The following is a 67723-nucleotide window of genomic DNA, read 5'->3' as shown; positions in this document are numbered from 1 at the left end:
TGCAGAAGATTGAAACTGGACTATTTTCGTACACCATATATGAAAATCAACTCAAGAAGAATTAAAGACAAATGTAAAACCCAAAACTATAAAAACCCTGGAAAACAACCTAGGCAATACCATTCTGGACATAAGAACAGGCAAAGATTTCATGATAAAGACCTTAAAAGAAATTATAAGAAAGGAAAAGTTGACAAATAGAGCTAAACTAATTAATTAAACTGAAGAGCTTCTGCACAGCAAAAGAAACTATCAACAGCATAAACAGACAACCTACAGAATGGGAGAAAATATTTACAATCTCTGCATCTAACAAAGGTGTTATATCCAGTATCTATAAGGAACTTAAACAAATTTACAAGAGAAAAACAACTCCATTAAAAAAGAGGGGCATGGGACATGAAGAAATACTTCTTAAAAGAAGACATACACACTGCCAACAATCATATAAAAAAACCTCAACATCACTGATCACTAAAGAAATATAAATCAAAATCAGAATGAGATACCATCTCACACCAGTCAGAATAACTATTATCAAAAAGTAAAAAAATAACAGATGCTGGTAAGACTGAGGAGAACAGGGAACCCTTGTACATTATTGGTGGGAATATAAATTAGTTCAAACATTGTGTAAAGCAGGGTGGTGATTCCTCAAAGAGCTAAAATCAGAACTACCATTCAACCCAGAAATACTGTAGAACTTGGGTTATATAATAATTATATACTCAAAGGAATAGAAATTGTTCTATCATAAAGACACAGGCACACAAATGTTCATTACAGCTCTATTCAGAATAGCAAAGATGTGGAATCAACACAAATGCCCATCAATGACAGACTGAATAAATAAAATATGGCACATACACATTATAGAATACTATGTAGCCATAAAAAGAATGAGATCATGTCTTTTGCAGGAACATAGATGGAACTGGAGGCTATTATCCTTAGGAAATGAATACAGGAAAAGAAAACCAAATCCTGCATGTTCTCACTTATAAGTGGGAGCTAAATGATGAGAACTCATGAACACAAAGAGGCAAACAACAAGATATTGGGGCCTACTTGAGGGTGGATGTTGGGACGAGGAGAGGATCCTAAAAAAATAACTATCGGGTACTAGGCTTAGTACCTGGGTGATGAAATAATCTGTACAACAAACCCCCATGACACTAGTTTATCTATATTGCAAACCTGCATATAGTACTCCTGAACATAAAATAAAAGCATTTTAAAAATATGAATATATTTACCTTTAATTTGAAAGGGAAAACCTCTCTCACAATTAATTGAGTCTTTTGGTGAAAAAATATTCCTTTCTATTGTGTATCTATCCAGAGTGGAATCACAGGGTATGCATATGCTGTTGATGACTAGCTGTTTAGTAATAAAAGTAATACATGTTCATTGCATTTAAACATTTAAAATACAATAGCAAAAAGAAGACGACAAAATTAAACTACTTTAATCCAAGAACTTATATAAATATTGTAAAAATGTGTGTGGAAAGCCTTCCTGTGTGGGTGAAGGAAGAGTGTTCCCAGAAAAGGGACAAGCTTACTGAAGCACAGAATTCTAGAAAACGTATCACTTTTAAGAACAGAACTTGTAAGAACTGAAGGAATGACAGAATGTTAGAGTGTAATGTATCACTTTTAAGAACTGCGGGAATGACAGAATATTAGGGTGTAAGTGTAGCAGAAGTCTAGGCAGAACTTGGTAGGGGCCTATTAATGGAGGGCCTTATAACACCCAACTTTAGCCTTTATCCTAAGAGCAACGGGAAAGCCATCACAAAATTTGGAGATGAGAAATAACATTATCTGCTATGTGTTTTAGGAAGATCATTTCTGCCTACAGTGTAGAGAATGGCCTGGAGTGTACCAAGACTTGAGGCAGGAAATGAGATTTTTCTAGTAATCCAGGCAAGGGATAATGGGTATGTAGACAGGTAAAATGTCAGTGGACACAAATAGGGTTTGGAGAGTTATTGACTGGATTTGGGTGGCGAGACAGGGAAAAGTCCAGAAGAGAGCCCAGTGTTCTTGGTTGAATTATGAAGTAGCTGGTGGTTTCATTCACAGCAAGAGAAGGGGAGATCGGGAGCCAAGAGGGAGATGATGCATTGACTTTGGATTTACTTGAGTGAGGTGAATCATAAACCATGTAAATGAATATGTCCAGGAGACAGTAGAAACACAGTTTCTTAATTCAGGAGTGGTCTAAGAGTTATTAGTAGATAAATGGTTACTTGTGTAAAGGAATTTGAATGAATGAATAAAGAAAAAGACAGAGACAGAAGTCTGAGGAACAGCAATTAAAATAAAACGAAAGAGAGAGAAGACTCTGCAAAATAAACTGAGGCAATTTTAGCCACAGAGGAAATAGTATCATCAGAATTGTGTAATGTCAGGGAAGCCAAAGGAAGAAATATGTCCAGGAATAGGAGTGTGGGCATCAGGGTCAACAGTTCTGAGTGGTCATATGGAAAGAAGAAGTACTTGATCTGTATACATGCTCATCCTACGTAGTTTAATCAATATGAATATTCACAGGCCTCTAGAGGCATAAGTTTTTCAAATACTGAGAACAATTATAATTACCACTGCCTAGGTGGTAAGAATCTCACATAATATTTTATTTGAAGAAAGTTATTGATAAGATTTGGAGACTGACTTATGTGAGTATGGAATGGAAGGGCCATGGAAAGATGTCAGAGGTGGGATGCCAGGGCCCAAAGAAGTCTCCATAGTGAGGGGCAAGGGGGGCGTAGGGGTATTCCTAACTCTGAACTCCTCTTACATCTAATTAACAGGGCTGGTAGAGAGAAAGGGATAGACAAGCGTATGAGTTCATCAACTGGGAGTGATCTCCAGCAGGAGCCGAAGAGGAAAGCTGATGCCAACACTTAAATGAAATTGAAGGAGGTGAAAGGATAACATTCTGGAGGAGAAAGAGATAACTTGCAATATTTCTCTTTCTGGCATTCTACACTGGCTGACTTGTATGCTCTTATCATCAATAATCTTTAGGAAGCAAGGAAACACACCACGAATCCGGTGCTTTTCAGCGATAAATAGCCATAGTAGAGTCAAGGGTATTTTAGTGTATGACAGTTTCGCTTAGATAATGTTTTTGATTTGATTCAAGCCAGAGTGTTTAGTGGCTTAAAATTGGAACGTTTCCCTGCCTTTTTGATGTCTTCCAGAGAGGGAGGTAGAATCTCTTACTACCATTCTGGATATTATTATTATTTTTTAATTAGAAGAAATTGAAAAAGAGAAAACAGAAAAGATCCCAGGTCTCACACTCTGGGACTAAGCTAGGCCTAGTGGATTCAGTTGCCAACAGCATGTGTGTTGTTTTCTTCTTAACTGTATTTGTTATTTTCTTTTGTTCCATTATACAAGCACAAGTTGTGCAAAACCATGTTAAGCCATCATATGGAGGAACACAGATGAAAGGCATGGCTTTTTCTTCTTCAAAAGCAGACAGTTCCATGAAGGTAGTGTCAAAATCCACCATATTTATATCTATACTCCCAGCACATAGTACATAAAAGGTGCTTAAATAATATTTGCTTAATGAGCATACGAGTGTTGCATTGAGGCCAGGCACATATACAAGAAAGTTTAATAGAGATACTGTGATTCGTGCTGTAAAAGCAGCACAGATATTGCTGATAATATCTGCAGGGAAACACTCAGATATCTGAACACAGACACAATACACAGTCTACTTCATATTAATAATAAGCAAATAAAATTATAGATTCATATGATGTGAAACTCAAAAATACCTTTAAGCTCATCTTACATACATTCTTGTTTCAAACTATGTCAAAGCTGCACATGATGCAGGAACTCAACAATAAAATAAGTCTTAATCCACATTCTGAGGCTGAATTTATAACTTCTGTTTGGTGGACACTGTCATATTTGCCTGTTAAAATTTGAAAAACTTGTATTTTGCAGATGTCTCCTGGCAATATTTGGTTTCATGTCTACAGTATTGAGTTATTCTATGGGAACTGGAAACATTCCTACTAGGTAAAAATTTTGAGTGTATTTGGCAAAGAAATGCAAGAGTGTCTGTGGGGTGACTTCACTAAACAATCAGTAGAAATCAAACACTAAAACCAACAGTGCAACAATATGACCATGTGCAATGGCTCTTTGAAAAGTTCTATTTGTGAGCTGATATGCTTTATTTTGTATAAAAAGTCAAGTCTCTTAAATTATAGACTTCTGTAAAGACATGAAGAATTAAACTGATTTCAGGGAAGCCATTTGGAATTAAACTTTTCCTTTCAAAGAAAATTTCTTGGGCAAGAAGGATAATTTAGCAAGTATTTCTATTAATGCTATTAGCATCTGAACTATATTGAGGCAATCTGTTGTAGAAAAAGAGAAGTGAATGAAAGGCACTCCAGGCCTCCCCTGTATCAGCCCTGCCTCTGTTGCCAGTGCTATCATCTTTGGAGTTTCTATTTCTTCATCAGATAGATGAAGGATTTGGGTTAGATTAGTTGTCTATAACTATACAATTCAAACTCCTCCTTAGTATAATAAAAATTCTGTATTATTCTTTACTATCCAGAATTATATTAATTATAATAATTATATTATTATTTACTATCTAGATTATATTGCAGAAGCAATATTATCTCTGTGCACACAAAATTTAGTGAAACTGAATATAATACTCTATCTATAAGGTAGAAATAAAGGAAAAAATTTATATTTAAATAATATGTATTTTATTATATAAGCACTCTAGAACACATAACAAAGCAGACAGATGCTTGAACTTTTTAAAAATAAGTCTACATTTGAGAGAAGTATGTAGAGCCACTCAATGTAAGAAGTATACAGAAATGAAAGCCCAGAAATCTGAGTGTGGACAATAGAATTTAAAAAAATTGGGATAATTAATATTAGACTTGGCTGATTTATAGGTGACAAAAGAAAGGAAATGAAGCAAATTAGTATGGCGTTTTTGTCAAAGTCACCAAAGACGTTCAACACATCTGTGCTGGCTTTGACAGCTTTATTTGCTGTTTCTTTGAAAAATGTTATTTAATCTGGATGCTTTTACTGCTTCATTTCGAAAAAAATGTTGGCAGAATGAGCACATTGGTAATTCAAATTCCATGGGGATGTAAATGAAATAGCGAGAGCTAGGGGACTTGTTGCCTTTTATGGTATGATCAGAAGGCCTCTCTCAAGAGGGAATATTTGCACAAGAAGGCTGCAGCAGATAGCACAACACAAAGTGTGGTTGTGGCAGAGGATGAGGCAGAGAGAGGGGTGGGGCATACTGGAAGTGGAGTCTTGAAATGGCCTCTTGAAAGCCACTGTATAAACTTCTGACTTTCACCTTAGTTAGACGGGAAGCCACTTAAAATGTTGAGCTAAGTAGTAGCATGATAAGCATTGTATTTTTACGGGAGCCTCTATTTCTTTCATTCATTCAAAAATGAATCCATTTATATTTGAAATATATAGGGTTGTAAAGGAAAATATAAGTAGAACAATTTGACCAATTAGTAGGCTATAGCAATACTGCAAGTGGGAGATGTTGGTGGCCTGGACCTTAGTGGTAGCAGGATAGGAACTAATGAGTGATTGAAATTTAGATGTGTTAAATAGGAGCAGATAGAAGTTGCTAGTGTATTGTGTGTGGGCATGGGACAAAGGGAAGAGTTGTGACCAAAACCAAGGTTGAGGCTTGAGCAACTTGAGGAGGGGACTAGGATTTACTGAAATGGAAGATCTAAGCCAAAGAAGGGCTGTGTGCAGGAGAGAAAACAGGAGTTGAATTTGCAATATTTGAGATGCCAATTAGGCACTCAAGTAGTGATTGTGAAGAGGTAATTGGATAAAGAAGTATGGAGTTTGGAAAGCGGTCTGAGCTGTAGATATGAATTTTGGATTTATCAGTGTAAGATGGTATTTAAAACTATGAGATGACAAGAGTTTTTTTTTTTTATTACACTTTAAGTTCTAGGGTACATGTGCATAACGTGCAGGTTTGTTACATATGTATACTTGTGCCATGTTGGTGTGCTGCACCCATCAACTCATCAGCACCCATCAACTCGTCATTTACATCAGGTATAACTCCCAGTGCAATCCCTCCCCCCTTCCCCATCCCCGTGATAGGCCCCGGTGTGTGATGTTCCCCTTCCCGAGTCCAAGTGATCTCATTGTTCAGTTCCCACCTATGAGTGAGAACACGCGGTGTTTGGTTTTCTGTTCTTGCGATAGTTTGCTGAGAATGATGGTTTCCAGCTGCATCCATGTCCCTACAAAGGACACAAACTCATCCTTTTTTATGGCTGCATAGTATTCCATGGTGTATATGTGCCACATTTTCTTAATCCAGTCTGTCACTGATGGACATTTGGGTTGATTCCAAGTCTTTGCTATTGTGAATAGTGCCGCAATAAACATACATGTGCATGTGTCTTTATAGTAGCATGACTTATAATCCTTTGGGTATATACCCAGTAATGGGATGGCTGGGTCATATGGTACTTCTAGTTCTAGATGCTTGAGGAATCGCCACACTGTTTTCCATAATGGTTGAACTAGTTTACAATCCCACCAACAGTGTAAAAGTGTTCCTATTTCTCCACATCCTCTCCAGCACCTGTTGTTTCCTGATTTTTTAATGATTGCCATTCTAACTGGTGTGAGATGGTATCTCATTGTGGTTTTGATTTGCATTTCTCTGATGGCCAGTGATGATGAGCGTTTTTTCATGTGTCTGTTGCTGTATGAATGTCCTCTTTTGAGAAATGTCTATTCATATCCTTTGCCCACTTTTCAATGGGGTTGTTTGTTTTTTTCTTGTAAATTTGTTTGAGTTCTTTGTAGGTTCTGGATATTAGCCCTTTGTCAGATGAGTAGATTGTAAAAATTTTCTCCCATTCTGTAGGTTGCCTGTTCACTCTGATGGTAGTTTCTTTTGCTGTGCAGAAGCTCTTTAGTTTAATTAGATGCCATTTGTCAATTTTGGCTTTTGTTGCCATTGCTTTTGGTGTTTTAGACATGAAGTCCTTGCCCATGCCTATGTCCTGAATGGTATTAACTAGGTTTTCTTCTAGGGTTTTTATGGTATTAGGTCTAACATTTAAGTCTCTAATCCATCTTGAATTAATTTTCGTATAAGGAGTAAGGAAAGGATCCACTTTCAGCTTTCTACTTATGGCTAGCCAATTATCCCAGCACCATTTATTAAATAGGGAATCCTTTCCCCATTTCTTGTTTCTCTCAGGTTTGTCAAAGATCAGATGGCTGTAGATGTGTGGTATTATTTCTGAGGACTCTGTTCTGTTCCATTGGTCTATATCTCTGTTTTGGTACCAGTACCATGCTGTTTTGGTTACTGTAGCCTTGTAGTATAGTTTGAAGTCAGGTAGCGTGATGCCTCCAGCTTTGTTCTTTTGACTTAGGATTGTCTTGGAGATGCGGGCTCTTTTTTGGTTCCATATGAACTTTAAAGCAGTTTTTTCCAATTCTGTGAAGAAACTCATTGGTAGCTTGATGGGGATGGCATTGAATCTATAAATTACCTTGGGCAGTATGGCCATTTTCATGATATTGATTCTTCCTATCCATGAGCATGGTATGTTCTTCCATTTGTTTATGCCTCTTTTATTTCACTGAGCAGTGGTTTGTAGTTCTCCTTGAAGAGGTCCTTTACATCCCTTGTAAGTTGGATTCCTAGGTATTTCATTCTCTTTGAAGCAATTGTGAATGGAAGTTCATTCATGATTTGGCTCTCTGTTTGTCTGTTACTGGTGTATAAGAATGCTTGTGATTTTTGCACATTAATTTTGTATCCTGAGACTCTGCCCAAGTTTCTTATCAGTTTAAGGAGATTTTGGGCTGAGACAATGGGGTTTTCTAAATATACAATCATGTCATCTGCAAACAGGGACAATTTGACTTCTTCTTTTCCTAACTGAATACCCTTGATTTCTTTCTCTTGCCTGATTGCCCTAGCCAGAACTTCCAACACTATGTTGAATAGGAGTGGTGAGAGAGGGCATCCCTGTCTTGTGCCAGTTTTCAAAGGGAATTTTTCCAGTTTTTGCCCATTCAGTATGATATTGGCTGTGGGTTTGTCATAAATAGCTCTTATGATTTTGAGATACGTTCCATCAATACCGAATTTATTGAGAGTTTTTAGCATGAAGGGCTGCTGAATTTTGTCAAAGGCCTTTTCTGCATCTATTGAGATAATCATGTGGTTCTTGTCTTTGGTTCTGTTTATATGCTGGATTATGTTTATTGATTTGCGAATGTTGAACCAGCCTTGCATCTCAGGGATGAAGCCAACTTGATCATGGTGGATAAGCATTTTGATGTGCTGCTGGATTTGGTTTGCCAGTATTTTATTGAGGATTTTTGCATCGATGTTCATCAGGGATATTGGTCTACAATTCTCTTTTTTTGTTGTGTCTCTGCCAGGCTTTGGTATCAGGATGATGTTGGCCTCATAAAATGAGTTAGGGAGGATTCCCTCTTTTTCTATTGATTGGAATAGTTTCAGAAGGAATGGTACCAGCTCCTCCTTGTACCTCTGGTAGAATTCAGCTGTGAATCCATCTGGTCCTGGACTGTTTTTAGTTGGTAGGCTATTAATTATTGCCTCAATTTCAGAGCCTGCTATTGGTCTATTCAGGGATTCAACTTCTTCCTGGTTTAGTCTTGGGAGAGTGTAAGTGTCTAGGAAATTATCCATTTCTTCTAGGTTTTCTAGTTTATTTACGTAGAGGTGTTTATAGTATTCTCTGATGGTAGTTTGTATTTCTGTGGGGTCAGTGGTGATATCCCCTTTATCATTTTTTATTGCGTCTATTTGATTCTTCTCTCTTTTCTTCTTTATTAGTCTTGCTAGTGGTCTATCAATTTTGTTGATCTTTTCAAAAAACCAACTCCTGGATTCATTGATTTTTTGGAGGGTTTTTTGTGTCTTTATCTCCTTGAGTTCTACTCTGATCTTAGTTATTTCTTGCCTTCTGCTAGCTTTTGAATGTGTTTGCTCTTGCTTCTCTAGTTCTTTTAATTGTGATGTTAGAGTGTCAATTTTAGATCTTTCCAGCTTTCTCTTGTGGGCATTTAGTGCTATAAATTTCCCTCTACACACTGCTTTTAATGTGTCCCAGAGATTCAGGTATGTTGTATCTTTGTTCTCATTGGTTTCAAAGAACATCTTTATTTCTGCCTTCATTTCGTTGTGTACCCAGTAGTCATTCAGGAGCAGGTTATTCAGTTTCCATGTAGTTGAGCGGTTTTGATTGATTTTCTTAGTCCTGAGTTCTAGTTTGATTGCACTGTGGTCTGAGAGACAGTTTGTTATAATTTCTGTTCTTGTACATTTGCTGAGGAGTGCTTTACTTCCAATTATGTGGTCAATTTTTGAATAACTGTGATGTGGTGCTGAGAAGAATGTATATTCTGATTCTGTTGATTTGGGGTGGAGAGTTCTGTAGATGTCTATTAGGTCTGCTTGCTGCAGAGATGAGTTCAATTCCTGGATATCCTTGTTAACTTTCTGTCTCGTTGATCTGTCTAATGTTGACAGTGGAGTGTTGAAGTCTCCCATTATTATTGTATGGGAGTCTAAGTCTCTTTGTAAGTCTCTAAGGACTTGCTTTATGAATCTGGGTGCTCCTGTATTGGGTGCATATATATTTAGGATAGTTAGCTCTTCCTGTTGAATTGATCCCTTTACCATTATGTAATGGCCTTCTTTGTCTCTTTTGATCTTTGATGGTTTAAAGTCTGTTTTATCAGAGACTAGGATTGCAATCCCTGCTTTTTTTTGTTCTCCATTTGCTTGGTAGATCTTCCTCCATTCCTTTATTTTGAGCCTATGTATGTCTCTGCATGTGAGATGGGTCTCCTGAATACAGCAGACTGATGGGTCTTGAATCTTTATCCTGTTTGCCAGTCTGTGTCTTTTAATTGGAGCATTTAGTCCATTTATATTTAAGGTTAATATTATTATGTGTGAACTTGATCCTGCCATTATGATATTAACTGGTTATTTTGCTCATTAGTTGATGCAGTTTCTTCCTAGCCTCGATGGTCTTTACATTTTGGCATGATTTTGCAATGGCTGGTACCAGTTGTTCCTTTCCATGTTTAGTGCTTCCTTCAGGGTCTCTTGTAAGGCAGGCCTGGTGGTGACAAAATCTCTAAGCATTTGCTTATCTGTAAAGGATTTTATTTCTCCTTCACTTATGAAACTTAGTTTGGCTGGATATGAAATTCTGGGTTTAAAATTCTTTTCTTTAAGAATGTTGAATATTGGCCCCCACTCTCTTCTGGCTTGTAGAGTTTCTGCCGAGAGATCTGCTGTTAGTCTGATGGGCTTCCCTTTGTGGGTAACCCGACCTTTCTCTCTGGCTGTCCTTAAGATTTTTTCCTTCATTTCAACTTTGGTGAATCTGGCAATTATGTGTCTTGGAGTTGCTCTTCTCGAGGAGTATCTTTGTGGTGTTCTCTGTATTTCCTGGATTTGAATGTTGGCCTGCCCTGCTAGGTTGGGGAAGTTCTCCTGGATGATATCCTGAAGAGTGTTTTCCAACTTGGTTCCATTTTCCCCCTCACTTTCAGGCACCCCAATCAGATGTAGATTTGGTCTTTTTACATAATCCCATACTTCTTGCAGGCTTTGTTCATTTGTTTTTCTTCTTTTTTCTTTAGATTTCTCTTCTTGCTTCATTTCATTCATTTGATCCTCAATCACTGATACTCTTTCTTCCAGTTGATCGAGTTGGTTACTGAAGCTTGTGCATTTGTCATGTATTTCTCGTGTCATGGTTTTCATCTCTGTCCGTTCATTTATGGCCTTCTCTGCATTAATTATTCTGGTTATCAATTCTTCCACTCTTTTTTCAAGATTTTTAGTTTCTTTGCGCTGGCTACATAATTCCTCCTTTAGCTCTGAGAAGTTTGATGGACTGAAGCCTTCTTCTCTCATCTCCTCAAAGTCATTCTCTGTCCAGCTTTGATCCGTTGCTGGCGATGAGCTGTGTTACTTTGCAGGGGGAGATGCGCTCTTAGTTTTTGAATTTCCAGCTTTTCTGCCCTGCTTTTTCCCCATCTTTGTGGTTTTATCTGCCTCTGGTCTTTGATGATGGTGATGTACTGATGGAGTTTTGGTGTAGGTGTCCTTCCTGTTTGATAGTTTTCCTTCTAACAGTCAGGACCCTCAGCTGTAGGTCTGTTGGAGATTGCTTGAGGTCCACTCCAGACCCTGTTTGCCTTGGTGTCAGCAGCAGAGGCTGCAGAAGATAGAATACTGCTGACAGCGAGTGTACCTGTCTGATTCTTGCTTTGGAAGCTTCCTCTCAGGGGTGTACTCCACCGTGTGAGGTGTGGGGTGTCGGTCTGCCCCTAGTGGAGGATGTCTCCCAGTTAGGCTACTCAGGGGTCAGGGACCCACTTGAGCAGGCAGTCTGTCCTTTCTCAGATCTCAACCTCCGTGTTGGGAGATCCACCGCTCTCTTCAAAGCTATCAGACAGAGTTGCTTGCGTCTGCAGAGGTTTCTGCTGCTTTTGGTTGTTGTTGTTGTTGTTGTTGTTGTTTAGCTGTGCCCTGTCCCCAGAGGTGGAGTCTACAGAGACTGGCATGCCTCCTTGAGCTGCTGTGAGCTCCACCCAGTTCGATCTTCTCAGGGATTTGTTTACCTACTTAAGCCTCAGCAATGGTGGGCGCCTCTCTCCCAGCCTCACTGCTGCCTTGAGGTTAGATCGCAGACTGCTGTGCTAGCAATGAGGAAGGCTCCATGGGCGTGGGACCCTCCCAGCCAGGCGTGGGATATAATCTCCTGGTGTGCCCGTTTGCTTAAAGTGCAGTATTGGGGTGGGAGTTACCCGATTTTCCAGGTGTTGTGTGTCTCTGTTCCCCTGGCTAGGAAAAGGGATTCCCTTCCCCCTTGCGCTTCCCAGGTGAGGCGATGCCTCGCCCTGCTTCAGCTCTCGCTGGTCGGGCTGCAACAGCTGACCAGCACTGATTGTCCGGCACTCCCCAGTGAGATGAACCCAGTACCTCAGTTGAAAATGCAGAAATCACCTGTCTTCTGTGTCTCTCGCGCTGGGAGCTGGAGACTGGAGCTGTTCCTATTCGGCCATCTTTCTCCGCCCGCCCCTAGATGATCTTTCCGAGATGACATGAGATTGTTAAGGCAGTGAATGCAGGAGAAAAGAGAAGAGAAGGCCTGAAGTTAATGAAGTGGATTTAATTTGTGGAAACTGAGCAGGAGTAGCAGAAACATAGAAAGGGAATAAAGAGAGAATGGTGTTCTGGAAATGCAGTGAAGAAATATGCTTCTATATCAATTGCATCCAGCACTTCTGATTGGTTAAGATGAGAAATGATATTGACAATTGTCATTAGTAACACATCTTTGGTGACTTTGACAAGAACTGTTTTTATGGGTAATAAGGATGAAAGCCTTAATGAAGTAAGTTCAAAAGAGAAACAAAAGCTAAGACAGCAAGTGTAGACCCTCTTTTGAAGAACTGTGCTGCAAGTGGTAGTTGAGGAAGAAGAGGCCCAGAGAGTTTTTAGTTTTTATTTATGATTTTTTTAAGTTGTGAGATTACAGAACATTGTGGATAGATGGGAATAATCTTCCAGAAGAGCGCTATCCAACAGAACTCTCTGTGAGATAGAAATATTCTATCATTCATGTCCATGCTATCCTATAGAGTAGCCACCGGTCACATGTGGTTACTGAGCACTTGAAATGTGGCTAGTATAACTGAGAAACTGAATTTTAAATTGTACTTAATTGTAGGCCATTTGAATTTAAATAATCACATGAGTTAGTGGCTAGTGAATTGGACAGCATAGCTCTAACGAGAGGAAAGTTAATGAAACAGAAGAGAGAAGGTCAGCTCTGCAGTGATAACCTTGAATAGCTAAAAGTGAAAGAAATCCCATAGATTTGAAGGGGTTGACCTTAGAAAGGGGCATAGTAGTTGCTTCACTGTAGCAGAAGGTATAGAAGTTGGTTCAGATACTGGCATATTGGTAGAGTGGTGGTGGTGGTGGGTGGATGAAATTTTTTTTTCTGATTGCTTATTTTGTTAAGTAAAATAGGAAGCGAGGAATCTAGGCTGTGTGAAAAAGTACAAAAGCAGTGTTGGAGTAATAGAGAGTAGAAGAGTTTTCCAAGGAGCTCCTTGAGATTAGTGGTCACAAATTTAAAGAGACACCAGTTAGCATGGTTTTATGTTTTTCTCCATTCATATTCAGGAGACCAAGGTGCAGTTGAATTTACTTGGAATTAGGACTTTGGCGGAAAACTTAATCAAAGGAAATGGGGCAAGGGAAAGAGTAAATTGAAGGACTATGGAGGCTAAGCTGGTTAGGAGCAAAGTGAGAACATGAGGACATAAAGGACAGTGAAAGTAGAGGAACAATGGATTGTAAACACTTTTACCTTGTTAAATAAATGACTCAACATGGAGATTTTGAAGATGAAATTCTAGGTGTTTCTTGCTATCATCAATGGTCCAATAGTTTTTTTTTTTTCTTTCTTTCTTTTTTTTTTTTTTTAATGTAACAGTTGCAGGGGATTTTTTTTTTTTTTTTTTTTTTTTACTTTTTTGCATTCATTGTTTCAGGATTCCATATGGTTGTTTTCAGGAACAAAATTCACTCCAAGTGAATTTTAAAATACTAGAAAAATGGCAAATTTCCGGTTTCTACTAACTTTGTGATATGTATGCACCCTGTTTAATGCTTTGTGTTTTGAAGGACGGTTTTGCACTCTCAGAATCCTGCAGGTCAAATATTATTTATACATATTACTAAGAACTATTCACATTTTTTGTTTGGTGATAAAATTTTAATTAAATCAACATTATTTTACACAAATGCGTCATTTCTTAAGGCTTATAAATCTTTGGATTGTACATAGAGCTTTGTTTACACATATGTATCTGGAGTTCAACCCTTTCATGACACATTTTTATGCAGACAATTTGCCTTATCTTCTGTTACTGAGTCATAAAAGCACACAGAATAACAGATGAGGCTCTTATGAGATAAGAAGTGGTCATTTTCTCTGTTGTATACCTGTTATATTTAAGATCAAGACCCATAGCAAAATCAACACCATAAGTTTACAATTCTGGGTTCCCAACCTGCCTTTAATAAGAAGTCCATCTTTTATCTACTGCCTCTCAAACGCTTGTTGCTTTTGAGTCAAAGCCTTTTTTGTATCTTCAAGGTTTGTGTGATGAATATGAGTTTTACATTAAAATCTAAAGTATATGGGAAAATTCACATTCCTTTCACACATTCAAATGATATTAAATTTGACCCTTACTCCCGATTCCACCAGAACTATGGGATATTTCATGTCAGTCTTTAATGGGCTCCTTGGTTTCTATCACCTAGACACTTCGAAGGTTCCAGGAAATGTGCAAAAAATCAAACAAACAAAATCACAAAAAACATTTGGAGAATGTCCCCCTGGTCTTGCTATTCCTAAAAGACCCATTTTCCAAACCCACACTGTCCATTGAATTGCAGAGCTGCATGTTGGGAGCACAGAAAGCCCAAGCATGGAACACAGATCAGGAGACCATAGCCGGGGTTCAGAAATTTTTGCCAAGTTGAAAACTCCAATCTTGGGTCTAAATTTCCTATGTATAAAATACAACCATTTCCCCAGAATCCTGTCACCTCTCTGGGGACCTGACAGGAGAGGTCCAGGGTCCTCATTCTGAGTAGAAAGTCATACGTTTATGTATTTCTTTTCTTTTTTCTTTTATTTATTTATTTTTTTGAGATGGAGTCCCATTCTGTCGCCCAGGCTGGAGTGCAATGGTGCAATCTCAGCTCACTGCAACCTCTGCCTCCTGGGTTCAAGCAATTCCCCTGCTTCAGCCTCCTGAGTAGCTGGGATTACAGGTGTGCACCACCACTAATTTTTTGTATTTTTAGTAGAGATGGTGTTTCACCATGTTAGTCAGGCTGGTCTCAAACTCCTGACCTCGTGATCCACCTGTCTTGGTCTCCCAAAGTGTTGGGATTACAGGTGTGAGCCACCGTGCCTGGCCTTATGTATTTCTTAGTCCTGGATAATGTACCTTCTCTTTCCTTCTCAGATCTCTTTCCTCTCAAAGATACTCTTCTCTTTATCCTTTCCACTCCAGAATTGCTGTGATAACCTTCTCAATTACTTTAGGCTTTTACAAAAAAATAAAATGCTAGTCTTTAGACATATTCTGTTTTAGACCCAATAAATTTAGAGCTCCCTAGGGAAAGACAGTACAAAGCGGACAGGGAGCACGAAATGTAAGAAAATGACTCCATAAAGTATCCTCTCCAAGCTTGGAAAGGCCATCTCCATGCTGATCTGAGCTTTGGCCCTAACCTGCCTGCTATTCAGTTAGTCATGTGCTGAAGGAGAGTAACAAATGCAGCACATCCTGAAATTCTCATGCTTAATGCTGTAATTTCCCTCGGTAGGGCAATATCTTATCTAAATAGAGCTTTGCCACTAAAACTTACTGTGGCATCCAGTTACACATGGCAGGGCTAACAATATACCCTATTGCTTGTTCCTGGAAGAAAACAATAGCAAATTCCAAAGGCCTGTTCTGGCAGGACTGCGGCAAGAATGACCTACTTCTCTAATGCCCTAGTGACCTACTAAAATTACTGAGATTCTGAGCCGTGTCATACGATCACCTACAATAACAGCTACTCAGGTGATTAAGCTCCAAAGGAGGAAGCACATTTCTGCTTCACTGAGTTGGGCCGGAATCTCCATTTAATGGTGCTTTCAGTGAAGACAAACGTGGTTCAGGGAAAAATAAACCTCCTAATTCATGGGGCTCACAACATAAGACTTATAACAAATGGAAAAACTCTTTTTGACCTTGTGAACAGACTCAGAAATGGGCTCTTGAGTTTCTCCAACTCTGTACTATATTTTTTAGATATTGGCTATATATTTTATTTTTTAAAATTTCAATAGCTTTTAGGGTACAAGTAGCTTTTGATTACATGGATGAATCGCATAGTGGTAAAGTTTGAGATTTTAGTGCATTCATCACCCAAGTAGTATACATTGTACCTAAGATGTAGTTATTTTATCCCTCACCTTCCTCTAACCCTCTCTGCTCTGAGTCTCCAAAGTCCATTATATCACTCACTATGCCTTTGCAAACCCATAGCTTAGCTTCCACTTATAAGTGAGAACATATGGTATTTGGTTTTCCATTCCTGAGTATAGGCCAGTATAGTTCACACATTCATTATAATAGCAGTCTAGTGTTTTAGCTTCCTGTTTGTTAAAATAAAATTCGAAAGTAGAATAAATTGAGGTTTTTTTTTTTTTTTTTTTTTTTTAGTAGACCTCAGTATTTCTGAATGATCAATGCTTGGAAGCAAGATCAAGTAATTATTTTAAAACCATTCAAGGCTGGGCACAGTGGCTCACACCTGTAATCCCAGCACTTTGGGAGGCCGAGGCAGGTGGATCACTTGAGGTCAGGAGTTCAAGACCAGCCTGGTCAACATGGGGAAACCATCTCTACTAAAAATACAAAAATTAGCCAGGCATGGTGGCGGGCACCTGTAATCCTAGCTACTTGGGAGGCTGAGGCAGGAGAATCGCTTGAGCCTGGAAGGCAGAGGTTGTACTGAGCTAACATCACTGAGCTCTGTCACTGAGTGACAGAGCAAAACTTCATCTCAAAAACAAAACAAAACAAAAAACTGTCCAAAACTTACCTCCTGAGCTTCCATAGTAAACACAGATTTATTTATTTATTTTTTGGGGAGGGCATACTTGCGCAGTGTTCTAGTGGCACACTCTCTAGACAGGTAACGTCAATTCTGAGACTGATTCTGATTCTTTCTCCTCAGGAAATATTAGATGTTTTGAAAAATAATCCAAAGGTTTCAGACTGGAATATTATGTAATATCCTGTTTAGAACCTTAAAAAAGGAAAGGTATGCATAAATATTATATGGTGATAGTTTTCTCCTTCTCCTCTTTTCTCCACTCTCCCTCCTCCTTCTCCTTCTTTTCCTTCCCTTCTTTTCTCCATCCTTTCCTCCTTTCCTTTTTTTCCCTCCTCTTCCCCTTCTTTGTCTTCTTGTTCTTTCCTCTCCTCCTCCTGCTTCTCCTTCTCCTTCAGTTTATCTGTTTTCCCCAGCCTACAGGGAAATCTGCGGTTTTGTGTAGGGCATTGAAGGTGGTGAGTGGGGGCATCCTTTACTTAGAGAAAAGAGTAGGTGGAAAATGGGAACTTTGAATTAAGAAAAGAATTGCTAGCATCCTGGCTTGAAGCTACATTATTCAATATTGTGGCTTTATTTTCAGAAATAAGTGACTTGTATATGAACGTCTGACGATTCTTTCCAGTGAGCCAATATACTACTTGTATTCTCGATTATGAGCCTTACCATCTTCAATCTCAGTCATATCCATATGATAAAACTGTGCCAGGTGATAAGGATCCAGAGCTGAATGGTCCATGATCCCTGCACTGAAGAAACTCATTGTCTGTAATGGCAAATAAAAATAATTTGAGCTATAATATAGAGCTAAGTGGTAATAGTTAACAATTTAATTTGAATTTTTTTTTAATCTTTCAAGCTTTTATTTAAATGCCATGATCCAGGATGGATTTTAGATCTTGTTGAAAGCAGCCACATCCATGGACTGCACATAGTCCTCAAAAGCAGTGATCTGCTCCTCCAGCATATCTGTTCCAACTTTATCATCTTCAACTACACACTGTATTTGAAGTTTCTTAATTCCATATCCCACTGGAACTAGTTTAGATGAGCCCCAGACTAAGCCATCTGCTTGAATGCTTCTGACGCACTCCTCTAATTTTGCCATATCTGTCTCATCATCCCAAGGTTTCACATCTAGTAAGATGGAAGATTTGGCAACAAGTGCAGGCTTTTTGGCTTTCTTTGATTCATATTGTGCAAGACGTTCTTCCCTCAGCTCTTTGCTTCTTCACTTTCCTCCTCATAATCAGATCCAAAGAGATCAATACCATCATCATCTTTACTATCTGTAGTCCACTTCCTGTAGTGTCTTCCACATCGGCAGGACCATACTTGCCCAAAGCTTTCTTCACTCCTGGCAGGCTGGCCTTTTCCTTTTCGTAAGACTTGATGCGATTATACCAACGTAGGGCATGACACAAGTTGGCAGGCGGTGGGTCGGACACGGCCTCAAATATTGCCACATCTGCTTGTGATGGCACATACCTCTCGATGTAGCTCTTGTCTGCCAGGTAATCGTTGAGCACCTGGAGGCCGGTGGGGCTTTTCAGGTCTCCGAAACCCATGGTGTCAGCTGTATCCGAGAGCTGAGGAGCAGCAGAAAGAGAGTGCACAAATTGTGGGTGCCCCGCACTGAAGAGAGGAAAAAGGGTTAATTTGAATTTTTACAGAAAATTATGAAGTATGTTGTTTAAATAAGATAGTCCAAGATCATACAGCTATAGGACGTTACTCAAGGCTTGAACCGGCAGTTTATGACAAAGCACTCAATTCTGAAGAATGACAGAGGAAGAAGGACCTGGGGCCAATGACAGCTTCTGAGGGGAAATTATGTTTCTGTTTAGTCTTGAAGAATTCACAGAAGAATTCTGCATCCCTGGTAGACAAGACAGGTGAGGACATTTCATGTACAAGAAAAGGAAGGAAAGAGACTGTGAAAAAAGAGATAATTACAGCAACTCTTGATATCTAATATATCAAGTCCTCTTTCTTTGTTCTTTGTTCCATTGGGTAATTTTCTATATACATATTGATATCAACTTGTTTTAATCAGATAATTGACGAACGAAACATATTTTTTTTTTTTTTGAAGCAGAGTCTCGCTCTGTTGCTCAGGCTGGAGTGCAGTGGCACGATCTTGGCTCACTGCAAGCTCCGCCTCCTAGGTTCACACCATTCTCCTGCCTCAGCCTCCCAAGTAGCTGGTGTTCCGGCCCCTGCCACCACGTCCGGCTAATTTTTTTTTTGTAGTTTTAGTAGAGACGGGATTTCACCGTGTTAGCCAGGATGGTCTCCATCTCCTGACCTGGTGATCCACCTGCGTGGGCCTCCCAAAGTGCTGGGATTACAGGCGTGAGCCACCAAGCCTGGCCAGAAACATAACTTTTAATAGCCTCAGAAATAGACTACTGTATGGGCATTTGATACGAAAGAGGTAGCATTATATAACGTGGAAAAAGGTGCTGGGACAATCGAGTATCTGTACGGGAAAAAATCAAATTGGACCCTGTCTCGGATGCTGTGGTGCCCTTCCCAGTTTTCCCCTTCAGAATGGTGACACTAATTGTTCCAGCTGCAATATTGCTAATTGACAGGTCGCAGCTGAATCACTCCTCAGGAATTGCCCTTGGCCTACAGGAGCTGCCTTGCTGAAGGCTGTGGTCCCTCCCTGAAGGCATCTCACATCCAGAGACTGGCTGATGTGGGGATACAAATTCTATCAATTTGAGACAAGCTGAAAGCTCCTACAGGACCTGCTGGGGCCTCTGCTGCATATGCTTCACCATTCAAGTTTCTCCTCTGCCCAAATCTGCCCTCCTCACCTTTTTTCAGGTATCGTTCCCATGCTCATGCTCCAATAAACCACATGTTTACAAATCACCATCTCAGAGATCCTCCCAGGGAGGTTTACCTAAGACCCCTAACTTACACCATACCCCACAATCAGCGCCAGGTAAATTAAAACTAAAGTACAGAAAGATGGAAATAATTTGCACAAGGTTACACATCTGAACAAGAATAGAGCTGAGATTTAAACCTGAGAAGTCTGGCTTTAGAGTCTCTGCTCTTAATCCCTAATGGCAAAGAAAATAAACCACTTATGACTGTGTGGAGTATCATGGATGAATTACACAAACATACTGTGGAGCAAATGAAGCAAGGCACAAAAAATACAAAAAGTATGATTTCACTTATGTGAAGCACAAAACCAGGCAACATAAGTTGGATTGTTTAGAAATGCACACACAGAAAGTAAAGGTATAAAGAAAGGCAAAGGAATGACTATGGAAAAAATCAGGAGGTGATTACTCAAAGGAAACAGGAAGAGGTGAAATAGGGAAGAGGGTTTTGAGAATGTTGGTAATGTGTTATTTCTTTATCTGAGTGGTTGTTACACATATGAACATTTACCATTTATATGTGTTTCACGTTTATAATAATGGTTTTAAACTATAGCTATGTGTTCTTTTCTTTTCTTTCTTTCTTTCTTTCTTTCTTTCTTTCTTTCTTTCTTTCTTTCTTTCTTTCTTTCTTTCTTTCTTTCTTTTTTCTTTTTTTTTTTTTTTTTTTTGAGGCAGAGACTCATTCTTGTTGCCCAGGCTGGAGTTTAATGGAGTGATCTCTGCTCATTGCAACCTCCACCTCCTGAGTTCAAGCGATTCTCCTGCCTCAGCCTCCCAAGTAGCTGGGATTTACCGGCATGTGCCACCATGTCCGGTTAATTTTTGTGTTTTTAGTAGACGAGGTTTCACCATGTTGAACAGGCTGGTCTTGAACTCTTGACCTCAGATGATCCACCCTCCTCGGCCTCCCAAAATGCTGAGATTACAGGTGTGAGCCACAGCACCCAGCCAGATATGTGTTCTTTTCACTTTTTTGGTGAATGTGACATATCTTACAATTTTTTTAAAAAACGGAATAAAGAAATCCATGGTGAGAGGTGAGACTGCAGTAGAGAACCCTGTGAAAGATATGCTAAGTGTCTTTTCTCTTCAGCCTTCACCATAAAATTTTGCAGAAGCCTTCACGAGTTGTCTGGTTATGAGCAAGCAACTCTGAAGTCCTGGTGGTCCAGAGAGGTGCTGCTTCTGATCTCTTTCACTATGGAGCCATAGAGAGCTGAACTTCCCATCTCCCAGTAGAGCTTTGAGGCACACGTTTTAATGTGCCTGCTTTCTCTGCTGCATGGCGTTAGGCATCTCGGAGGCAACATTCTGAAACAAAACTCATCAGTGCAGGATGAGCCTTTAAAATTCTTTCTTTTTCTTCCTGAGATTGAGTTTATACAGCATGGAATGATAAGGGAAATAGACACTCTTGTAACATAATCACACATGATATGGCCACAGATCTGAGTAGTATGAAAGATCTGATTACCTTGCAGGTACTACTTACCTCCAAGAAAGCTCCCTCTCATTCTTTCCTCCTATGTCATTTGGCAGGCAAAGAGTTAGGGATAAAGGGCTGATACTGGGGTTAAAAGGAGGGAACCACTAGAAGTCCTGAGCAAAGGGGACTTCTGGTAGAAGAAAACAGTAGGATGAGGGATATGAGGTTCCTTAACCAACTTTAAGGAGATGACCAACTGAGTGAACCGAAAGTCAACAACTGTGACATTGCAGTAGTATGAGAAATGTGTGCCCAAGGCAGTGACTAGGGTTCAGACACCATTCTGGACTCCCAAGTCATTCCCATCTTATATTTTTGTAATTATTTCCAGATATTTGTCAGACTAAGATTTAGGCCATGTGGGACAAGGATTGATCTGTTTCCTGTCATCCTCAATGGGAACACAGTTCTGGAGGCTCCACATATATTCAGTTTACCAACTCTACAAGCACATGTTATGCATCATATATCTGAATAGGGCTCTGAGAGCCACAGATAACACAATTCTTTCTATCAAGGAGCTCACAGTGTAGCCGAGGAGGCAACAGGCTATCTGACAAGGAGAGTGCCAAGCCCTTCTCAGGCTCTGGGATGGGTCTCAGGGATAGCCCCTGTGTTAAAGAGTGTACCTATGAGTTAAAATACATAATCATGAAAGAGAAAAATGAAATGGAGTGTTAGACTTGGAGTAAGAGATTTGGAAAAAAATTCTAGGAGAAATAGTTGAAGAGTTGAAGTTGAAAACAAGTAGTTATTTTTACTTTGAATTTAATTATCTTTCTGGAAAAAAAAAGTTTTCTTTCAATTTATATTTTTTTCTTCTCACAGCTTTTACATTGTTGTGCTTTGAATCCAGTAAGTGCATAAGGAGTTGGGGAAGGACGTTTGGGGAAGGGGCTGGAGTACAGTTTTAAAGGTTAAGACTTCCAGATGGGACATGTAAGCATACATATATAAGCATTTATTTCTTTCAAATATGATTTCTTGGGCAATTAATGGAATAACACTTGAATTAAAGTCATTTTATGATAACATAGAGCAATGGAGCATGACTAGGAAAAACGAAGAATCATACTCTTTCCTATCTTGATGCTTGAATGGATTCTTGAAAAACTGTAAGAAGAGGTAAACTCATCATTTAATGGTTTAGAAACCTAGCCAACTCTGCAGGCGTTTATCAAGACATTTCAGTTGTTTGGTTTTATGAAAGTCTTTGTTTCCATTATTATTGCAAAGAATAAACTTTTATTTGTTCACTGAAGAGTTTCTAAAGTGTTGGAATTCTAGCAGCAGGAAATTCATTTCCCAACTTGCACTTACCACGTAAGAGGCATCAAATTGCTCATGAATTAGTAGGCTAAAAGCCCTTATTGTTTCCTGGTGGGACACTTTCACAGCGCTGGAGAAAACTGAATACCAAATGTTGTTCATCATGCGTCTTGGGACATGTTACTGAGGGTCTGAGATTTACATAGAATTTATAGGAGGCAATGCCACTGAGTTAAGTAGGGAGCAATCTAGATCCTAGAACAATGCTGTGGAGTCAGAAGGCTGTGTCAACAGTGTCTACTGTGCTGAACCTTTAGCTACTACTTCTTTCTCACATGCACTGAGTCGGAAAATGCTGTTTCATGGGCTGTAGCTACTTGTCAGGTCACTGACTCAACAAACTGAAATATTAGCCAAGGAAAATGTTGTGCAATTCCAGTTGCTCACTCATAGCACAATCTGTAGCCTCAGACTTGCCAGTCTTAGTCCACTAAGAGCCAACATGAGGTAAAAGGAGAAACAGTCTGACCTTAGCTATAAAGGACAACAGGATGCCAGCACGCTAGGGTCATGCATGCTCTTTTCCTCTTTCATTGAATTGGTGGGCCCATGACTAATTTATGCAAATATGACATGGAAAATAATTTCTTGAAGAGAGCTCCTTTGTGCCAAATGTTCCCTGGTTTTCTTTTGGCCTGGCCTATGGATGATATTCACTTATTTTAGGGTCAGGCTTCCAATTTTCCTGCAAGACAGGGCCAAGAAATGTTTATTTCACAAAGAGGCCAAGGTCTGAGATGCAAGACTACGACTGAGTGAGGCCCCAGAGCAGGATGACAATAGAAGATGGTTTCACTGGCATTCCATTCCTTTCTCCTCCCCACCCCCAATCTCAGAGTGGCCATGGTTCACTGAAGGAATAGTAATTGTCATCTAAACCTGGGAACAGTGGTGCTTGGTACTTGAGGGATGAGTCATTTAAACTTATTCACGTTCCCACTGGAAAAACTCTCTTCTCTCAACTCACAGGATATGAATACCAACTCCCTAAGGTCATTAAGATATAAGAAGGAACTTTCATTATAATAAAATCAAGTATCTAGAAAAATTATTCTGCAATAGGAGAATGATAGTCCCTTGGTTCTACAGGAGCTCACTGTTGTTCAACAGGTGTTTCCAGGCATCACTTACAGTCCCTCTGAGTTCTACCTGAAATGAGGTCTGAACATACTGCTCCTCCACCTGCTCTGTCCTGTACTGGGTGGCTCTATTTTTTTTCCCTAGATTTCATTCATTTTCTTTTTCTCCATCTAGTTAGCTCTATTGGAAGAATATGTTTGTCCTAGAGTTTGTTCTCATTGGACTGCTTGGTGAAGGTGGTTCTTTTAACACAAACTATGGTTCTAGAAATGAAGCATTAAAAGATCGAGTATTTATTCCACATGGGCTAGACATCCCTTTCCATATCTTGAACTTCTATAGCATTCTGTATACAAGTAGAAATTCACAGTAACTAGCTCTGGGTCCACTTTTATTGCTCCCAATCCATGTCTACTGGAAACACTGAGTTCTGAGCAATAACTAATGTCTGCATGCCCTGGTGAATGAATTATCCTAAGTGAAGGTGGAGAGAAATAGCACTTCACAAAGCGGAAGGGACCTAAAAAATAAATCTGCCCCATCTCTCTCAATTTCCTGATGAACAAAGAGATATTCAGAGAAGTTACTCATTCACAGTTGCTTGTTGGTGGTAGCCAAGTGCCTGATATCCACTTCTAAGGAACTGTTAGTTACACTATGATGTCTATTGTGTTAATACTGTGAAAAGGGCTGCAATAAAATGTATTCACTTCAACAAATAGTTATTGATTCTCCTCTATGTACAACTACAGTTTATGATATGCTGGTCACAGACCTCAGTGCTCGGGATACCCACAGTCATTGCTCTCCTGGAGTTCACATTTAACTGAAGGATAGATTACAAGAAAAACACGATTTGTATTATAGTTATGACCTTTAGTTGTCACACTATGCAATGAGATAATTTGCACTGGAAATGGCTGGCTGCGTGTTGCTCTACAAGTGTAGTGAGCATGTTATCTTCTGTCTTCTGTGGCATTCCGAATTTAAAACACTCTGCTTTATGAGTGCATGCTTTGGGCCAGGTATCCTGTTTTCTGGTTCCGAAGATGTGGTCACAGTAATCATGGCACGTGGCAGGGTAGGCTGTTTAGAAGGCATGCTAAAAAGGCATGCAACAAGCAACTGGAGGAAACGGGAGAGAATGTAAAAGAAGAAAGTTATCCAAAACCAATTGGGAAAATTTGTTTTACAGTATTTTAGATTATATATATATTTTTTTTTGCTAAGGAGTTATAGTAAATCAGAGTGTTCTGCAAATATTTTTTGTATAAAAATTAATTACCTCATGAAATAGAAAATAAAGGAGTTGAGGGGAGCACTGAAGAGACTTCAGCAATGTGACCACTGGAAGGCGGCTTCTCTGTGGAAAGGCCTCGCCGTAACCCTGGTGAAATAACCCCTCAGACCATCTGCCTTTTTTACTTTTGATTTCAAGCTTTTTTTTTAAAAAAAAACCCAACATTCTACTAACTGGATTACAGCCTAGAACACTGGTGTTCTGAAGGTTTTAAATAAAATATTACTAATGCCACTACATATAAACCAAATTGTCTGAATTTTTCTAGGCAGCAACTGTGTCTATAATAGTGACTTGATGATTTAGACAAAAGTAATCCATCAAAGAAAAGTTATCCATGTATTCCACATATGCCGTGCTAAATATTCTTTCCTCCACAGACAAGACCTAGTCCTTGCCCTAGAGTAGCTTATATCCAGACAGAGAAACAACATGAGATATTTACTCCCGGTCAGATATTCTTAGTAGCAAATCAGACTAAAGGCCACATAAGTCCAGAACCTTAGTTTCCAACGACATAAATCCAGAAAATTTGTACACTCTAACTCATTACACTGATGCAAATGATTATAATATGTATTAGATGTATAGATTACAGACTTTTGAGAAGTCACAATCAGGATCCTATTTGAGTTAAGTAGAATATCTGTTTAAAACATCTATATTGAGTACCTACTATGTGGCATATAGTAGATGCTCAGGAGAGATGTTTGCTTGCTATTTACTTTGATAGATCCCATGAGGGCTCACATTTCATGATGCTTTACAGCAGGGGTTCCATCCCCGGGCCTGGACCAGTCTGTGACCTATTAGGAAACAGGACGCACAGCAGGAGGTGAGTGGCGGGTGAGCAAGAAAAGATTCATCTGTGTTACAGCTGCTCCCCATTGCTTGCACTACCATCTGAGCTCCACCTTTTGTCAGATCAGCTGTGGCATTAGATTCTCATAGGAGCACAAATCCTCTTGTGAACTGTGCATGGGAGGGATCTCGGTTGCACGCTCCTTATTAGAATCTGACACCTGATGATCCGTTACTGTCTCCCATCACCTGCAGATGGGACTATCTAGTTGCAGGAAAACAAGCTCAGGGCATCTACTGACTCTGCATCATGGTGAGTTGTATAATTATTATCTCATTATATATTACAATGTAGTAATAATAGAAATAAAATGCACAATAAGTGTAATGTGCTTGAATCACCCCTAAACTGTCTCCCCACTCCTTGTCTGTGGAAAAATTGTCTTCCATGAAACTGGTCCCTGGTGCCAGAATGGTTGGGGACCTCTGCTTTATCGCACTCAAGATAAACAAAGTGCCTGCAGCCAAGGATGTGAGTCATCAGAACTAGCTGGAAGAACCACTTTGAGAAAGAAACTACTAGCACAGGAAAGCAAAAACAACTTCCTCTTGCAATCTTACCTGAAGAATTTCTGTTGGAATTTTCTTTTCCATTTCTTTCTCTTTTTTATTTTCTTTATAAAATTTTAAAGTCCGTTTCACAACTTGCATATAAAGAATATCTATTAGAGGTGCTCCACTTGGCATTTATAGGCAAGCCAGGCAGTCCTTGTTCTTAGGATAAACACACTTTATAGTGAATTTTCTTTATCCAGCCCAGCAGGCTGGCTCTTTCCTTGGGAATAATGTCGGGTATGTGATTGTTCCATCTTCAGATCCTGTATCAACCTGAACATGCTCTTCCACCTTGCAGCTTTCAAAACCAAAGACATGGCTCCCAAACTAGCTACTTTCCAAATCTATTTTAATAAAGGTGCTTCAGGAAGCCGATGATACCAATCCACAAAACAATTTCACAGGGAGAACTGGGTCCGTTGTCTCAGCTTTGTATCTTAGCAGCTTTGCAAAAGATCATTTCCCAGAGCCTAAGTTTCCAATGACATAAATGCAAACAATTTGTAAAATCTAACTCATTACACTGATGTGGATGATTATAATATGCATATTGATCTCTATATTCCTGACTTTTGAGATTATAATAAAGCAAATGTTACAAAGAAGGTGAAAATGCAAATATATATTAAGAATCTGCTTTAAGCTAGGCATGTGCTGGCTTTATATGTGGTTCTATTTATTTGATTTTAATACAGTTTTATAAGAAGAGAGTATTAGTTATATTTGATAGGTAAATAATGAGGACTCAGTTATTTAGAGTCACGCAGGCAGAAAGCAGAGGGATTGGGATTCTACTTATAAACCGTTTGACTTTATACCTATGCTGTTTCAACTGGACTAGGTGGCTGCTGCCAACAATAAATCACACCATCAGAGAATCTCCCAGGTAACTGTCTCACTAAAATGCAATTTCTCTGAACAAAGAAATGACAATTTTTGGTCAGGAGAGACATTCTGAAACTATATAAAATTATACAAGGATCACTTACCTTCTTAACAAATATTGTTCTGCCTGTGATCCTTTTAGAAAATAGAAAGCAACAATAGAAAACTCCAGTGGAGATTTAAGAATTTAGTTCAGAACATTACATTCCTTTAGATTATAGTTGAGCAAAAATTGGTGGATTATTTATTTAAGAAAAAGATTAAATCTCTGACAACTTACATAATAAAAACTACCATACATATTGATATTTCATTTAATAAATATCAATACATATTGATATTTAATTGATTCATTGAAAAAATAGAGAGATTGGGCAAGGTTGCTAAAGATCAGGTTCACTCTGACGAAGGTCTGGTCTCTCTGATTTACACCATTGCTTAAGTTATTCCAAAATATGCAGCCTCTTTTTAAGGTAAATAACTATGAGACCAGTGTGAGAACATTGTGTTTTCTTTCCAGGATGCTGAATTGAATTGACGTCTTTGTAAAAAGGGAAATGAGTTCTCTGGCTGGGTTTGGGGAACAAACCTCAGACTATCAAGAGTTCTTGAATTTTAATTTTAATTGTGACCAGTGCCCTGAGCAATTGGTTTCTTCTAGGCCTGGGATCACAAAACAGTGTTGTATAAAATGGAAAGTGCAATGCTTTTTAGGTAAAATAACTTTTCCCTTCCTCTCTTCCTCCCTTCCTCCCTTTCTCCCTCCCTCCCTCCCTCCCTTCCTCCCTTCCTCCCTCCCTTCCTTCCTTCTTTCCTCCCTTCCTCCCTTCCTCCCTCCCTCCCTTCCTCCCTTCCTTCTTTCCTCCCTTCCTCCCTTCCTCCCTTCCTCCCTTCCTTCCTTCCTTCCTTCCTTCCTTCCTTCCTTCCTTCCTTCCTTCCCCCCCATTTTTTTGGCAGGGGGCTAGTATGTAAGACTATATATATCAGATAACTCTTTGGACTACATTTTAAAATTTTCATCTGATAATTTACTTCTGTTTCTGTGTGGTAAGAATGAGAGCTCTCAATTATTTAGCACTAATTGTGTGCCAGGTTCCATCTGAAGGCTTGACAAGAGTTAACTTAATTATTTGCCATATTTTGAGGTAGATACTACTGGCACTATTTTTTAGACTGAGAAAGGAGATGTAGAAAGGATAAGATGTTGTCCAAACCCACATTGACAGTAAGTTTTGGAAATGAGTCTTTAATCCAGCAATATCCAACTTTAGAGTGTGTTCTTAAGCACTACTCTGTAAGTTTTAAGCAGCTCCTTTATGATGTCATTGAACTGGGTTTTCCAATCACATTACACATGTGGAGATTAAGACCCATAGTAACAATGACAACACTTTCATAACAGTTAATCTGTGTTAACACACAAATCCTTAAGGAAGTGCTCTTTTTATCTCAGTTTTATGGATTAGTAACTGAATGCAGAGAGGTTAAGCAACTTGTCCAAGATCACATAGGAGTAGGTAGTAGCATTGGGATTTAAATCCCAGGAATTGGGTGTGCTGTGGGAGCGTGTAATCTTAACTACTTGGGAGGCTGAGGTGGGAAAATCGCTTGAGCCCAGGAGGCAGTGCTGGGATTACAGGTGTGAGCCACTGCATTGACCTCATATAAGGAGGAAGATTTTCCAAACACTGATGAAACCTCTAACAACATACTCTGCAGTTTATAGATCGTTCCTACCTAGAATTTAATTTTCATATACATACTGTTTCTTCAAAGCATTAAGAATGTGCAAACAAGACTTCCTGGAAAAGTAAGGCATGTGGCATGCACAGTCGTGAGCTTCATGCCAGGAGGGCAAGGAACACAATCACCTGGGCCCATGAGAAAGGAACTCTGATCCTTCCCTGTCCTTTCCCAGAGCAGGGATCCTATCATTTCTAAGAGAAGGGCCATTGGCAGCCTCTAGTTCTCAGAACTGTTTGTCTGCTAATGAAAATGAACACACTTGATTTTGTACAGGTTAGTGTGAGATATCTATTATTTCCCCAGTGAGATATCATGTTGGCAGTCGGATATATTCAAGTCTTGAGTCAGTTGATACCGAGTAGATAGATAGATAGATACATACATACATAAATACATACATACATAGAAAATATTAACAGCAAAACGATGCTGATGGCTCAGGATGTGTGTTGAGACAGACAGAACTGGGTTCTGTCATTCAAGCTGTTATTCACACCCAGTGTCACCTAAGCCAAGGTTTGAGCTGCAGTTACTTCAACTGTGAAATGAGGTTTCCTTCAACAGATATATATTGAATGCCTACAATGTTCCAAGGACTGTTCTAGGTACTGCATAGAGCAGTGAAGAAAAAAAACCTGACAAAAATCTTCACCCTTCTTAAGTTTATATTCTAGTGTATGTGTAGGAAGAAGGAGGGGAACATGGAAAGTCAGTTACTAAATTGGTGAAAGGGGAAAATATATAGTATGTCAAATGCTTACAAGTATTAAAGAATAAAATAATGCAGAGAAGGTGGAAGGAAGTATCTGCTGCAGGAAGAGATGAAGAGCTGAAGATGGTGAGAGTTAGAATTATAAATAGGGCAGTCAAAAATTGTTCACTGAGGAGCAAAAATTCTAAGGCAGGACAGGGAGGGCAGCTGTCTGAGAGAAGACCATTTCAGTAGAGGGAAACAGTCTTCAGCAGAGGGAAGAGCTAGTGCAAAGACTCAATGCCTTGTGGTATAAAGGGAAAAAAAAATCAGTGTGGCTGAAACAGACTGAATGGAAATCAAGAGGGCACGGAAACTGCAGAGGGGTTGAGGATGTCACTGCAGTTTTAGGCTGAGCAACTGGAAAGATGGAGCTACTGTTTACTGAAATGGAAAACTCTTTGGGAGGAGTATATAATTTTGGACAAGTTAAGTTTGAGATTTCTATTGCTGCCCAAGCGAATTGTCAAGTAGCCATTTGGATAGTCATATCTGCAGTCAGCAAAGGAGACCAGGCTGTAAGTATACATGTGCAAATTGTCAGGTTTTGAGGATATTTATAGCCACAAAAGTGGGGATAGGTAGAGAAGGAAAGAGGTCTCAGTTTCAAGGGATTGGAGTTGGCTACTGTTAAGAAACCTAGGAGGAACCGGCAACAGAATGACAGAGAAACCAGCAACAGGATGGTAAAGAAAATTCAAGAATGTGTGGCATCGGGGAAGCCAAAGGAAGAGGAAGAGAAAGTAAGCTTCTGCGTGAAATGTTGTAGATAAGCTACTTTCTTCACAGCATTACAGCATGAGTTAAATAAAATGTTATTTGTACAAAACAGCATAATATCTGGCACAGCACTGCAGGTAAAGCTTGTTTTCCTTTTCTACAATGAAGTTTTAAATGAATATTTAAAAATGTATTTTGAACTTCTCAAAGCAAAATGTAATACCATTTATAATTTCATAAAGACATTTTATCTGCTAATATCAGGACATCATTTTCTCGAACACAATGAAACTTTTTAAATGTGAGAAAATAAAATATTTCTTAGAGATATTTCATAAAAGCTTAAGATAGACTCTTTTTGCCTCATAAAATTTATGCATAATTTCATATAAGGTAATAATGAGAAAATCAGATCCAATATAAAGAATTTTGTTTCATAATCAAATTTTTAGAAATAAGTCATCTTACATATTAAAGAATAGCTAGAAGGAGAGAGCAATGAATTTTATGTATAAAATTTATGTATAATAATTTTTCCTTATAAAATTTATGCATAATTTTATAAAAGGTAATAATGAGAAAATCAGATCTAATATATAGAATTTTGTTGCATAATCAAATTTTTAGAAATAAATCATCTTATATATTAAAAGATAGCTAGAGGGAGAGAGGGATGATGAAAGAAGAAGAAGAAGACATTTTTTATACTTTGTGTGACACACTCTGCAGGGAGCTTTATGTGTGGATCTCTTTTAGTCTGCACATTAACCCTACAAGTTGGAAATGGCTCTTCTCAAACACTGGAGGTAGAGCAGCCCCAATGTACCTGCTACTGTGATGCCTTCCATGTGAGTATTTTCTCCAAATGCTAATTTGGAGAAAACAATTAATATGAGGTGAGACGCTGTATTACTTATTTGCCCTGAATAATGAAAATAACCCCAGGCTGGAGATAGGAATTTGTCCCAAACAATGTCTTCAGCCACCCCTCCAAACAAAGTTTGAAAAGGATGTGAATAAGTAAATGCAGAATCAGAATTTTCTCTCTCTTCTGGCCTAAGTTCTTCATTTCTTAGTTGAAGATAACCAAGGTCAAATCACATAATCAAATGACAGAAAATGATTCCAGAGACACAACCAGGCATATCAGATCTATCTCTTCTTGACTTGTGATGTCCACACACAACACCTATGAACAGGTGCGCTCAGCCTACTAAGAAATGCACTCATCATGTGTCATCTACAGATTTTCTCAAGACTAGAACATTTGTGAGCAATGGTCCCAAGGCTTTCCCTGTGGAGTTGAATACACAGATTGAACATAGACATTTTGTATAATCCTAGTGACTTGTGGATACAGTTTCCATAGAGCACTAGGTTCTCCAAGGCCACAGTCACTAAGTGGGGTTCCATGGCAGGTGTAAAATCTCATTGGGTGATTGTGTCATGCTGTGCTTACAGCACTATGTTGGTGGAAAAGAGAGGAAAACCTATTACTGAAATCTGTGCTATTTTACATGATATTTTAATTAGTTATTTTTAGAACATCTTTCCTTCTAGAATGCAAAACTCTCTGAGGGGCTGAGAATATGTCTACTGCTACCAAAATTGTAACCCCCATCATCTAGTATAGAGTTGGTATACAATAAACATTTGCTGCGTGAATGTATTCTGCTTCATTCCAGAGGCCTACCAATTCTCAATTTCACTGTAGGCCGAAGAGCTGCTCACATAGAATACTTTTAGTGCCTTACATTTTCACCAGTTTAGATCAATGGACAGAGAGATGCTTAATTACTGCTCTAGAAATATAGGTCCACATGCCTTGAACTTCAGAATATTAAATTAGAGGTGAATGTTGAGTCTACTAAACTGTATAGTCTGTAATGGCAGGAACTGTATTTATCTCACTCATATTTAATCCCAAGAGTCTTCATAGTACCTGGCCCATATCCGTTGTTCAATAATTGGTTTTTTAAATACCTAATTTATTAAACAAGGTGTTTGATTGAACAGCAATGACAAAAGTGAGCTTACTCAGTCTTAAGTGCTAGCAGTAAAAACAGTCACGAGGGGCTTGCAATGAGCTCCACTGGGGGGAATTTTTCTTCTTCACATTTTTGTACAATGAATGGACTCATAGGACACAGCAGACACCCAAGAAATATTATTTTAAAGTATATTATACTCAAAGAAAACCAGGAGTGTCAAAAGACTCTTAATTAATAGAAAACTGCTGAGTCAATAGGATAGCTAATGTAAATAAATTGTGTTCAGAATTTGATTTTCTAAAACTAAAAAAAAAAAAATTAGTGCTATCTTGAGTATACCAGATGTTTTAAGAATGGATTTGTGAAACTACAGCCATTTAAATAATATCTTGAAATTTTCAAATATCAAATCTTTCTTGAATTATGTTCTACACAGTGATTAATCAAAAACTAAATTAGATATTAATTCTCATTGTAGAAAGTAAGTAGTCTTATAATATATTTGTAAAATTAACATTTTAACCTTCAATTATGTCTATTTGGATAGAAACAAAGTTAGAGCTGATAGTGACCCTACTGAGGTCTGATAGGGTCTCTTAATGTTGAAGAAGCAGTAAAATCAGTAATAGCTTTCATTCCCCCCCAGGAACTGTATATGGTTATACTTTGTTATACCAGTGGCTTCTTAGACTTGTGAACCCCTTATGGATAAAATCCCAGTAAGAACAGAATAATAGCCCATAAATCAAGCTGTGTCTCCTATTTAACTACATAAAGATACAACTATTTTATATATACACACACACACATATATATACACACACACATGCACACACACATACATACATACATACATATATATGTATTTTTTTTTTCAGAGACATCTGGCTCCATTGCTCAGACTGGAACTTTCATGTTTTTTTAAGCTCATAAGGGAATAATTCTTAGTTGCTGGATGGAGCTCAAGAAGGGTCAGTGAAGAACTGCAAAGTGGCCAAAATGCCAGGCTGAGCTGCTCTTCAGTTTGGATGCTTGCAACAAAAATGAAACAAAACAAAAAAAAAACAAGCAAAAAAAATCACTTTTTGTTCTGCGAAACTTTACTTTTGGAAACTTACCAACTTGTAACATATGGGAATTAAATGAAGATAACAATCAAGTGAAATAACTGGCATAGCACTTGGTTCTAATAGGCTTCTATAAATGCTGCTTCCCACCACTCCTCTCTCTTCCACCTGTTTCACCTTTTGAGAACCCTAAATCATGACTTCCAGCTACATTATGCCTGGACATCATGACTGTTCAGCTTACTGAAGGGAATGCCTTCTGATGATTGACACTTACTATCTCTTTCTTACTCCTCTCCCTATCCCCTTGTCTTATTCCCTTACTACTCTCAACCAGGAAGCTGGAGTAGCTGAAAGTAGATTTCTTCCACATGAAAATGCCTAGGTCACTAGGCACATAAGAGGTGCTAAGTAATTGATAAATAAATAAGGAGAGAGAGAGAGAGAGAGAGAGAGAGAGAGAGAGAGAGAGAGAAAGAGAGAGAGAGAGAAAGGAAGGAAGGACAAAACCTAAGATAGTATAAGCCATTACTAACCTGTGATGTTAGATCTAAGACGTCAGAGAGGAGCTGGAGTGCGGTGATTCCACCACTGTGATGCCTTGTAGTGGTCACAGTGCAAGTGCTGGGTATAGATGTCATCTAAACTGGAGGTATAAGACCTATGTCATGTGAGAACAAGTCTGTTTGATATCAGGCTTCACCTGGTCAAGCCCCAGCATTGACCATTATTCCAAAGAAATAAAAAATACTACTCTGCGAGATCAGGCTCAAAGGACAGGACTTGAGTTTAAAATACACTTCTGAAAAGACTCAAAATCAAAGATCATGAAGTTGTGGCTAACCTGGAAAGAATGCTTATGGATTTGCTTTTTAGTTCTCAGAAAATGAGATGAGCAGGGCATCAGCTGAAGTTGAGAATGATTAAATGTAGACACACCTAAGGAGATTACTACTTTTTACAGTGATTAATGCTCTTAGTGAAGTAACTCTTCCAACTTACCACTTTGTAAGAGGTTTATACACATTCACAGCTGCCCCTCTTCCTTCAGCAAACCAATGGTATGGGAGATACAGCACTTGACTTGGAATCAGGCAGTCTGATTTAGAATCTGGCTTTTCACTATCAGCTATATTAGGATGGTAAGTCACTTAAATGCTCTAATCCTTGTTGTCCACTCCACTCCCCCATTGCAAAATGAGGATATAGTAGTTTCTGCTGGTGCCCATCCATCCTTATCCCCTTTCCCAGATCAGTGCACCCACTCTCCAGCTACCAGAAGTGCTGGCTGATAATGGCTGACAGTTGCCTCTTTGCCAGGAGAAATGTCCTTGTCTGGAGAAATGTCCTTGCACCTCACCTCCTTCCCCTGATAGCTCACTGGCAATGAGTAGCCAACAAGAATGATGGGGAGTAGTAATGTCTATTTCACAGAGTTGTTAGGATGAAATAATTTAGCATACATGAAAACGCTTATGATGCTAAAGTGAATGCTGAAATAATAAAAAATAAAAAACAGACCAGGCACAGTGGCTCATGCCTATAATCTAGGCACTTTTGAAGGCCAAGGCGGGAGGATCACTTGAGCCCAGGAGTTCAACACCAGCTTGGACAACACAGGGCAAGTCCTGTCTCTACCAAAAAAAAAAAAAAAAAAAAAAAAATTACCCAGGTGTGGTGGCACATGTCCATAGTCCTATCTACTTGGGAGGCTGAGGCAAGAGGTTCACTTGAGCCCAAGAAGTTAAGGCTACAGTAAGCTGTGATTGGGCCACTGCACTCCTGAGCAACAGGTGAGAACCCATCTTAAAAAAATAAAAAAATAAAAAAGGAACTAAGAAAATTATAGCCCATTGTTAACCTATAAAGTTAGACTCATGATGTCAAAGAAGATAGCCATAAATTTTTACACTTTCTGAGAGAATTCTGGTGGAATGGAGGGCATATCCAATTCAGAATGACAGTGTTTGTGTTCTCACATGTGGAACAGACATTTTACATTATCAGAAGAAATGCTGTCAAATGGTTATGCCAATAGTGTGTGAGGTAAGAGAATATTGTCCTCCATGTCAGGATGTCTTCCTTAGCAACTTCCTGGAAAATTACAAACATTTGTACTTTCAAATAAGTAGAATGTTTGGCATGGCTCATTGCTGCTCTTTACCCATTGGTAGCTGATTTGAGATTTGTTTAGGTCTTCCAAATAAGCAACTAAGAGTAATTCTCTTTGTAAATGATAGTGACCACAGTTGCACTCTTTGTTGAATGCCTACTGTATACTGATTACTCTACATACACTAATTATATCAGTTAATCCTTCAAGGGAATTACAATTATCCCAACTTTGTACACAAGGAACCATGGACTCCATCATTAAATAATTGGCTGAGGTCACACTACTGGTAAGTGTGTCAGACTCATGGTTGGAAGCTGGGATTGTATGACCATACAGTCTGTGCTCTTGCCACCATTTTCTTTAGAGCCGAATTAGGGCTGCATGTGGAAGGACGCATGTCCATATTTTTACTTTATGCGTTCATTCTTTTTTTTCCCCTCACACAACTTGCACAATGAACCTATGTTTTTCTCTCTCCCTTCAACTATGTGGTTTGTTTCATTTGTTTTTTAAACTCTTAGTGAGATTGCTAAAGCTGGGAGAAACAGTCACTGATGGGCCTCTCCTTAGGCTGCTCAGATGACTCTCTTAATTTCCATAGAGTTTGATATTTCTATGTTGACTGAGGAAACGGAGATATTTCTGACCACATATAGTAGACCAAACACTTAACTGAATATGTTTGCCTACGCTGTCTTGTTCAGTTATCAAAATAGTCTGTGAGGTAGTAATTACTAGCCCCAATTTGTAGATGAGAGACTTGGGGAGAAGAAAGATTAAATAACTTGGTCAAAGTCACATGGTGGGCAGCAGGTCTAGGATTTTTTTCTAATGCACTTAACTCCAAACTCTGTGCTATTTTTATTGTACATTGCTGCATGTTGCCTAAATACCTGAAAGCATTGTTTCCATTTTTTCCCAGTATTGGTATCTTTTAAGAATAATAATTTCAGTTCTGTCATTTTATTATGATCTAGTGGTAGCACAAGGAGGAAGGAAAACTGTCGTCTCAGAGAAAATGTGATGTTGAAAGTCTAAAGAGTAGATTACCTTTTAAGTGTTTTGGTTTCTAAAGAGAAAAATGTGAAGTCATTGAGCCATGAAAAGAAGCTGACTCAAATCTAAAAGATTGTTTTGAGTATTAATGTTCTAGCAAAATGATAGTGGTTTGTGGCAATTTCCTCCTTTAACAAAGTCACAATGGAAGGACTAGAATAATTAGAATTACACCCTGGTCTAATCACCAGAAGATGGAAGAGAAGCAAATAATATGTATGAACTATTCTGAGCACAGATATTTACAAAGAACTACTAAAGGGATTATGAAAGGAAGGTGAATCAGAACTGAGGAATTGAATGGTGCAATTATTTTATATAATGTAAGAATGGGCTAACGTGAGAAACCATCCTTAATACTCATATCTTACACAGATTGGGGAAGAAGATCTTCCTGACCCTGCATGCAGGATTTCACAATATTTCAATGTTATTATGAGTACATAGGTAAAACATAGAAAGAAGATGTGGGTAATGATATGTCTGGCAAACTTGCGACTGCTCTGCCAAAGATTATCACAAGATTCCAATAGTGGGATCAAGTGAACCTGAGTTAAGGAAGTTAAGTAAGAATGTTATTGCTAAACAGAAGTACCTCAAGCCTCCCATGAAATATTCTGGCATTACCTCCCTTTTCAAAAAATGTTCTCCAAAATTGGTTATTATTTGGGGCGTGTTGGTAATTTTCCCCTTTAAAGATGATGCTCAAACATTATGGTGCCTGCTTATGTTAATCTATTCTGAAAACGTATTTTGGGAGCAACAATGAATGGCTTATAAAAATTTTCCCTAGAGCCATGTTAGTTATATTCTTAACAGTTGTTCAAAGTTCAAGATGCTGGCAATGATTGTTTGCTTATCAAAGTATATCTAATCTGGGGATTCGTTCAGTTAACCTTTACTAAATAGATTGCAATCTTTCTCTTTTTTAAATTCATTTTTCTGTTTGTTTTTTCCTAAGCCTGGTCAAGGTACCCTGAGTTAAGAAGCGAAATGTCAAAATGACACACCATTAAGCTGACCTAATAGGGTAGCTTAAATAAATATCATATTTAGACAGAACAAAGAGATTATTGAAAACTTTCTTGATAATACATGGTTATCCTTTAGAATTGCATATTCAAGCTTAGTTTTGTAATAGCTCATATATCTCAAAGATTTTATGATTTTAAATACAATCACATATTCCTATCAGAAATTTGAATTTAAATTCTGAAATGTAAAAAATTTCACATTCTTTGAGAGAGATGACGCAAAGGCAAATCATATCATGGCCTTATCATAGCTATACTTTGAGAAATCTCAACTTTTTGTGGGTTTTTGACCGAAGAACTTTAAAGGACTTATTTACTTTTTCTGACCTATCCCTCAAATGAGAGCAACACTGTTGAAGTTCCATTTGTAAATTCATCACTAAGACAGCTGCAGAAAGGGATAAAGAGGATGAGTGTAACCCCACCCCCTAGTTTAGTAGATGAAGAATCTGATGTCCAAAGAGATTAAGTGGCTTTCTCAAGGTCACAGAGCAAGCAAGCAATGGAGCCAGTGCTCAGAACCCAATTTTCTGAAGTCCTGCTCAGTTTAGACCACTTGCAAAGTGCTTTAAGGAAAGAAGAAATTATACAAAATAAATTAATATGCTTAATTATCAGCCTTTAATATTGCAGGACAGAGTCTATTAACTGAGATTCATCTGGTCTGCTAAGCACACAACAAGATGATTTTAATAATCAAGTTTTATAAATGGTTTATCATGAAAAATGTGGCCCACATCTTTCAGTGAAAGGGAAATAGAAGATCAAATTATTAGTTTAGGTTAGTCTACAGATAAAATTCCAAATTTTGTATGAGACTTCTAAAGAGGTCTTAACACATAGGTTAGTTCTTGTGCCACTAAAAATGTTGTCCTTTTCGACATTTAGAATCTTTGTCCACTTTGTAGGTAGAAATCTCTTGCCCATAAAAACATGGCCAAATATTTACATCTCTTCATATTGTAGTTCTATTTTAGATTTGAAATACACAACATTTGTACAAGTTAAAACTGGAGATTAGAATCTTATAATGTAGGATTTGGACAAGATGACTTCTAAAGACACCTATAGTTCTCAAATCCTAAGTATGACAATGAGTAATTGTATTAATTCATTTTCATGCTGCTGATAAAGACATACTCGAGACTGGGCAATTTAGAAAAGAAAGAGTTTTAATTGGACTTACAGTTCCATGTGGGGAAGCCTCACAATCATGGTGGAAGGCAAGGAGGAGCAAGTCATTTCTTACATGGATGGCGGCAGGCAAAGACAGAGCTTATGCAGGCAAACTCTCATCTTTTAAAATAATCAGATCTTGTGAGACTCATTCACTATCGTGAGAACAGCACAAGAAAGACCCACTCCCATAATTCAGTCACCTCCCAGCAGGTTTCTCCCATGACACGTGGGAATTATGGGAGTTACAATTCAAAATGAGGTTTGGGTGGGAACACAGCCAAACCATATCAATAATTCAGTAATTGCTGTCTCTTATGTACAATGGGATTAGTGTGATATATTTACTCATTCTGCAAAAGGAGAAAGGATCAGCAAAAGGGAGAAAAAACTTTCAATATTAATAATTATTTATTAGTGGTCTTAGTATTACAGAATCCAAATACCATAGAACTTTAAAATAGTCTGAAAAAAAAAAGAGATTTAAATGTTTCTCAAGTAATTATTATTGAGAAGATTGCTGAATCTTGGATAATCATTCTCTTTATAATTTCTTCATTATGCTAGTGTTGTATATTGTGCAGTTTCCTTATTATAATGCTTTATGGGCTAATGATGCAATATCGGATGTGTATCATGGATAAATGAGAAAAGCTTGTAGATTCTCAGTCCTGGAAAAGTCTTGGGAGCTCATGGAGTGTGGTTAAGAAGGCAGGCTCTGGAATTTGATATTAAAGTTTGAATCTTGCTCTGTCATATACTCCTATGGGACCTTGAGCAAACTTCATATCCTCTCTGCCTCAATGTACTCATTAGCTAATTGGGATAATAATAGTACTGATCTCATAGGGTTTTGGAGAGGATTAAATGACTTAATACATGGCAAGCACTAAGGATAGTTCCTGGCACATAGAAAATACAGTGTTAAATATTCTCTGCTATAGTTGGCCAGGTTTCTCATTTAATGGATGAAAAAGTGAAACCCATCAGTAGCAAATCACATTTTATATTTCAGAGAAGAGAGCTTTGTCATAGATATAAATCTATATGATACATCTCACTGCATTCTACAGTGCATAATGACAGCACTGAACTTTGAAAATAACTTTTTTTCAATAAAAGAATGAGTTCAGCTTGACTCATGTGGTCCAGTACAGGGTCACTCCAGGGCTGGCCTTATAAGTCATTGGAATATGTAACTGTCTACGTTGTCTTTAGGAGATCTGGGAATGCCCCATGTCAAAAATAATTTCCACCCACTAACTGATGTCTGCAGTTTTCTTTAGTTTAAGGTGTTGTCCCCTGTTGAAACACACATTTTTCTATTAGAAGTAACACTTTAAATTTTTAAAAATCATTTCTATAATATTGTAAAAGACAATTCAAGAGACAGATTTTGATAAAGGGGAAAGGAGAAGAGAAAATGAGGATTCCAGGTCCTATAAGTGAAGCATGCAATTGAAGTGGTTTGGGAATTTTGATAGCAGATTTCTCCACATTTTTTAATTTGTATAAATTTACAGGGTATAAGTGTGGTTTTGTTACATGCATAATTATGTAGTGGTGAAGTCAGGGCTTTTAGGATATCCATCACCCAAATAACATACATTGTACCCATTCTCCACAATTTTCCTTGTAATCAACTTTCCACCTCAATATTCCTAGAGCAACATCTATCCTGGAATTAATGAGTCTGACTCCTTGCAGTGCACTAAGCCATATGCTGGCTATAGAGGAGGCAGAAGACTGAAATGACACAGTTTCTGCCCTCACAGAGTATACAATCTAGTAGGAGACAAAATAAATGCACATGTAACTACAATAAATTGCTCAGCACAACAGAGGCATGGAAGTGAGCAGAAGTCAGTGGGAGGTGATAGACCATCACTTCTCTCCCTTGCAAGCAATGTGCCTCCAGTGGTATAGGAGAGAGCATGTAAAAGAGGCCTGATGGCCCATATAAGAGTGAAATTCCTTTCAAAGCATCTATTTTTTTTTCTTGTTTATTTTAATGGAGCACAAAATCAGTATTTTAATTTACTTTACAACCATGGAAGTTTATGCTCCAGGGAGATGCCATGCTGATCCTGTGGCTTCTTATATAAGCAGATATAATGCCTTATAACCCTGAGAATCAGGGTGCCTTAGTCTGGTGTTTAGGTGTATGGAAGTGTGCAACCTAACACCTAGAACGTTTCCTGTGTTAATGTCTTCATTCATCACCCACCGCTGCCTGAATAATTCCATTAGAAGCTATGATTCATGGTCTGGAAGGAAGCAAGAGATAGAGTGGCCTATGCTTTCTTTTCCATACACCAATTACAATCTGTTGACATGCCAACACCATTTGAATCAATAACTGGCAGAAAGAGAAAAGAATTGGGGAAAAATTAAGTCCCTGTAGGAGGTTCACGGTGATCATAACCCTACAGGAACCTCAGCATTGTCAAGTGTGCCTGTAAGGGCCTGGCTTTCCTGTTTGTAGTCCAATATTTTGTTATATACAAGATTATCCAAGATTTCAGGAATCTTCTCAATAAAATTTATTTAAGAAAGATTTATCTAAACCTCTTTATTTTCAGGCTATTTTAAAGTTTCATAGAATTTGGGTTCTGTAACACTAACAACACTAATAAGGCTTATTATTTTTTTTTCTGTCTTAAGCAACATAAACAAGGAGATACTAGTCTTTAACCATTCTGGAAATAAATAAAGCTAAACTGAAGAATTCTCTACTCCCCTTCGTTTTCCTTCCCACTTTTGAACTAGAATTTTGTCTAACAGTATTCTAATTGCTTTTGTTTGTGCAACAAAGGAAACATAATTTGTATAATTTCTGGGCAGAACTAATATGTTGCGCTTCAAGGCTTTTTTATGTTTAACTTTATGAATGTAACTTTTTTGTTTAAAGTAATATTGATGTCATGAATATTTTCAAATTCAATAGATATTAAAAGTTATCTTTTTTTTTTTTTTTTTTTTTTTGAAATGGAGTTTTGCTATAGTTCTCAGACTGGAGTGCAGTGGCTACTAAAATGCATGATCCCTCTATTGGTCAGCAAAAGAGTTTTGACCTGCTTAGACTCATGAGAAGGTCTTGTGAGTCTGACTTCTTGGAGGTTGTGCAAAAGCTGCGCTGGTGACTGGCTTCCCTGACTCTGCCCTGCTCCAGTCTGGGCCTCACTGACTCCGAGTGTTCAGTGTTCTAGCTGTGGAAATGAGCTGATAAATTGCATAGGCTGGTTCATCCTTTCTTGGGCAAACTGGTAGTTTCCCTGCTCCCAGGAGGTCACCATATTGATGCCAAACTTAGCGTGGACACACAATTGGCATAGTGCACTACAGCCCAGAACTCCTGGACTCAAGTGATCTTCCTGGCTCAACCTCCCAAGTAACTGGGATTACAGATGTGTGCCATCACACTCAGCTAGATTTCTTTAAAATTAAAAAATGTTACTGGACAGTGTTAGCATATTTTAATAAGAATTTATTTGTACCCAACACCATGCTTAGCACTTAACGGGCATTCAATAAACATTAATTCAATGGATGAATGAAAGAAATATAACAAAAAGCAAATTAATCACAGAATCCCTTGTGAAAACATGAATGAAAGCACTACTGTGATTATGTTGTAGGTAAATTCATGATATTTTCTATCATTGGTGTATTTTGGTGAATTAATATTATAAGATCAATTCACAAAATCTTCAAAGAAATGGTTCTCTAGAAATAATTCAGTTTTTTGTCATTCTGTAATTTTGGCCAACTGTTACTAGAAAACATTTTCATTTGTGTCTATCTGTATGGTACAACTTTTTAGGTTTTCTGAAGTCCAGCACAGAGTTGAGTAATGCTGAGAATGTTTCTTTTGGCTGAAACATAGAATCGTCCACTTTTTACTAGAATGGCAGGTTAGAACTCCTGAGTTTTAAGTGATTGGTTATTAAATTATTGCATATTCTTAGTAGAATATGCAACATTAGTAAGAAGTTAGAACTCAAGAAAATGTCACTGGACTTGTTCAAGGTAAATCTTATCCTCCTTATATTTCAGGAGGGATGGGGTAAAAGGTCTTGTTTTATCCCACACCTAATATTGTTTATAGGTAAGAATTAGCTGAAATGTGTCTTGCTTATGGCTGTTTATTTTGTTGTTGTTGTTTATTAAATATTTATAAGCCATCCATTAATTGTTGATCATCCATGGGGTACATCACTGAATGTTCACTTTTGAGTTCAGCTCCCTGCACATGTGTCCATGTACCATCATTGTGCCCCGTTGATCACGGTGTTAATAAAGGAAGAAAACAATCAGAATTGGATGGCCTCATAAAGGCTAGGTAATAATTCCAATGAAATTAGAGAAAAACATGTACTTAGGGAGCTATGATCCTATGGCCTGCCTTCATTTTTTTCACTACCAGGAAGGAAAGGTAACTTCTAAGCCTAGCCAGTCCAAGCTTGCCTTAAAATATAAAATTTACTTCACAGGGTTCCTAAAAAATATGGAGCCACCATGAGTTCTTTTATTTTCTGTTACTATAGATTGTTAGCACTTGCAAATGAAATTACTAACATATAAATTATTGGCATATTTTAAAAGACTATCTTAATACCTAGAAGTTTAACATGTAAAACGAAACAAGAGCACTTTAGGGAAACTGCACGTTGCTCCCTGACTTCATGTGATTCTGGGAAGTTGAATGAACAATCGTTTTCCTGAATTTAGTAGATTTAGGTTTAGATTGGACATGTCATGTGTGTGAAAGCAGATGTGGTTAATAGGGTAGTGGATAGAACAGAATTCTTCCCAGAAAGAGTTTCCATTAGGTCATATTCAAAGGAACTTTTCTTCCCATGGTACCATATTTGCGTTGAAACAAAATTCCACCTTTTTTCCTTCCTACTCTCTTCCAGAAAAACAAATAATTTTTATATGAAGAAAATGTTTACCAAAATTCTAAGGTAACCTTACATAGATTCCTCTGTGTCATTTCGTGGTTCCTAATGACAAAGTTAAGGAGAGAAGTTTCTGCAATGGTGACTTATCTATAGACAAACAATGCCTTATTATTCTTATTCTTGAGGCATCTGTGAGGGAAAATTCAGTGAGGAAAGGGGATTCGAAGGGAGATTTTAAAAAATCTTTGGGAAATTCCACACGTGGTCAAGGGGCTCATACCCATGACTCCTGAGGCATGTCAGCCAAAGGCATTGCACAGGATTTTATACTGAGTCACCTCTCAGGAATCTGAGATCTGAATGGAGCCTGGAGAAGGAAGTTGGGTGTCCTTGGTCACAGTTACCACTTGCTTGTTGAGCCAGAGGACTTCCGGAAGAGTTCCTCTATTCAGGAGATTTTTTTACTGTACTCACGAGGATTTTAGGATCCAATTCAGACCCTGTTACACAGAGGTCACTGTCCAGAAGACAGACACAAGAAATCACTTATGATACAGCACTTTGGACTAAAGCAGTGATTCTTAAGTTCTGGTGCCTGGACAAGCATCATCATCATCACTTGTGGACTAGTTAGAAAAGACAATTTTGGGGGCCTCCTTTTCCCTTCTGAAACAGACATGGTGGGAGTGGAGTCCAGTGAGCTGTGTTTCAGCAATGCTTCCAGGGGATTCTGACATACTGTAAAGTCTGAGAACCCAGTGGGCTAGAAGGAAGCCTCCCGGCACGAGGACAGAGTTGTTCTGAAGGTCTTAAATAACACGGGAGTAGGTTGAGGACAAGGTTGAGAAGGTGATGGTGCCTAGACCTTTTAAAGGATTAGTAAGTTTCTTGAGAGAAAAAAAAAAAAGGCAGAAGAGGGAAGAAGAATGGAAAAGCTAAAGCTGAGGGTGAAAGGGAGGAAGATAGACCCAGAGAGGAGTCTGGAGAGGCCAGAAGAGGCCAAGTGGAGAGAGACTTTTATCAGGACCGGGAGTATAAACTGTATTCTGAAGACTATGGCACTGGGGTAAACGCTGAAGGCTAAAGCGTGGGAAAGACACACTCAGATTTGTAGAAAAGCTATAAAAATTTCAGATTTTAGAAAGCTCACTTGGCAGAAGTGAGGAAAAGTGCAGGGGAGGAAGCAGTTAGGAGATTTCTATGATGATCTCGGGCCAGGGAAAGCAGGACTCACCTGGCGCAGGGGTCTAGGAAGGGGAAGGGCCCCAAACAGAACAGTTGAGAAAACGGAGTTGGTAGGACCTCATGTTATAATACATCACAGAAGCCAAAACTCATGAGATAGAATACTGACTGGCAGCAAATGCTGATGAGATTGGAAAGCAAGATAGGCAGAGAACCCAAAATTGTATGCACCATATAATACCAATGTAAAAATGTATGTACATGAATACACATGTAATACTGAAAGATGTACATTAAAATCTTTATCTCTGGGTAGTGAGATTACAGCCAATTTTTATTTCCTTCTTTATATTTTATTTTCCAAATTTACTACACTAAAAGAGAACTATATTATAAAAAAGAACTGCAAGTGTGAAGGAGGGAGGGAGGGAGGGAAGGAGGGAGGGAGGGAGGAAGGAAGGAAGGAAGGAAGGAAGGAAGGAAGGAAGGAAGGAAGGAAGGAAGGGAGGGAGGGAGGGAGGGAGGGAGGGAGGGTCATATTTGAGAGCTGAATGGGATAATGTATGGGAAGTCAGAATGGTTCCATGAACAGAAATTACAATTCCTGCAGGAGCCTTTTAAAGTTAACCTGTCTTAAAAATTTCCTGCAAATCCAGCCTGACAGGCTGTGACAGGGAGCTAAAGTATTTGGTGGGTAGCAGGAGGGGCACTGGACATGCGAGGAGCCTGAGATGAGGCAGTCGGTAGGGAGGGACTGCCCACCGGTCTAGCCACTCCTTTCACAAGAAGGGGATGTGTACGCAAGCAAGAAGGTCTTGTGAGTCTGACTTCTTGGAGGCTGTCGTGCGAAAGCCGTGCCGGTGACTGGCTTCCCTGACCCTGCCCTGCTCCAGTCTGGGCCTCACTGACTCTGAGTGTTCAGTGTTCTAGCTGTGGAAATGAGTTGATAATTTGCATAGGTTGGAACACAATTGTAATAAAGATGTACTCTTTGGTTACCTTGGTAGCTACTTATTTTTTCTTTCTTGTCCCATTTCCCTGCCATAGGAAATGATAGACAGTTCTAAAAAACAATACACAAAAATAATGTAAGAAACCTATGGGGTAATAGGGTATGTTTGATCTAGTGGGGAGGGAAGTAGCTTCACTAGGTGATTATGGGAAGGTTTAGGATCGTGTTATTCATGAAGAGGAAACAAGGAGCTAGAATTCCAGGAAATCATCATAATAAAGAGTCCCAGGAAATCATCATAATAAAATAAACGCTACTATCATTTATCACTATACTAAGCATTTCACAAATTTTGTTATTAATGCTCACGACAACTATTTCTATTTATGTTTTCGTTAAAGCCAGCATTTACACATGAGAGAAACTGGGACCTCAGACATTAAGTGACTGTAAGTGTCAGAGCCTCAGTTTGAACACAGACTTTTATTCGGTACTAAGAGTTCTGGAGGCAGATGATGATGACAGTTTCACAACAATGTGAATACTTAATATTACTGAACTACACATTCAAAAATGAATCAGATTATAAATTTTATGTTGCACATATTTCACTACAATTAAAAAAGAAAGTCTATACTTTGTATACCACATTGCTACATATTCCAGAGATATTTTGATGTTACTATTTTGTTAGGCCCCACATTAAAGAAATGCCTGCTTTCACTTAAAGGGAAAGAAAGCAGGGTCCTAATACCCTCCCTAAAGTGGCTCAAGGAGCCTTGACATAGGTTTCCTTTCTCTCTCCTTTTTTCCTCTCTCCACCTTTTAAAAAATTATTCTCCTTCTGTCCCTTCTAACATCCTTCTTTGACCTTTCCTCACCCTAAACAGATGGATAGACTGCCTTCCTCTCCAACACACACACACACACACACACACACATACACACACACACACAGTCCACAGCCACAAGTGCCTCTGACCAGCCAGTGTTGCCAAGGCTGCACCTCAGTTCTCATGGTGTTCACAAACTGGGATTCAGATCAAGTCCTCTTAATCCTAACACTGAAAATGGAAGAAGAAACAGGTTTGTTTTAACCTGGGAGGCCTAATTTCTTTCTTTCTTTTTTTGTCTTGTTTTTTTTTGAGATGGAGTCTTACTCTGACATCCAGGCTAGAGTGCAGTGGTGCAATCTTGGCTCACTGCAGCCTCTGGCTTCTGGGTTCAAGTGATTCTCCTGCCTCAGCTTCGTGAGTAGCTGTGATTACAGGTGCCTGCCACCATGCTCAGATAATTTTTGTATTTTTAGTAGAGATGGGATTTTGCCAAGTTGCCCAGGCTGGTCTCAATCTTCTGACCTCAGGTGATCCACCCATCTCGGACTCCCAAAGTGCTGGGATTATAGGTGTGAGCTACTGGGCCTTGCTGGGATTCCTAAATTCCAATGAAGATGAAACTGGGAGGAGGAGGATGCCGAAAATGACAAGCTCCAACGTTTAAATCCAACAACACACACATACACATACACATATACAGAGGAAATGAGCAAGTGAACTGGTACCATTCCAGAGAAATGAGAAAAGCTGAGGAATAGAGGACAACGTGCTTGCCTAAGATCCTGGCTGCATTTCCTGAAACTCTCCTAGCCTTACCTCTCAGCAGTTCTGTGGATGGGAGTGTGACAGTGCTGCCTTCTGACCACAAGGTGGGGCTTATATTAGGATATACTGACTATCAGAAGGATGTCTGGTTTGAGCATTTTCCATTTAGAAATCTTTCTATATTGTCAACTAGATATGATTAAAGGCTTACTACACATTACCTTACCAAGCTCCAAGATTCCAAAAACATCCAAGGTGGAATTTGTGCAGAGCTTCAGACCTGTACTTGGAACACTTACTTACCACAGAAAAGAGAAAAATGTGTCATTTTTCCTGAATTTCTTTTTCCCTCGCTGTGGTATATTTATTAAGGTAGATGGTGGCTTGCTGTGTTGTAAGCTTCTACTACAGAGCCCTTGTGAAGGTCAAGGGGGACCTGAGTCATCTCCTTTCTTTTCTTATTCTTCTTTTTAAATAATATCAGTATTAGAAAGCAGAGAAGAAATGTCACAACAAAGTTAAACTTTTACAAATACATTAATTGTCTATATTTAATAGATTAACATGTTTAGATTGCACAAATATATTGCAATGTATTTATGGTCTTAAAAGTATAAGCACTTCATAGTATATTAAGATTCTATGATCAGGACAGGATAAGATATAAAAGTTAAGTATTATGTGTCTTCTGTTTTCAGTCTTATCAATATATCTCTGTGACTGACAGCTTGACCTTATTTGTTAATAACACCGAAGATCAGCTTTAAGGGTTTTTGTGAATGTAAAGCCCTGGACAAATATTCTCCTCCCACCACACCCATTTGATAAACTGTTTACAAACCACAGATTTCATTGAGTAGATTTAATAGAGATGAGGTCACTGGGCATGTTTCACTCTTTTAAGCACAAAATTCAGACCCATGAGAAACTTTTCCTGATGCTCTTGCAACCTTGTTTACTAAGCTTAAAAGAGTTTTGTTAAATTAGTTTTCAAGACTTGGGCCACTGGGACGTGAATACTAAGTGGGCTGCCAGAGCTCTACCCAGACTGGCCTTCATTCTGCAGAGGGAAGAGGGCTCCGGCTTTGGGGCCAGAGACCTGGGTGCTGATTTAAATTCAGGTTTGGGCCCAGTTGCTTGCTTGCTATGTGTGTACAATTTTACCTCTCCAAGCCTGTTTTCTTAACCATAAAAATGGAGGTAATAGCACCAAACACATAAATTTGTGATAAGAATTAAATGAATTAACTTTTACAAAGAACCCAGTACAGGAACTGGAAGACCGGAAATATTACCTGCTTCCGTGCCTCCTTATTTTTTCCACCGCCAGCCATAGCCACTAGGTCACACAACTATGGGCCTAATTGAGGATCTCCACTCAGGATGTGGTCAGAAGAGCTCTATCAAGCAAGAGTTGCCCCACATTCAAATAATTCTGCAACTTTAGTTTAGTTGCTCCATCCTTCCGATTGCTCACACCTGAAGTCTTCATCATCTGTGACTTTTGTCTTTTTCTCATGTCTTATACCCAGTCCTTCAGAGTTTTGTGCAGTCTCTACCTTAAATTATCCAGAATCTGACCACTAGTCACCACGCTTGTCTAATGTAAACAATTATCATCTCTCTTCTGGATTTCCATCGTGCCCTCTAACAGGTCATCCTGCTTTGCTTCTCCTCCTCCTGCCATACTCCTTTTTACCCTAGCTGTCAGAGATGTCACTGATTTTCCAAAGACACTGCAATGGTTCTCCCCACAGAGTGAAAGCTGGAATCCTTGCTATGACCCACAAGTCCTATCTGGTGTGGCCACTTGCTATCTGTCGTCCTTTCCCATTCACCAGCTCTCCCTGCTCCAGCTACACTGGCCTCCTTACTGTTCTTCACACACACCAGGCATGCTCCCAACTGACTGTTAACTCTCACTGTCCCTTTGCCTGGAATGCTCGCCCACATAGTCAGAGCCGACTCCTATTTTTTCTATTTGTAGCTTGGCATCAATCTCTCAAGGAGGCTTCCTCTGACTCTCCAATGCTGCAGTCTGCTAACTCCTCACACACCTGACTCCCCTTATCCCTCCATCTGCTTTGTGTTTATTTTTCCATAGTATTTATTCACCTAAGGCACTTCCCAAGGGTAGGCATTTCTATTTGTGATATTCACTAACCTTTCCCAAGCACCTAGAAAAGTGTTTGGGATATAAAAAGTGTTCTGTAAATATCTTTTAAATGGATGAGTGACGGGAAAGTTAAGCCTCTCTACATATACTTTCAAGCAATATTCATTAAGTTTGATGTTTTTGCTTCAGAGCAAATCAGTTGGGTTTATTTCCTTCTTTCTTACTTTTTTTCTTCGTTATTTTTCCAACTCCAGCCACATTACTTGTTTCACAACAATGGGTCAAACAGTTGCAACTTGTCTGAGGGTCATGAGGAAATCAAGCAAGAGGAAACGGTGTCGGCAAGAGAAGAGCGCAGGAAGCGTTTCCTTCTGTTCTTGGGGGCAGGGAATAGGAGTCTGATGGTAATACACACCATCCCCATGGCCTCCAATTCCAGCTCCTTACTTCATTGAACCCATGCCCTTCTCCTCTTGGTGGATGAGAACTTTGCAAATGGCAATGTTTAGTTAGCCACGTTGAAGGACAAGTACATATTCTCTTACAGTTTTGCTAAATCTGACGGTTGGGTAAGTGTCCTCTTCTGCTCAAGTAGGCAAGTTTCCCAGAGGAAGTTCTCCATTTCACATACCTTAGCTTACAGGATAATAAAACAGTCAGAGGAGCTGTATAGGCAAACCCCATCATTTTACAAATGAAAAACCTGAGGACTTGATAGGAAGGACTGGTCCTTCTACTGGGTTATGATGTCCCTCTCCCCTCACTGAATCAAGATTCTTTTCTCCAGCCTTCTAAATCTACTCTGGCAGGAGATGAGGGGAGAAAGAAGATAAATGTGCTCAAAGGAAAATCTGTAAGACTTACAGACACATGAGAGAAACCCTCTGAGACAGCACAGAATTCTGGACTCTTTGCTTAGGTTCTAATCCTAACTCTGTTTCCTACTTGCTGGATGACCTTCTGCAAGTTATTAAATACTTACCCCAAGTTTGTTTTCTCATCTTTTAAATGGGAATATTTAATACCAAAATATAGGGTGGTTGTGAATATTACAAAAATAAAACATGAAGTGCTCAGTAATAAGATTCTGTAAGTACAATTATTCTTGAGTGAGAACTTTGTATACCCATTGCTAAAGTCCAAGCAAGTCAAACCTAGAAAAGAAATGTGCAATTTTTAATTTTTCTCATTAACCTTGGCTTTCTAGCACCTGCTTCATTTATCTTTGAGTCTCTTAATGATGTGCTTTCATGGTCCTTTCTGGCTGGATGTGTTATTTCTTGCCTACCTCCCCCACCCATCCTTCCCATTTTGCTTTTATATCCAGCTTTGTAGGAAATGGTGCCAGTCGTGTTTTCCAGGTCCACCTCCCACTCTTGGGGGAAAGGAAGTTCATAAAAAGTTCATCCAGTAAGTTTGGAGCAGACAGTTTTTCCTTTGTTTCAAAACTCCAATAACATCTGTGAGTGGTGATTTCTTCCTTCCTGGTTTGGGGACCTCATGGAGGGATTTAATCTAGACAAGTAAGGTGATGCAGTCAAAATACATCCTAAATGAGCTAGATGAGAGAATAAGCCACCTAAAAATGAAAAGGGCTCAAATCTGGAAATCAGATAATTTGGGGGCACCAGATTATACTGAAAGAGGTAAAGAAATTTTATGTCCTTATTTTGCTGTAAATTTAAGGAATGCTGAGAGATTGGCCCATATCTCAAAACTCATACACAATCTGAATTATTTTTTAAGTTTGTTTTCTTTTTATGTGAAATAATTATGTAGCTTTTCTTGAATTATATGTCTATTTGGGGGAAATGAATAAACTTATTGAAGAATTAAAATGTAACCCTTTTCTTCAGCTTCCTTTTGCCATTGACACTGCTTTCCAGTAGATTTGTGAAGGAGACTGCCTCAGTTGAAAGTACTACTCAGTTTTGATCTTTTTCTAGATGGATTTGGGTATTACTTCTATAGATGACAAGAATATTAAAGGTCACTCATATCTTGACTTTGTATACCATGAGTGTTCTCCTCCTCCTCATTCTTCTCCTTATCCATCTCCACTTTTCTCCTTTGACAACTTCAAAAAACGTCTTCTGAATTCTGTCCTGGACATATCCAGAAAGAGCAAGGACCAGTCAGGAAATGCCATTTCTCTTTCAATTGACGTGACTTAAAGATAGTATACATAGGATTAGCTCATTATTGTCAAATGTAATAACTCCAACTTACCCTTTACCGATTTTAGCCCTTAGGGGTTTGTAAGGGAGTTCAGTAAACTCCCTGAAACTTTATGCACAGCATTCATCCTTGGGGCTGAGCAGAAGGTATAAAACTTTCCTTATATTTTCAAAGACTTAAATGGTTAAAATAAGAAAGGTTAAGAACCACTGAGATAATACTTAAAATGGAAGTTAAATTGTTTAGTCTTAGCACAGTCAAGGTTAATTAGACAAAACTTATAGAACACCATTTATATTCACTCCCTGGCCTCCGGAAAGAGTGTGTGGTCCCCTGGACTCTCCATAGTTCTGTAAAATGCAGGTGATGGGAAAGAGGAAGCCGCAGAGCCCCTCCCCAGTGGTGGACTTCAGTTGCCAGGACTTCCTGCATGCTGCTCACCATCCTTTATGCTACTATATCCTAACCTGTTATTTCTTACCCTTGCCTTCAAGAAGCCTGGAAGAGATCAGATGGTTAATTCACCAGTAGAATGAAACTGCTATTTGGCTGCACTGTTTACCGCTTTATCTATTCACCACTGCTAAATTAGAGCACTAACTAAAACTGTATTTTCCATGCTAAGTTCTTCCCTGTTCATGGAAAGAAAATAATTGTCCCCAAGGGAGAACAAAAACAAAGATAAGCGTTTTTGTTTTCTTTCGTTGACTTTGTTCTTGTTTGGATAGGTTGCAACAACTGGGAAATTTCTGCTTTTGTTCAAGAAATGTTTGTAGAACACTTGTTACATTCAGGCACTAATCTGGAAGCTGGAACACAGTTTACATAAAGCAGCTATAGTCTCTGATTTTGTGGAATTTCCAGTCAAGTGGATGAGACAAATAGCAATAAACAGTTACACAAATGGGTGGAGAGCTCGTCATTTCAATGGAATCCATCAATGTGGAATGTGTATGTGGGTTAAACTTTGTCTTAAATACTTCAGTCACCCCTAAGGCCAAAGTGAGGAGAAAGATGAAGTTAAGGTGAAGCTCATGTTATGAAACAAAAACTTTAAAAATCAAAGTTTTAAGAGAGTTGTGAGAAACAAAATATAGAAATTGCAGCATAATAACTGTTTTTTTTTTTTTTTACCTAAGCCACTTTCTTCAAGTTGCTAAGAGATTTACCTCAACTGAGCTTTTAAAATTTTTACATCTGTTTATAAAAATAATAAATCAAAATAATAAATAAACTTTTGAGAAAATAAGAAAAATATCACTACATATCACTGCAGAATCATAACCACCATGAAAACTTTCTTTTTTTCGCGTAGTCATTTGACTTATTGCCTGGTGTGAGTCTTGTTTACCACAAGACACAATTAAATGCATGCATCAGTTCAGTCATTTCTAACATAGCAACTTCCCTTTTTGCCAAGTGATCTCATTTCCTATCTTTTTGGAAAGAAATCCTAGTAACACGTAACGTGATCACTGTCATGTCAAAGATACCTTTTTTGTTTTTTTGTAAATATTGGAGAAAATAATGCCTAAATGTTTTAGAATAAATCTAATTAAGAAATTAGGTCTATATATAATTTTGTTTTACTTTTTTTTTTTTTTGCAACAGGCTCTCTGTCGCCCAGGCTGGAGTACTGTAGCATGATAACAGCTCCCTGCAGCCTCAACCTCCCTGGCTCAAGTGATCTTCCCACCTCAGCCTCCTGAGTAGCTGGGACTACAGGCATGCACCACCATGCCCGGCTAATATTTGCATATTTTTGTAGAGACAGAGTTTCATCATGTTGCCCAGACTGCTAGAACTCCTGGGCTCAAGTGCTCCACCTGAATTGGCCTTCCAAACTGCTGGGATAATAGGCATGAGCCACCACAGCAAGTCCTTTATTTTTTATTTTTATTTTTTTTTAGTAAATTTAACAAAGAAAATAAATGGCTACACATAAATATTTGCATTTGATTTTTTTTTTCATATTGAAGATCAGCTGATCTTAGATTTTCTAAGTCCCTAATAAATGCCTATTTATACAACTGGTGTCTTCCCCTAAACCTAAACTTCAAATTTCAAACTCCAAACTCCACAGATTTGGATAGTATTAGAAATGGCATTCATATTAATGGTTATAGTACTTTTTTTTACATGCTAATGTGAATGGAATTATTAGGCATTAAAAAAGAAAGCTTATATAGTGGAAGAAAATAAAGCATCTAGACATAAGCTTTAAGAGATCTATTGTGTTAATACAGCTTTACTTTTTGAGTGGTAAGCTTTTAAAAAGAAATGTGGTGCTCTAACTCGAGGAAAAGATAAGGGTGACTGAAGTGATAGTCTAGAGGAAAAAGATGCAGACATTTATTGAGTACCTCCAATGTGCCAGGTGCTAGTCAGAGCATTTTCATTATGTTTCCTCATTTAATTCTCATGGTGATCTTTTGGAACTGTGTTATTATCATTTTATAGATGAAGTAACTGAAACACAGTCAGATTAAAGAACTGCCTATGATTGTTTGGCTAATAATAAGCGGAGGGGTGAGGCTTGAAGGCAGGTTTGTCTTATTCCAACACCCATGCATACCCTTAAATTTAAGTTATTCTGACTTGATGTTGCTCAAATCCAATGTGTTCAGCTGTTTGCCTCTCTAATTAGCAAGATTTTTTTTTTTTTTTAAGGTAGGACACTTTTAGCAACATGAACCAACTTTGCCCAGTATTGTTACAAACTGTTAACTGGAGACATTTGAATTTGGAGATGAAACTGATATGGTCTTGGGGTACTGGAGAAGATCAAGTTATCACATAAAGTACAGAGCTAAGAACATGTTTTAAATCTTTCCACTAACTCTGAGTTTTACTGACTAAAATTTTAGTGGACAGTATGTTTATGACTCTTAGCATTAACAACATCATAAGTCAAACTCACTAATATATGCTAAGCATTCTGTTTATGATTCTTTTAACCTAGAGGATTGCTGAGCTGGGACTAATTTTCTCAAAGGGAAAAAAAAAACCCAGGTGAGAGCTGAGACTGCTCCTGAGACTGAGAAGGCAGCTCTGAAGGGATCTCAGATTTTAGCAGCAGGAGTTGAACCATGGGCATAGAATCAGCTTGCCCAAGATCTCCTGATTAATAAACCACGGAACAAGATTTAAAACCAAGTTCATTTCACTTCAAAGCTCACACCACATTTTTCCCACCACATTTTGCTTTGTTATACGAATACAACTTTGTTCAGGCTTACAAAAAAGTCCTGGGAGGGGATTTAGAAGATTTTGCATAGCCAAACACTGAGTTTCATGGAGTTTGATGGAAGAAGGGTTATGTATTAGTACGGGAAAAGTAGAGGCCATCTTTGTTGTTCTTTCTTGAGCTCTTCCCTTTCTTGGGTGATAGACTTCATCAACGTCTGATGAGGATCTCTAGGGGCTATTCTCTGCTTATCAAATGATTCTTATGACTCAGGAGCCAAATGGGATGTAAATAAACAGTATTTATGTCTAGCGTGGCACTTTAGTTAAACTTTGTACCCCACTTTGCTCTATTTTAAAGCAGAATATCCTTAAAAAGGATACTTAGGCCTGCTTTTTTTTTTTTTTTTTTTTTCCCACCAAAGCCCATTTAGTCCTTCTACTCATTATACAAGGACTCAAATGGTTATCTTTACAGAAGTGAGACAAGATAGAATCAATGCTCCTGTAATCACTTCGTCTTTGTCCATTCCCACTTCTGGTGGAGAGGGTCCTAGGACATAATGCACCGAAGGTTACATTGTGAGAGATAAACAACATTTGCAAAAGAGGTCTTTTTGCCTTGGAAAGGCTTCATTCTTTTAAAAAAATGTAAGCATCAAGGTTAAGTAGAACTCATTAGCTCAACCTTTAAGGATGATACCAGGATAAAGTTGGGCCCATGCGAAGAGAATGAGAGGGAGATATAGTGACATGAAAATAAGGAGGAAAAGGAGGTGCCTATGTAAGTAAGGCTCACCACAAATACAAAGGCAACCTTTAGGGAAAAGGAAAGAAGTCTTTGCACATCCTTAGAACTCTGAATGTCTTAGTGATGCTGTATGAGTGAGTCTTAATGATAGTGAACTGAATCAGTCACGCCAGGTTATGTCCATATGAGAATGTGTCTTTGCTCAACATGCCAACATCACTGAAGCAAAGAAACTTGGAGTTTTCTTTAAGATATAGGTCTTTTTCACATATCCGGCCCAAGCTTTCTCTTCTTGTCACTCCAAACACTCTGTTCCATATGCTAAATAGTTTGAGGAACCCAAATGGGCCCTGTTTGCCTACATTTCATTGTCCTGTACTTCTTGTCCTGTACTAGCAAAGAAGTCCCATTGGTCTTTCTTCTCCTCATTAACAATATAGGTAACACTTTTGAAGTTGTTTCTTCAGAAAACCTTCATTCATCAAAACTACCTCAAAGGTCATGTTTGTTTGATTCTAGAACTTCCTGTAATTACCTGTATTGTAACACTCATCACTATATATTACTTACTTGTGTAACTAATTGCCCATATTCTGCACTAGACAACAGACTCCCTTGAGTCAGGTACTATATCTATTTACATAGCATTCACAATAAGTGAATCTCCTACAATAAGTGACATTAGCAGATACACAACACATATTAAATGAATAATGAAGTTTCTGAAATACTAGAGTTAAAAACTATAGGAGCTACATTATATAGAATAAACATTTACTTTGCTATAGAATGTAATGTAACCCAGGCACTACTTTATCATCAAGCCTTAGGTTGGTTGGAGAAAGATAACAAAAAGAAACATGATTGTGCAGAAACAGACAAACCTTTGTGGAAGGCATTTGAAAATGGCATTTCCCCTCCACAGTGTGTTCACAGTGTGGGCAAATTCACTGCTCTGTCGTACTTTCTGAAATTAAAGAACCGTTACATCAAGGTGAATTATTTATAAATCGCGTACTTGCCCAGAAGGGAACAGACTTTTATTATCATAAGGACCCTTCCTTGGTGCTCTTTATTGACGGAATCCAAGACCTTTCTTGAAAGGACACTAGGACATAAAGCCACCTTTTAATGACTCATTGAAATTTCTCACTCCATCCGTTTCACTAGTGATCATGGGTCCTCAGAGGTCAGTCTTGGTGTCCTTGGATAAAGAGCATGAAGCAAGGGTGGCTGAACCAGAGTTTGAACCCAGATGCTCTTTCCACTAAGCATACACCTTTCCATTAGATACACCTCTTTCCCACCCCAACCAAACAGCTCCAGTGCACTGCTTCCCAGACCATAAACATACTTGTCTATTCTGCTATATAGTCAGTCCTTATATTGCTTTTTTCTTCTGATAGACCAAACTCTTTAAGAACAAGTACTTAGTCTTATCTATTTCTAGATCCCCCACATTACTCAGAAAGTTACTCCATAAATGTTTGTAGAACTGATTTCTATGTGAAGCAGGTGTGCCCCATCACTCTGTTAACATACAGTAGAAAACTAAATCTTTTGAAAAGTTGTAATATACCACCTAAGAACAGTAACAGTTCCTAGAAACTCTCTAACATGCTTAGAAAATGATTTATTATAAATTATCTCCCCCATAAAATGATTGGCTGGCTTATCTTCACCGTCATGATAGCATCTGTAATTAACTGAATAAAAAAAATTATGCCATTAAAAGAAAACCATCCATGATCTTGTTCTAACACCTGCCACTCTAGTATTATATCTGTCACATGGTACTATGATAAAGTTATCTAGAAATGAAAAAGGATACAATTGATAATTCATCAAATTGTGGAGCTTCAGTATTTAAAAAGATGTATGTTAAAATTAAATTATTTTAAAGATCAAAGAAAACTTTCATCATACTGAGTACTTGATAAGGAACAAATAGGAAGTGTGATGACTCAGGTTTGCCCTGAGGGGATGGGCCATCAGTTGCAAATTGTGGAATTTCCTCTGACATAATGAAAAGATGAGGATGCATAAGTTCTCTAGTGGGGAGATGATATAAAAAGCCACCAGAGCACTCCATAAGGCACAAACTTTCAGAGACAGCAGAGCACACAAGCTTCTAGGACAAGAGCCAGGAACAAACCACCGGAAGGAACCATCTCGCTCTGTGTAAACATGACTTCCAAGCTGGCGGTGGCTCTCTTGGCAGCCTTCCTGCTTTCTGCAGCTCTGTGTGAAGGTAAGCACATCTTTCTGACCTACAGAGTTTTCCTATGTCTAAATGTGATCCTCAGATAGCAAAGCTAGTCTTGATGCTTTGATAACAAGTATCCTTTTTATTCAGAAACAGAATATAATCTTAGCAGTCAATTAATGTTAAATTGAAGATTTAAAAAAACTATATCTATATAACTCTTAGGAAAGTATAAAGTTTGATCAATATAAACATTCTGCTTTTATAATTTATACCATGTAGCATGCATATATTTAACATAAATAAATAATTTACAGTATATCCTATTGAGAACCATGGATACTTATATTATGTATTAATATTGAGTTCAGCAAGGTAACTCAGACAATTCTACTCCATGTAGTATTTCATTGACAAGCCTCAAACTTGTCATTAATTCCTGTCTGGTTTAAAGATACCCTGATTATAGACCAGGTCCATACAACTTATTTATGTATTTCTGTTAATTCTTTCTGAAGGCAATTTCTATGTTGGAGAGTCTTAGCTTGCCTACTAGAAATAACACTGTGGTATCACAGAAGATTATGCAATATTGACCAGACAAAAATACCATGAAGATGTTGATATTGTACAAAAAGAACTCTAACTCTTTATACAGAAAGTCGTTCAATGTTGTCAGTTATGACTGTTTTTAAAAACAAAGAACTAATTGAGGTCAAGGGGTAGGAGAATATCTGGCTTTCAATGTCAGGAATGAGTTTACTAGAAATATGATGCTTTCTACAGTCTCCAAATAATCATATTGGAATTAGAAAGGAAGTAGCTGGCAGAGCTGTGCCTGTTGATAAAATCAATCCTTAATCACTTTTTCCCCCAACAGGTGCAGTTTTGCCAAGGAGTGCTAAAGAACTTAGATGTGAGTGCATAAAGACATACTCCAAACCTTTCCACCCCAAATTTATCAAAGAACTGAGAGTGATTGAGAGTGGACCACACTGTGCCAATACAGAAATTATGTAAGTACTTTAAAAAAGATTAGATATTTTGTTTTAGCAAACTTATAATTAAGGAATGTGGAAATATTTAGGAAAGTTCTAGGTGTTAGGATTACAGTAGTAAGTGAAACAAAACAAAATAAAAATATTTGTCTACATGGCATTTAAATATGGTAGCTTCTACAACTACTATAAATGTTATTTTGGACTTAGACTTTATGCCTGACTTAAGGAATCATGATTTGAATGGAAAAATTAAATATTAATCTGAACCATTTCTCTCTTGTTTCAGTGTAAAACTTTCCGATGGAAGAGAGCTCTGTCTGGACCCCAAGGAACCATGGGTGCAGAGGGTTGTGGAGAAGTTTGTGAAGAGGTAAGTTATATATTTTTTAATTTAAATTCTTCATTTATCCTGAGACATATAGTCCAAAGTCAGCCTATAAATTTCTTTCTGCTGCTAAAAATCTTCATTAGGTATCTGCGTTTTTGGTTAAAATAAAATAACATCAATCGTGAGTTTCTTGTGCTCATGACCGGAAAGACCATATATAGTTTGCCCAGGAAATTCTGTGTTTAAACTTGTGTCCTATACTCTTAGTAAAGTTCCTTGTCACTCCCAGTAGTGTCCTATTTTAGAGGATAAATTCTCTGATCTCCCTATTTATAGTTGAGAATATACAGCATTTCTAACACATGAATGTCAAAGACTATATTGAGTTTTCAAGAACCCTACTTTCCTTCTTATTAAACATAGTCCATCTTTAAATTTTTAATTTTATTTTAGGGCTGAGAATCAAAATCCATAAAAAAACAATATATTCTCCATGGTATCCAAGAATTCCTCAGTGAAGATGCCAAAGAAACTTCAAGCAAATCTACTTCAACACTTCATGTATTGTGTGGGTCTGTTGTAGGGTTGCCAGATAAAATACAAGATGCCTGGTTAAATTTGAATTTCAGTAAACAATGAATAGGTTTACATTGTACCATGCAATATCTGGAACATACTTATATGTAAAATAATATTTATTTGAATCTACAGCAAACAACAAATAATTTTTAAATATAAGAATTTTCCTAGATATTGCACGGGAGAATATACAAATAGCAAAATTGAGGTCAAGGGCCAACAGAATATCTGACCTTTAATTTCAGAAATTGAATGGGTTTGCTAGAATGTGATATTTGAAGCATCACATGCAGATGATGGAACAATAAATTTTGCCATAAAGTCAAATTTAGCTGGAAATCCTGGATTTTTTTCTGTTAAATCTGGCAACCCTAGTCTGCTAGCCAGGATCCATAAATCCTTGTTCCACTGTGCCTTAGTTTCTCCTTTATTTCTAAGTGGAAAAAGTATTAGCCACCATCTTACCTCACAGGGATGTTGTGAGGACATGTGGAAGCACTTTAAGTTTTTTCATTGTAATATAAATTATTTTCAAGTGTAACTTATTTACCTATTTATTATTTATGTATTTATTTAAGCATCAAATATTTGTGCAAGAATTTGGAAAAATAGAAGATGAAGAATCGTTGATTGAATAGTTATAAAGATGTTATAGTAAATTTATTTTATTTTAGATATTAAATGACATTTTATTAGATAAATTTTGATCAGAGTTTTCAGATTAAACAAACAATTGGACATCCAGTTAAATTTTCATTTCAGATAAACAACAAATAATTTTTTAGTATAAGTACATTATTATTTATCTGAAATTTTAATTAACTATCAATACTAGTTTGATACTCCCGGTCTTGTCATTGCCAACTATGTTATGCAGTGCTGTGCTGAATTACGGAATAATGAGAACTATTAAAACAGCCAAAACTCCACAGTCAATATTAGTAATTTCTTCCTGGTTGAACTTACTTATTATGTACAAATAGATTCTTATAATATTATTTAAATGATTGCACTTTTTAATACAAGGCTTTATATTTTTAACTTTAAGATGTTTTTTGTGTTCCCCAAATTTTTTCTACTGTTTCTGATTGTATGGAAATATAAATGTAAATATGAAACATTTAAAATATAATTTGTTGTCAAAGTAATCAAGTGTTTGTCTTTTTTTAGTTTTAGCTTATTGGGCTTATTGCGATTCTCTGTTTGTATTTAAAATTATACTTTGATTTAGAAAATATAAATGCTTCCCCTTAGCATTTTGTTTACTCTATGGAAAATTACAAACTTTTATTTTTAGAAAACAGAACTCCTTTCCAGAAATGGGTTACAAACAGTAGTGTCCTCACAGAATGTTGGAAATGTTTTCAACTTCCCACTGTATACTATTTTGCTAATAAGTCTGTCTTCAGATTTCGATTAACCAGTTTGTATGTCTGTACGCTTTAGCATAGCTGGACATTTAAAGAGGAAAGAGAGTACATATTATAAGTTGCTTATCAGTAACTGAGAAGTAAAACTGACATGCATGAGGCAAAGAAATTTAAAATATGGTTAAAGGCTAAGCATATTTACAAACAAATCAAACAATACTCTGAGAAGTAAAAACATAATTATTTAACTACAAAATTTCAGTGGATAAATTTTATAACAAATTAGACACAGTTGAAAATACAATTAGAAAACTAGAAAATAGAACCGAAGAACTTTATCTGGAATTCTTATAGGAGAGATAAAGAGGTAGAAATTTGGGAAAAGAAGTCAAAAGGCGTGGAGGATACAGGTGTAAGCTCTCATAGATGTCTAATTGGATTGTCACAAGCAGAAGAGAGAGCAAAGGGTCAGAGACAACATTTGAAATGACAATGGCAAAAATCTTTCTGGAAATGATGAAAAATAACAATCAATGTTTCAAAAAATCAATGTATCAACATTTACCTTTATATTCCTACTCAAAAAACAAGGATTTTAGAACTTTTACATTTATGCACCTTCTAGCTCATATGCTATTGTTGCTGGGTATTTTTTTTTTTTTTTTTTTTTTTTTTTTTTTTTTTTTTTTTTTGAGACGGAGTCTCGCTCTGTCACCCAGGCTGGAGTGCAGCGGCTGGATCTCAGCTCACTGCAAGCTCCGCCTCCCGGGTTTATGCCATTCTCCTGCCTCAGCCTCCCAAGTAGCTGGGACTACCACCTCGCCCGGCTAGTTTTTTGTATTTTTTTTTAGTAGAGACGGGGTTTCACTGTGTTAGTCAGGATGGTCTCGGTCTCCTGACCTCGTGATCCACCCGTCTCGGCCTCCCAAAGTGCTGGGATTACAGGCTTGAGCCACTGCGCCCGGCCGTTGCTGGGTATTCTAAGTTCGCTTCTTTTTGAGAGCTCCACAAGTCTGCTTGTATGTAGGTATGTAGATTTACCTGAATATTTACCAATTCATTTGTTTTCCATTCTTTCTTGTATTTTATCCCAGGCCTTTTATACTAGTTTCTTTCGACCACAAAGACATCCTTAGAATTTAGTTTAGTGATGGTCTGCTGAAGACAAATTTTCTCATTGGTTGTCCAAAGAAAGCTTAATTCCAAGTTTGTTTTTGAGAGGTGTTTTTGCTGGCATATGTTCAATTTATTGGAATATTTGTCAATTGTAAACTTCTGTGTACTTAATAGAAGAATGTCAGAAACATATAATGTATACATTCTTATAACTAGAAGGAAGGGGCAACACATAAATAAACCATCTCAATAGAAGACTTAAAATAAACTCTTAGTAATTGATTGTCCAAGCAGACAGAAAGCAACATGAGCTTAGCAAATTTTAACAGCACGTTATTAAGCTTGACCTAACAGATATGTATAAGACACAGTGGATGACAACTTTAGGACACACATTGTTATGTAAGTACCCATTGATAGGAATGGTTTCATAATTTGAAAAGTATAATGCAAAATAAAAACCTAGGATCCTGTGCTCAAAAATTATTAAAAATGTAATAGTAACAGTTGTGATAGCAAATCAATAACACATGCATGGAACCCTTCTGAACATGAGCCCTGTACAAGTATACAGGTCACACACCCAGGAAGCAGACCCTGCCCATAGAATATTTATGAAATTTAATCACATTCTGAGGCATAAAACAAGTCTCAACGAAATTCAAAGAATTGATATTATATAGACCACATCATCAAAATATTTTTCAATTAATTTAGAATTCAACCACAAAAATATAAGTACTAAAAAGCCCATATGATTGGAAAACAGTAAACACTTCTAAATAAATTGTCTGTGTAAAGAAAATCAGAATGAAAATTCAAAAATTTTTAGAATATAATTATGTAATTACTGCGTGTCAAAACGTGTGTGCCGTAGATAGAGTAATGGCATTCCAAAAGGTGTTCATGTTCTAACCCATGACATCTTTGAATATATTACCTTACACGGCCAGAGACTTTGCAGGTATGATTATGTAAAAGATTCCAAGATTGGAGATTATCCAGGAGTATCTGTGTGGGCCTGATGTAATTGATATAATCATAAGATTCTTTCTAAGAGGAAGGCAGGATGGTCAGACACAGAGAAAGAGATGCTACCATGGAGAGAAAAGAAGTGCTACAGGGAAAAGCCCAGGAGTCAAGGAATACAGGTGCCTTTAGAAGCTGGAAAGGCAAGGAAATGGATTCTCTCCTAGAGGCTCCAGAAGGAAAATAGCATATCTACACTTTGGATTGAGAACTTCTGACCTTCAGAATCCTAAGATTTGTAATAATAAATTGGTGCTGTTTTATGCCACAAAGTTTATGGGATTAGTAGCAATAGAAAACATAAACTGTTTTATGAAATTAATTTAATATTTCTAGTAAGTATCTTATACTTACAACTGTAATGCTTATATTAGAAAAAAAGAATAAGTATAGTAAAATAATAAAAACAGAAAAGTAATAAAGAAATGAGCAAACCATTAATAAATCAACAGAGGATTTACACAAGTTGGTTGTTTTGAAAGATTAATAAAATTGATAAAATTGAATTGAAAATAAAAGAAACTACAATTAATGGCACTAAATTTGAAAACAGATTAATGGACATATTTCTACAATACTGTATTTCCAAATCTAACTCAAAAGTTAAAAAAAATCTATAGAATTCAATAACAATCAAGGACATATCAATTAATATTAAAAATATTTCTACTAACAAAAAAAGTCACACAATTTTATCAAAACTCATTCATAAAAACACATTATAAAAATTGTTAAAGAACACAGTATTAACAAGATAAAAACAACATTTAAAAATTGTAATACATCATAACGAAGAAATGCAACTTGATTAACTGAATACAACTTAAATAACTGAAGATCAATTAATGAAATTCACTATACTAAGGTAGTAAAGGAGAAAAAACTTGATCATCTCAATGGATTCAGAAACAACCCAGGATATGACTTAACATCCAATCATTTTAAAGAAAAAAAACCTCTTGGAATGACAGGAAACTATTTTAACCTATAAAAGCTACAGTAAAGCAAACAAAAGTCACAGCATACTCAAGACTTAAGGGATAATTTAAAAATAGTAATATATACAATTGAAACAAAACAGGTTTCCATTATCATCACTTCCATTCAATTTTTTATTGAAAGTTCTGGGCAATGCAGGGAGATAGGAACAAAGATATTAAAAAGTAATAATTGGGAAAGAAAAAAATAAAAGGTAGAACACAAAAGACTATATAAAGATAATTGATTAACTTTTAAAAATTTTGCTGAGTATGAAAACAATTTATAAAAACCAATTGCTTCTCTGTACACCAGGAACAATTAGAAAAGGCAGCTAAAAGCATACTATATAAATTAGCACCATCATTTAAATCAACAGTAAATAAATCTAACAAAGCTGTGTAAGAAATGCATGAAGAACATTATTATACTTTATTAAACCCCCAAGATTGGAGATCATCCTATAAAAACCCTAGAAGACAACTTAGGCAATACCATCATGGACGTAGAAGTGGGCAAAGATTTCATGACAAAACTACCAAAAGCAATCTCAACAAAAGTAAACATTGACAAATGATATCTAATTAAACTTAAGAGCTTCTGTGCAGCAAGACAAATTATCAACAGAGTAGACAGACAACCTAGGGGATGAGAGAAAATATTTGCAAAATATGCATCTGACAAAGGTCTAATATCCAGTATCCATAAGGAACTTAAACAAATTTACAAGAAAAAAAAAAAAAACAAACAACTCCATTAAAAAATGGGTAAAGAACATGAACAGATTGTTTTCAAAGAAGATATACTTGGCCGGGCGCGGTGGCTCAAGCCTGTAATCCCAGCACTTTGGGAGGCCGAGACGGGCGGATCACGAGGTCAAGAGATCGAGACCATCCTGGCTAATACGGTGAAACCCCGTCTCTACTAAAAATACAAAAAACTGGCCGGGCGAGGTGGCGGGCGCCTGTGGTCCCAGCTACTCGGGAGGCTGAGGCAGGAGAATGGCGGGAACCCGGGAGGCGGAGCTTGCAGTGAGCTGAGGTCCGGCCACTGCACTCCAGTCCGGCGACAGAGCGAGACTCCGTCTCAAAAAAAAAAAAAAAAAAAAAAAAAAAAAGAAGATATACTTGTGGCCAACAAGCATACAGAAGGAACATCAACATCACTGATCATTAGAGAAATGCAAATCACAAACAAAATGAGATACCATCTCACACCAGTCAGAATGGCTATCATTAAAAAAATCAAAAAACAGATGCTGATGACATTGTGGATTAAAAATGATGCTTATATACTGTTGGTGGGACTGTAAATTAGTTTAATCATTGTGAAAAAAAGTATGGCAATTCCTTGAAGAGCTAAAAGCGGAACTACCATTTGACCCAGAAATCTCATTACTGTATATATACCCAGAGTAATATAAATCGTTCTACCGTGAAAACACATGCATGTATATATTCATTGCAGCACTATTCACAATAGCAAAGACATGGACTCAGCCTAAATGCCCATCAAAGATAGATTGGATAAAGAAAATATGCTACATGTACATGACATAATACTATGCACCCATAAAATAGAACAAGATTATATCTTTTGCAGGAACGTGGATGGAACTGGAGGCTACTATCCTCAGCAAACTAACGAAGAAATGGGAAACCAAACTCTGCAGGTTCTTGCTTATATGTGGAAGCTAAATTATGAGAACCCATGAACACAAAGAAGGGAACAACAGATATGGGGTCTACTTGAGGGTGGAGGGTGGGAGGAGAGAGAGGAGCAGAAAAGGTAATTATTAGATACTGGGCTTAATACTTGGGTGATGAAATAATCTGTATAATAAACCCCTGTGACAGGAGTTCACCTGTGTAACAAACCTGCCCATGTACCCTGGAACCTAAAATAAAAGTAAAAAAAAAAAAAAAAAAAGTCATCAAAGGAGACCTAAAAATAAGATAAATATAACATGTTGCATGAATTGGAAATAAATCTTGTAAAACAGGTGTCACTTATTTCCCAATTAATTTATAGATCCAATGCAGTTCTAATATAATTTCCAAAATCTGTGTAACTTGTCAAGATGATTTTAAAATCTGTCTTGAAGTGAAAGGTTCAGGAATATCTGAAACATCTTTGAAGAAGAACAAGTTGAGACATACTCTTATTAAAGCATTGGGGTCTCATTCCCAGTAGCCTTTAGAGAAAATTATAGCTGTTGGCCTTGATGGAAAGAGTTAGACTAGGTGGCTTATTTAATTGATTCAAAGCCAATCAATCTATGTGAAAACTCTGGTATTAGTAAGATATCTATAGACTGCAAGGAAGACATAGGCTGGGATACTTTCATTAGTCAGGTTTGCAAATTCCAGATGATCTGAAGTCACAAAGGGTTCCCTTTTTCTTTTGTATTTAGAAAATATGCTCTAGGACATTTAGAGTGAGGAAGAGTCTTCTCTTATTTTCTCCCTAGTTAGTTCACATTGCAACCTTCTTTTCCTACGTCATTTAGCTTCTTACAATTGCTCTGGGTACCTATAGTTGCTATTATCTCTCTGGTCTCTTTTGTAATTCCTAGTGCATATTAACATATAGGTATTCAGCATAATAGAATCAATGCAAGATTTATAAGTGATGCACCAGCAGGAACCAACTGAAAATTCTACCTAGTGTTCACTGTTTAGAAACAACTTCATCGTTTCCCTTTAGAGGAGGATTTTTTCCTGCTTATATTTCTTCTCACGCTATGTTGTGGGGCTTCTTTTTCCTCAGACTGCTGCCTAAACTTCATTTCTGTATTCTCCCCTTCAAATTCAAGATCCCTTGTCCCACTCCCATTTTTCAGTTTCTCATCCTATGTATCTCATTGATAAGTAAATAAAACAGATAGAAATAAGTAAGTTTAATAAAATGTTGCTAGGAGATGTACCAAAGTTCTTTGCGTGAGAGTTGATTATATGAATTGGAGCATTTTTGTCACTCAACTAAAACAGAGTCCAGAGGGCAGGGAGGGGGCAGGGGAGGGGGAAAGCACTCAGCACAAAACATTGCTCAAAAGATGTAATTCTCTGCAAACTGGGCAGCTAAAGCTGCCTGCTGTAACTGGAAACCGGTTTGATCTAACAACTGCAGAAGCCTGCTGAAACTCTCAGACTAGTTTTGCCCACTGCTGTCATTTACCTATCAGAGTTTGCCAGAACCTTAAAATCTTACCAGTCCTTATGAAATTTCTCAAAGAGCAATACGTAACATTTTCCCATTTCACAAAATCTTGAATCTTCTCCTTGTTATCCAGAAAGCACACTTTCACTTGTACTAAAGAGTATGCCTCCCCAATCTATAGATTTAAATAATAATAATAATAAATAAAGCTCTACTCCTTTCCCTCTACAG

At 37.8% G+C, this 67723-nt stretch overlaps 1 protein-coding gene, 1 long non-coding RNA gene and 1 pseudogene across 2 annotated transcripts; 1 reads left to right on the top strand and 2 right to left on the bottom strand.

Annotated features, from left to right (window-relative positions):
* Window positions 1-17633: 17633 nt before the first annotated feature.
* LOC102127637 (elongation factor 1-beta pseudogene) lies at window positions 17634-18398 on the bottom strand (annotated as a pseudogene).
* An 81-nt stretch (window positions 18399-18479) lies between these two features.
* LOC135970793 (uncharacterized) lies at window positions 18480-38950 on the bottom strand. Its single transcript, XR_010586643.1, has 3 exons — window positions 38864-38950; window positions 24470-24720; window positions 18480-18673 (listed from the first exon to the last, which is right to left on the bottom strand). It is a non-coding gene; the product is annotated as an uncharacterized lncRNA (long non-coding RNA).
* An 18873-nt stretch (window positions 38951-57823) lies between these two features.
* CXCL8 (C-X-C motif chemokine ligand 8) lies at window positions 57824-60988 on the top strand. Its single transcript, XM_005555087.3, has 4 exons — window positions 57824-57977; window positions 58813-58948; window positions 59220-59303; window positions 59715-60988. The coding sequence occupies exons 1-4, from the start codon at window positions 57914-57916 to the stop codon at window positions 59734-59736; spliced, it is 306 nt and encodes a 101-aa protein (XP_005555144.1). The 5' UTR covers window positions 57824-57913; the 3' UTR covers window positions 59737-60988.
* The last annotated feature ends 6735 nt before the right edge of the window (window positions 60989-67723 follow it).

The sequence above is a fragment of the Macaca fascicularis genome, chromosome 5 (genome assembly GCF_037993035.2).
Source record: "Macaca fascicularis isolate 582-1 chromosome 5, T2T-MFA8v1.1".
In the NCBI taxonomy this organism is placed as follows: domain Eukaryota; kingdom Metazoa; phylum Chordata; class Mammalia; order Primates; family Cercopithecidae; genus Macaca; species Macaca fascicularis.
The sequence above is the reverse complement of the archived record's forward strand: the minus strand, read 5'-3'. Positions and strand labels throughout refer to the sequence as shown.

Excerpts from the sequence above, each read along its gene's own strand:
- CXCL8 (XM_005555087.3), top strand. The coding sequence starts at position 57,914 with ATGACTTCCAAGCTGGCGGTGGCTCTCTTGGCAGCCTTCCTGCTTTCT. Across the intron at positions 57,978-58,812 it reads TTCTGCAGCTCTGTGTGAAG|GTGCAGTTTTGCCAAGGAGT; the intron begins GTAAGCACATCT and ends TTCCCCCAACAG. Across the intron at positions 58,949-59,219 it reads TGTGCCAATACAGAAATTAT|TGTAAAACTTTCCGATGGAA; the intron begins GTAAGTACTTTA and ends CTCTTGTTTCAG.